Raw genomic sequence first — 72,089 nt, forward strand, 5'->3', positions numbered from 1 at the left:
AGGTGATTTGCACATCTTCAGCGAGAAAATCTCGGATATTGGGAATGAATCCTTCAGCGGCAATTTTTCCAGTGTTGACAGCCACTTTCATTACATCAGCAACATATGAATCTTCAGGTGGTGGCGATAGAGCTTGTTCATCAGTTAGGTCAACAATTTGACCTTCTAGAGGATTTGGTTCAGCAGATGTCATCTTTTCTGATACAGGAGCCTTTTCTGTAGATTCAGTACGTGGAACTTCTTCAAGAGGATCTGAAGTTCCAATTGTAGCTCCCGGACGATCAACGTCCATCAGTTGTGGCTCTTCTTGTTCTACTTGACTGATGGCTTCAGTTAAAAGTGGTTCATGAGGAGCAGGGGCTGCAGATGCACCGGTTTCTAAGGGTGCAGCGTGATGGAATTGAAGAGTGAGAGGCTCTTCAGCAGCCTTGGATGATGAGGTCTCTGCATCAAAGTTAGAATCGATGGGGCCTCGTGTGTATCCCTGAGACTTCAGATAGTCTAGGGCGAACCTGTCAAAATCATGTATAACATCCCACATCCTTGAGATGTTGAAAACACTATACAGCTGTGCTTCTTCTAAGGCAAATATGTCATCAGACTCAACATGATTGAGATCGTCGATGTGAGAGCATGAAGCTGTTTTAATGAGGGTAAATGCAGTGATTGCTCATAACGGACTTGTTCCCGCTGTAGTCGACTTTCGCCATTGTTTTTGTGATTCTGAAGAAAAATGAATAGAGAGATTTTCTCACTGAGACTTGCTGTGGAACAAGGGTTAGATTGCAGAAGAAGTTGGAGAAAAGGGCCAAGTATGGAAAGAAAGAGATTCTAATAGGCTGAAATGATCGGTCGTGGGAGGTAAACAATTACTTTTTAGGGCTTTGACACGACACCGGCGGTTGAGATCCGCGCGCCAAGGTGTATTTAATAAAATTTGAAATCATCTTCAGTTGACGATAGGTCAACTGATCATTGTATTCAGTCGATATTACGAATAATGTCGATGTTTATCCAAAAGATTTTCTCTTCTGTGCTTATGAAAGATCTTCAGATGTTGAAGTTCCCCCTTCAACCAGTCATTGATTGGGTCCTTGATTATTATCTGAATTATCTTCAGGATCCTGAATCTGTTTCACCATTCGTCAAGGTGAATTTTCTCCGTTGTTGACTGGTCTTCTATCTGAAGATGAGGATTCTTCAGTCGGTACATATGTTCTCCTTGACTCAGCTTCTATCTTCGTACACATCTCCATTTCTTCAAGATTAGGCCATGTACAGACAGGTGATCTTCTGTTGTCAGCATTGTGTCCCCCTAGAAATAACGGAGAAGCTGCTGACTGATACCCTCTTGGTTGAACTAGTTGAGTCATCGACTGATGTTGTCTATTCTGCGACTGATGAAATCCAGCTTCATTATCTTTGGATGATTCTGGTGAATCACTGTCAGAATTGTCAGTTGTCTCTTCGACCAGAACTCCTTTTCCCTTATCTTGTGCAGTCGATTTTCCTCCAATGCTATCCTCTGGTAATGGAGACGGGAGAGTGTTTATCAGAGTGTCGTTCTCTATCCAGAACTCAACCTACTGACCTTTCTTTATTTGAGCTTTTAACTGTTCAAATAAAGTTTGATCAAGATCTTTTCTTGACTGGATTAGATCAGCTTCAATTTCTCTTAAGAGACCTTGTATGAGTTGATTCTTTTCTATCTGAAGTGTCTGCATCAAATCCACTAATCTGGCATTTTCTTGAATCAATTCTTCCAGACCATCTACATCAGCGATAGGCATGGAAATTTCATTTGTCCTAGATGCAGTTATGGCAATAGCCATTTCCAACCTCTGTTTTTCTATGAGGATATTTTCAAATTTAAACCTTAGATCCTCGTAGGCGCACATTACTTGTTCCAACTCACTCACTTCAAGTAGCATTTGTTCAGAGGTAGAGGCTTCTGTGTTTTCCGCACTATTGTTCATGAGGACTTGTCACTCATAGTCTGAGCTTGATGAATTGGTGGATGAGGATTCTGAAGAAGGACCAGGGAAATCAAAATCTTCGTCAACAATCGTCTTCCCTTTGTCGAGTTGCTTGTCTTCATCTTCATCGGAGAGTATTGGGAGTGTTGATGAACTGCAACGGTTAGTAGCCATAAAAAAGGAAGAAAAAGGCAGAAAAGAACCAAATAGCATGTTGAGGAAGAAAATTTTGAAAATTTTAAAAACCCTCTTGAAAAGGATCTAGTTTAGTAGAAACGGGTCAAAGCAGTTAGTTCTTGCGAACAACCTACTCTGATACCAATTGTTGGGTCTCGGAGGGTCACTGAATAGGTGTATGGGGGGAGGGGATACATCTGTAGGCTATTTTTAAGGAAAATAAACAAACCAAACTTCAGTTGAAAAGTGGTTGTAGACTGATACTGAGGTGACTTCAGTATTTTGATTTTAGACAAGCACAGAGTTATAACTGATATCCACGTAAGGCTTCAGTCTAGAGCTTGTAAAACAGAGTAGAGTTACAAATCTTACTGACTATCAGTTGAATGGCCAGTTAGACTAATAACTCAGCAGCGGAAATTTAAACTTAGTTCAAATAGCCTTTAGAAAGTTTGTCATTATATAAAATCCTTAGCATTTTGCACAGAGAAAGAATAACTGAAAGCAAATAAAAAACACAAGGATTTTTACGTGGTTTGGAACAAGTTCCTACGTCCACGGCTAGATGATCAGTCTGACAAACACTCTAGGCTAGTGCTTACGGGTGCACAACAAACCTTGAACTAAAAATCAAATTTTCTGTACCAACACACTAGGTTGGATTTCTCGCTCACTCTTAGCACGCTAAGATATACAAATGCCTTTTCCAGTGCTTGGCTAAGATCTCTGGAGTCAGAGCACTGGTCTGAACTCCTCTCTACTCAAACACTCTTTTCGCTCAGTTGAAAAGGGGTTCGAAATCTTTCAACTAAGATTACTGAGAACATGCTCTCAAGTAATCGATTCTAGGCTTAGAATACAACAGGAGTTGCCTAGATTTCTAAGAGAGTTTAGGTAATCGGTAAGACTTATTTTACAACTTTTGAGTACTCTCTTCTTCGATTCAAAATTTTGTCTAAGTTAATGGCTGGCTTGGGAATTTTGACAGTGCTTCAGCGTTAGTCTTTGAATCGGTGAAAATTGAAGGCGATCCTCGAGCTCTATTTATAGGTGAAGTCCCGAATATATCCGTTGGAGAGATGGTCTTCAGGATTTCAACCGTTGTGAGATATTTCGTGCTTTGGACTGAGGCTTCTATTTTCTTAGCTCTTGATTGATTGAAGGTCTGAGTCATATTTGTCCTTGGAGCATGATGCGTCTGATTTTTAGCACGAAAAAGGAAAGTTGATGTACTGGATATGACGATCTTCATATCAGGTGCATTTAATGCTGTTGTAGAAGCATTTAATGCAGGTGCCAACGTTTCAGTCTGATGAAGAATATTGACTGATTTACTCAAGTCGAAGCTCCGTTATTTACACGTGTTTGCACGTGAGACTTTAGTTTAACTGAAGAATCAGTTAGAGTTGTTGTCCTTCGCTTGAACAGTCGTTGTCTTCAGTTAGTTTGTCTTCTTGTTAACTGAACGTCTCTAGTTCACGGTGTCCTTCGTATCACCAGTATCTCCCTTCATTTGTTCTATCTTAGTCGAGCTTTGATCTTCTAAGTCTTCAGTCTTTAACTTCTTCGGTCTTTGATGTCGAGAAGCTTCAGTTGATCATAACCTTTAGTCTAGCTAAAAGATTGAACTCTAACAGTTGAATTCAAGAAAAAAGTCTAGTGTAGAGTAAGGAAAAACTAAGGGTTTCGGGATCATCAAAACTAGGATAGGATATTTCTTCTATTTTCCAACACTTTGTTTAATTGGATTAACCAATAACCGGATTGAAAAATTCAATTATTTGAAGTAGGTTCGAGGGAAATTCAATTTGACGTAAATGTGGAAACTCTAAATGTCAGCTATCTAATTTAATTTTAAAAGAATAACGAGTTTACCCTAGTACCTAGCATTGAGAAACCTGAAAATTCTAATTGTCTGTTAAATAAACATAAGATGATTTTCTACATACTAATATTAATATATAAAATAAATTAAAAATATAGTAAAATTTGGTTTAATATATTTAAAACTAATTTATCTTGATATGCCTGCATAAGATTTTTATTTATTCAACGTTACAAAATTATTTTTTGTATTAAATTAATGACAATATAAATTGACCAATTGATTTGTAAGCATTTCAGCTAGCTATATATTTTTTGATAGCTTTAGACGAGATTAGTCTCAAAATTAACTTTTGATCTTTCAAACTCCAGACGAGATAATGTTAAAATGTCAGAGGTGATCTATCAAGCTTCATATGAGATGTACTTAAAAGTCAATTTTGCTCCAAACAATATGATGCTAATAAGTTAGAAGTAGTTCGTGAAACTCTAAACGGGGATGATGCCTATAACTAAATTCCGGTCCTTTAAGCTTCAAATGAGATACTCAGCAACGGTCTTCAAACTCCAAATGAGTGAGGCTTAGAACTCAGTTCCGATCTATCAAACTATGGACGATATGATGGTTACAAGTCTGTTATAGTCTTTCAAGCTCCACACGAGAAGATGCTCACAAGTCTGTTATAGTCTTATGAGTATTTAGCTCTAAACAATATAATGCTCATAAATTAGAAGTGTTTTGTCAAGCTCCAAACGAAATGATGCTCATAACTTAATTTTGGCCTTTGAAGCTTCAAATGAGATAATGCTTAGCACTTAGCTTCGGTCATACAAGCTCCAAATGAGTGATGCTTAGAACTCAGCTCCGGTCCATCAAACTATAGACAAGATGATGCTCACAAGTCAGTTATAGTCTTTAAGCTCCACACGAAATGATGCTCACAAGTCAGTTATGGTCTTACGAGCCCCGAATGAGATGTTGCTCACAAGTCACGCTTTATCTTTCAAGTTGAAGAAGAGATGATACTTGACTCAACCTAAAACACCTCTAGATTGACTTGCAATAGAACAAGGACATCCCAGCATGATAAGTTGACCCAAGTCGTCTCTCAAGGAAGATTCAACAGGGTTTCTAATTGTATCACAGCGAAAGCAGTAAAGGTTGTCGTTTGAAAACTATAAAATTAAACTAACACTTGTAAATTAAACTTAACGTGAAATTGAACTCAGAATTAACTAGGCGAAACACAAATACTTAAGCATAAATAAATTACTAACCCTAGGCAGAATTAAACGGTATAGTAAAGGCTACTCAAATTTAAACGCTATTACGCTAAGAATTTAAACAACTGTAATTAAAAGCTTCTAATCTAAACTTACATAAACAAAATTGCATAATTGAAAGCGAAACATAATTCAAGTAGAAGCAAAGAATTAACGTAAATAATAAATACCGAAATCGTCGTTAGAAGCGAATCGCTGTCACTTGATTACAACTCGAAACAGTAAACTAAACCAAACTAAATTGAACGCTAACTTAGAACAAAAACTTGGAAATCTTAAGAACTATGAAAACGAGAAAACTGTAAACTGTTTTGATGCCTAAGGTAGAAGATTATCTTGTTCCGAAGGTTAAAGGATGATTTCCCATGATGAACGTTAAGCCCTTTTTATAGATTGCCCTTTCATCAAACCCTATGTCAATCAAGAGGGCCCATCAAATCTAGGCTTAAAAGATAGAGTCGTGCGCACACAAGAGATTACAGCGAGGGATCAAAGCTTGGCAAGTCACGGCAGCGCTGGCGAGTGATTGCCAGCTCTGGATTACCAGCGCTGGCGAAATTGCGCATGATTGCCAGCTCTGTAGTCGGTCAGCTCTGGATAAGGTCAGTTCTGGCTATGGATTGTCAGCTCTGGAAGCGGTGAGCTCTGGAGACGTAGTCAGCTCTGGAAACGTAGACAGCTCTGGAGACATAGGCAGCTCTGGAGACATAGTCAGCTTTGGAGACGTAGGCAGCTATGGAGACATAGTCAGATCTGGAACTCAGCTCTGTCGACTCGGGAGTTCAGCTCTGTCGAGTTTGGTCAGTTCTGGAATTCAGCTCTGGCTGTCTCGACCGCTCTGGGGAGCCTTGTCAGGGCTGGCGCCAATTTGAGCCCAAATAAGCGATTTCTGATCCAAAATCTCCAAACTATGATTCTTTCTCCTATTTTATCAAAATCTCCTGCAACACATCAAACAGACTCATAAACGAACCAAAATCCAGAATATTTAACTAAAATTTAGCACAATCAAACCCCCAACATCAGAACAATTAGGCATAAATCAACCCTCCCACACTTAGCCTTTTGCGTGTCCTTAAGCAAAATCCATATAAATCTAATAAAGAGGTGGTTCCACGATGCTCATTTCCAACCAAACATTCAACAAGCCAATTCCAGTTTTTTTTTCTTTTCAAAAAACATATGTATCTAGATAATGCAAATACTTAGAGTTGAAGATGTAAAACGATTGTAAGACAAAAGATTTGGTCAGACCCAGTTCTCCGCTAGAAGTGAATTCCCTAATGTGATCGCCTTTATAATCAATATCTCATTTTACAACTATTTCCTCATTCACAATTTTGTTTTCTCTTTAGAAGTTCTTTCTTTAATTTTGACAATTAAGCCAAGATTCGTGAAATACAACCTTTTAGAGGTAATCCAAAGTCCTCTTACGTGGTTTCCCATGCTCATAGATTTTCTAGAGGAGCAGAGACTCAGAGCTGTCAAATATCTCAGAATTCAAACAACTTCACACAAATACATACGATCGTAGGCAATCATAATGACAACACTCCCTCTAGCATCTACCGGATAAATCACGTTTCAATTGCTTACAAACACTTTGCAACAAAAAAAACTCATAAATCATTTGCACCTATAGAAACATATATAAGACGAAAAAAACAGAATAGCCACCAATCAGCACTAACCCGAAAATCACATCGACAACCATCACTTCAAAAGATCAATATAGACCAACTCAATTTCAAACATTCACTAAATGCAGGAGGACCAATCGCCCAAAATCAACATCATGCACTCAACAAAACAAGACAACACCCCCTCCCACACTTAAAGGATGCCATGTCCTCAGGGCAAAAGATATATAAAGAGTTAGAAGAACGTCCCTGAATATTGGCAATGAAAAATAGAAGCACTGTGAGAGGCGGCGAAGTGGTTTGTCAGCGCTGTCCTCAGGACTCGGCGAGGGGAAAGTCAGCGCTGGCGGCCCTCGTCAGCGCTGGCGACCTTATCAGCGCTAGACTCGTCAGCGCTGTAATTCCCATCCTCTGCAACACAACAAGAACACCCAAAATCAAAGCAACCGGGCAGGCACCAAAACAAGAAAAACAGAAACAAAAAGCAAAGAACAAGCAAAACGTAAAAACAAAATAAACTGTGGGTTGCCTCCCACATAGCGCTAGTTTTAAAGTCGCCAGCCCGACTTAGAGAAACCCTTATCCAAAGTCACATTGAAGTTTCAGCTGTCTTAATCCTTGTGAAAACACATCCTCTTTAATTGCAGCTGCGGGTCCTCCTAAAGAGCATACTACACTCCTTACATCAACCGACCTCCTGACCACACTTTTTCGGGAGCCAGAGCGAAAACTCCCATCTTTATTCTTCCCTAAGGGCAGTACACATTGCAATCCTTGCAAGACACTATCTTTACATTGCAGCCCGTCCAGAAATTCTTCCTCAATAGCCGCCTCATCTTGCAGATTATCAAGAAACTCCTGCACATTGTTGTCCTCCTCCTGCGTAAAATTATCTCCCTTCTGCAAATTATCAAGAAATTTCTGCACAATACATTCCTTTTCCGCAGGGTCAAATATCTCAACATAAGAACAGTTATGCAATAAAGGAGGAGAACTAACAGGCTTCTTATCAAAAATAGAAAACGTCATCGATCTATCTGACTCGGCCATACTCAAAGTTCCCGATCCCACATCAATGCGGGTCTGAGTAGTGGCCATAAAAGGCCGGCTAAGCAGGACAAGATGGCCGTTCTCTCCTCTAATTCCTTTCCCTGCATTCAGCACCACAAAATCTGCCAACACCTTGATTCCTCTCACCGTGACATCGACATCCTCCAAAAGTTCACGTGGGCTGCTAATAGAACCGTCGGCTAGCTGAAATCTCATATCAGTGCACTTCAACTTATCTTCTTTCCTGCCCAACTTCTGAAAAAATATCAAACGACATCAAATTGACTGCCGCACCCAAATCTAGCATGCCCGAGACCTCCCCAACCCTACCCAAACCAATACCAAAAATGAAGCTGCCTGGATCTCCTTGCTTTGGTAGTGGTGAGTTTGGATCAACAATCACTGGTGGCAGAGGTGGGTTGGGATGTTGGATAGCTTTCGGTGGTCGATATGGCGTAGTAGACTCATCAAGTTTCACCTCATTCTCTCCATCATTTGGCTGCATCTGCTGTTTTGCCTTCTCTTCTTGGCGGGTGCTCGCCAGCCCTGGCGCCCTTATCAGCTCTGGCGCTCTTCTCAGCTCTGGCACCCTTATCGGATCTGGCGATCTTATCTGCTCTGGCGTCCTCATCAGATCTGGCAACCTTGTCGGCTCTGGCGCCCTTGTCAACTCTGGCATCCTCATTAGCTCTGGCGTCCTTATCATCCCTGACAACGGCACCAAAATTTGACTCAACCTAAAACACCTCTAGATTGACTTGCAATAGAACAAGGACATCCTAGCATGATAAGTTGACCCAAGTCGTCTCTCAAGGAAGATTCAATAGGGCTTCTAATTGTATCACAACGAAAGCAGTAAAGGTTGTCGTTTGAAAATTGTAAAATTAAACTAACACTTGTAAATTAAACTTAACGTGAAATTGAACTCAGAATTAACTAGGCTAAACACAAATACTTAAGCATAAATAAATTACTAACCCTATGCAGAATTAAACGGTATAGTAAAGGCTACTCAAATTTAAACGCTGTTACGCTAAGAATTTAAACAACTGTAATTAAAAGCTTCTAATCTAAACTTACATAAACGAATTTGCATAATTGAAAGCAAAACATAATTCAAGTAGAAGCAAAGAATTAACGTAAATAATAAATACCGAAATCGTCGCTAGAAGCGAATCGCTGTCACTTGATTACAACTCGAAACAGTAAACTAAACCAAACTAAATTGAACGCTAACTTAGAACAAAAACTTGGAAATCTAAGAACTATGAAAACGAGAAAACTGTAAAGTGTTTTGATGCCTAAGGTAGAAGATTATCTTGTTCCGAAGGCTAAAGGATGATTTCTCATGATGAACGTTAAGCCCTTTTTATAGACTACCATTTCATCAAACCCTAATGTCAATCAAGAGGGCCCATCAAATTTGGGCTTAAAAGATAGAGTCGTGCGCACACAGGAGATTGCAGCGAGGGATCAGAGCTCGGCAAGTCACGGCAACGCTGGCGAGTGATTGCCAGCTCTGGATTACCAGCGATGGTGAAATTACGTATGATTGCCAGCTATGTAGTCGGTCAGCTCTAGATGAGGTCATTTCTGGCTATGGATTGTGAGCTCTGGAAGTGGTGAGCTCTGGAGACGTAGTCAGCTCTGGAAATGTAGGCAGCTCTGGAGACATAGTCAGCTTTGGAGACGTAGGCAGCTCTGGAGACTTAGTTAGATCTGGAACTCAGCTCTGTCAACTCAAGAGTTCGGCTCTGTCGAGTTTGGTCAGTTCTGGAATTCAGCTCTGGCTGCCTCGACCGCTCTGGGGAGCCTTGTCAGGGCTGGCGCCAATTTGAGCCCAAATAAGCGATTTCTGATCCAAAATCTCCAAACTATGATTCTTTCTCCTATTTTATCAAAATCTCATGCAACACATCAAACAGACTCATAAACGCACCAAATTTCAGAATATTTAACTCAAATTTAGCACGACCCAAAATCAGAACAATTAGGCATAAATCAATACCCATAAGCCAAATCTCATATAACAAGCTTCAGATAAAATGGTAATTATAAGTTCGACGTACAAAAGTCAAATGTGATATTTCAAGCTACACACAAGATGATGGTCAAAAGTCTTGTAAGGTTCGAATGAGACGATGTTCATATATAAGATGGTTTTCTTATATTCGATTAACCAAAAATACGATGTGCCAATCCTTCATCATATCCTATTTAAATTTACCTAAATATTTTTCTTTTTATTTTTCTAAAATCTCCAACCTCACATCAACATTTTATATTATTTCATCAGATAACGATTTATATAAAAAGACAATCTATTTTAACTCTCAACAAAAAATTAAAATGTAACTGACGAAAATTGTTAAGATTATTATAGCTTGAACTATACTAGCAATTTATTTTAGTAAAATAAAATTAAAATTCAAAAATAATATATATAAAGACTATTTCATATGCTATAATGAAAAATAATGTACAAAGTTTTCCGTCGAAATTCGACGGGTTACACACTAGTTAATATTTGACAGGATCTCATACACACTTGTGGTGATAAATATGTGACAATTATATAGTATTATATGTGAATAATATGTTGATCAAGATTGATTTTTTGTTCCACATACTTTATTGTCAATATTTCATTGCTACATCAACAAGAGTATCGTGTGCAATTAATACTATCCAAAGACATGATATTAATGTTGTGTATTGGTATTTTGAGATTAAATTAACCTTATTAAGTATTTATGGTTCCATTACATTGATGTGAATTTTTTTTTGTTGTTGTACATTTAGCTACTTCGTCTTCCGTTGCCACATTATCTTCTTATATCAATTCTCTCAAGAAATTAAAAAGGCACTTAATGATAGTGTTTGGGTGGATGGAATTAGACTGCACTTAGGAAGTAACAACCTAAGTCTCTCACTGGGGAAAACACCCCTGATGATAAAAGGAATTTTTAAGAGATGTGATCGTTCTAACTATATGAGTCTAATGATAAATGAAACACAAAATCTCGATGCCTTTAGAGGTCTAGATTTTGAGGAGATTACTAATGCTAACGGTTTCCTTGACGAAATTGAGAAGTGTTTTGTGAAAACGATAAGGTTGAAATGACATCACTTCTGCCTTCTTTTTTTATGAAAATACGTATAAAATAAATAACAAAAAAAGTGTGATTTACACGAAAAACCTTGGGCATACCCAAGGGGGAGAACAACGCCACAAAACACCCAAGTCTCAAGTGAGAAGTGGGGAGGGGTGGGGGGGGGGGTAAGGGGGGGTAGGGGTAGGGCCTTAAAAAGGCTCTCTAACCATAAAATAAAAACTACCCTATTATATTACACTAACTGTAGTAACCCGCTCTTTTAATTATTAAAACCAGTAATGCGATAATTATTTATTGTATCTTTCAGTGATGAAACCCAATGATGATCTATGATTGATTTTGGCTTATGATTTTGATTTATATAATACTTGAAGCAGAGTTATTATTCTATTTCGCGTGAGAAACCGCGATAAGGATTATTGAGCAATCAATAATTTTTATTACAAGTTTATAACTAACTTAGCAAGTCATGTTATTTAGTAGAAATATTATTTATATTACTCCCTCCGTCCACGAAATGAGTACCCATTTGTGGACGGCACGGGTTTTAAGAAATGTATGGAGTGTAGTGTGAATAGTTTAAGGGTCCCACTTTTTGAGTGTATTAATTAAAGAGATGTGTGGGGTACACTTGCCAAAAAGGGAAATGGGTACTCATTTCGTGGACGGACGAAAAAGGAAATATGGGTACTCATTTCGTGGACGGAGGGAGTATTATTTATTATTATTCTTACGTAAGTCGTGAATTTATTCCGGCTTGTGAGGAAAAATTAAATCTTCGGATTTAATTTAGATATTGGATGAGCAAGCGAATTAAATCTACGGATTTAATTTAGAGTTATTTTACAGTCCATCGATATTAATATCGAGCAGATACATCATCACACGTTACATATTGCAGTTATAGAAATTTCAAGACTAGATTTTATTTCTTTTATTTGCTTTTCACTTTACACAATCTGCCAACAATCTACACAATTCCCCAAGAGATAGGAGGCGTGTGTGTTGTGGGCAAAAATCTGCAGCACCCTTTCCTTTTCCCTGTGCCAGCCGCCCTACGCCTCCAATCCCCATCTCCCTACCCCTCATACCATTCCTTAGCATACTCAAATGTGCAGCCAACATTCCTCCTTTTAGCATCAAACTTCATCCAGCACATCACTATAATTCTCTTCCGTTCCACACATAGAATCCACCGAAGAGCAAGAGGAAATCACTCACTGTCCTGCTGCCAAAGTCTAGAGGTAAACTTGGTTCAATTCCTCCACCTTCACTCTTGCTCACCTACATTTTTAAGACAACAATACTTGCTATTCTATTTCAGTTCCCAATCATCAATATCACAACAGCCAACCAACGCTTTATATACAAGATAAATTAATATAATTAGATAAATGAAATAGTTTATTATTCTATATTTATATTTTATATAGACATGTTTAGTACTTACTACTTATTATAGTTTGAAATGTATTATATAAGATACATATAACTTAATTAGTTTATTAACTATTAAAATAATGTATTTATTTTATATTTTATATTAATATTTTAGTACTTACTATATACTAAGTAAATGATAGGGGTGTGCAGCGGGTCGGACCCGGACCGACCCGGACCGACCCGCCGGGTTTGCTGGACCGAAATTTTTGAGAGAACGGACCGACCCGGACCGAAAAATGTGTGCGGGCCGACCCGGACCCGGACCGAACCCGAACAACGGGTCCGGTTCGGTCCGGGTCCGACCCGCCGAGGCCGAAATTATTTTTTTTACCTATTTCGCACTTAATTTTCATACATAAAACATAATAAATACGATACAAATACATATCAATATCATAGTTCCATCATTGACAATCCACAACTCAATCTTTAGGGTTAGAAATCTGAAAATTTAATTTTATTAACACTATTTTAAATATTAAATATATAAAAAATAATTAATTTATAAATACATGGGTCGGTCCGGGTTCGGCGGGTTCGACCGGGTTTTGACCCGGACCGACCTGACAAAAGTTCGGTCCAAGAAAATTGACCCGGATCGGACCGAACATAGGTATTGGGTCGGTTCGGTTCGAACCGAACCCACCGGTCCGGGCGGGTTTGACGGGTTCGGGTTGGGTCTGCACACCCCTAGTAAATGAAGTGAAAATAATATTAAATAGTGTATTTATTTTATAGATATCTTTAATACCAACACTCTTTAAGATCTAAATTGTGTAACCTGACCCGGTTCCTCCCGATAATTTCAGACGTTGTCTCCTATGGGGTGGATTATCCTTTCTTATGAAATTATCATGTCTGAAATTATACCGGAGCAGAGCAGCTCTGAGGGACCAGAGCAGAGCAGATCACAGGTTCTAGCGGTAACCAGAACTGAACTCAAAGGTCAGAGTTTAGAACATAGCAGAACCATCTTGGGGTCTGAGCAGATACAAGAGCAGAGTAACTCAGAGGTCAGAACAGGGGCCAGAGCAGAGCAGATCGAAGATCTGTGCATTGACCAGAGCAGAGCAGACCATAGGCCCGACAAGAGTCCAGAGCAGAGTTTGGCGTTGTTGTCTTGTGAAAATGATATGAAGGTGCAACGTTTTAAGGAGTCGATCTCTTCCCCCAAGAAAAGAAGGGGCCAGCCTTCTAAAAACGATCAAGCAGCCTAGAATCATAACAAGGTTTTGATGCAGCAGGAGAAGAGCATCAAGAATCGGTTGAGAAAGGCGGTCGATGCTGGGCAGAAGCCGCGAGATTATATCATTGAGCATCGACAATCAGATTCTTTGAAAACTATGGATAATATGTCGAATCAGCGATGGACGGATGAAATGGAGCGGGGTCAAACTCCGTTCTCGAATTCAAACTAATCTCAATGAATATACTCGTTTGGAACGTCTGGGGCCTTACGGACGAATCTAAACGCTTGTTGCAGGAGCACTGTCGCTCCTTTTCACCTATTATTATTGGGTTGATTGAACCTAAGTCTAAAATGCGTAAAGTTCGTCCAAGTTTTTGGCGTTCTATTTAACATGACGCCTCATCATCACAATTGCAGACTCCCCAGACGTTCTAACATCTTGCTCTTGGCGCAGCCTGGTCACAAATATCATTTTTTCTTCGGATCAAGTGGTGGTCGCTAGTTGTACTTGGGGCTCTCAGGATTTTAGGATTGCGATTGTTCATGGCGCCAATGACAAGGTGCTGCGTCGTCAGCTCTGGCAGGATCTGATGGATTTTACTGCTGGGAAAACGATCTTTATTGGGGACTTCAATGCGGTAAGGGGCGCACATGAGAGGGTCAGCACTGTTGCGCCAGATAGGAGTTCTTGCCATGAATTCTGTAACTTTATTGATGAGACGGAGTTTGTTGAGTCCCCATCCACGGGAGTTCGTATGACTTGGTCCGGGCATAGATTTCTTCCGAGGCATGTTGAGTCGCATCTAGACAGAGCTTTATTTTCAACAGATTTTGCTACCAGCTGGACGGACATTAACACGCATGCGCTTCCTCGGGTAACATCGGATCACTCCCCGCTGATTTTTCAATGTCGCTCGGGCATCCCTCCGGGACAACGTTCTTCTAAATTTCTCAAGATGTGGTTGTTGCATCCTGAGTTCCATGAGATGGTTTCTAATTCCTGGAGTATTGATATGGAGACGCGATGCCCGATTTATCGTGTCATGCCTAAGCTTCGGAGGCTGCGTGGAGAGCTAAGAACGTGGAATAAAGATGTCTTCGGTCATGTGGATATTCAAATTTCGGATCATAACAGGGACCTTTCGATGGTTCAAAATAATATCCCGGTCATGGGCTACTCGGATGAGTTATTTGATGAAGAGGTGGGAGCTCAAGCTGCGTTGAATTCTGTTTTGGCTAGGAAACACAGTCTGCTCCAACAAAAATGTAGGGAGCATTGGTTGACTGATGGTGACAGGAATACTGAGTTCTTTCATCGCCTCCTTAGATTTCGTAAGAATAATCTTCGCCTGGAGCATTTGAGAATCGATGATACTGTTTCGTATGATCAGAATGTTATCCAGCAACATATTGTAGATTTCTTCTCCAATCTTTTCAAGGATGACATTCAAAATCAGGTGGACGTGACTTTGCTTGAGGCTAATATTGATAATTATGTAACGGATGATCATAATGCGACCCTCATATGGATTCCGGATGAAGAGGAGATTCATGCTGCTGTGTTCGGTATGGACGCGAACAGCTCCCCTGGTCCGGATAAGTTTTCAGGAGCTTTCTTTCAAAATTGTTGGGGCACGATTAAGGGAGATGTGATCATGGCTGTGAAGGGGTTTTTCATTAATTCCTACTTGCCTGCTGGCTGTAATGCTAACACTTTGATACTCATCCCGAAGAAGGAGACTGTGGACACCATGGCGGATCTTCGTCCAATTATTCTGTCCAACTTCTTCTTTAAAATTATCTTGAAGATCTTGGCCACGCGGCTCAACAAAGGTGCGGCGGAACATGTGTCTCCAAATCAATTTGGTTTCATTGCGGGTAGATCTATTCATGACTGCATTAATTTGGTTTCAGAAGGCTTCAGTTGCATGAATCATACTGGTCGTAAGTCGAACATGGCTTGCAAGATCAATATTCGCAGGGCTTTTGACACTATGAGTTGGGATTTCATTCTGAAAGTCCTCGGTGTCAATGGGTTTTACGAAAAGTTTGTGCGCTGGATTTCCATCATCTTTTGCTCTACTCGTATCTCCATTTTGTACAATGGACAGCTCAGTGGTTATTTCCCTTGCTCGCGTGGTGTTCGACAGGGTGACCCGCTCTCGCCTATTCTATTTGGCATTGCAGAGGATGTGTTAAGTCATATCCTGCTTAATTATGTCCGATCTCGTCACTTGATCCCCATGGACTTCAGCCGGGTTTCTCACTTTCCAACCCATCTGTTTTATGCTGATGATATTCTTATTTTTTGCAAGGCTTCTCTTAGGAACGCGCGCAAGATTAAAGAGATTCTGGATTTCTATGTCGGTCTATCTGGCCAAATTTGTAGCTCTCAAAAGTCGAATGTGTTTTTTTCGAAATGAGTGTCTCAGGCTATGCAGCGGGGTATTGTTAGTGAGCTTGACTTTGGAGTTGGCAGCCTTCCTGTTAACTACTTGGGTGTTTCGCTTTTTTCTGGTCGTATGAAGGTTTCTTATTTGCGCGATATATATGATAAAATTATTCAGAAGTTCTCTAGATGGAAAGGCTTGCATTTATCTATGGCGGGAAGAATTTGTCTGGTGCGTTCTGTCATACAGAGTGACGCGCTAGAACAGAGCCAAGCTCGCCGCGCCAGAGCTGAAGACGTTGTGCCAGAGCAGAGCAGAAGGTCTTCAGAGCAGAGCAAACATGACAGAGCTGAGCAAACATGCCAGAGCAGAGAATGTCTTTAGAGCAGAGCAGACATGACAGAGCATAGCAGAGTCGAATTCCAGAGCAGAGCGGACTTCCAGAGACAGAGCAGAACTGAAGTCCAGAGCAGAGCTAAAGTTTCCAGAGCTGATGTTCTAGGCAGAGTTGAAGTTTCCAGAGCTGGTGTTCTCGCCAGAGCTACGTTTTCCAGAGCGGGCATTTTCCAGAGCTGGCATTCTCGCCAGAGTTGTCAAAAACTTGCGGAACAAGTTTTCTTTTAGTTTCCTTGTTTTTAAGTTTCCTTATTTTTACGTTTATTTTCTTCATTAGATTAGGGTTTAGTTTTGCCTATATATATGGCTGCATGTGAACGAAAAACATAACATATCTTTTATCAATCAATTTGTGAGTTTATTCTCTCTTGAGGACTTCGAGTTCTTCCTGAATTTTGCCCTAGAAAATTCAATTTATCGACGTAACGGCGAGTTCACTAGCCCTCATCGCGTGTCATTCATCGTCCCTGAGTTGCCGCGTCAATCATTCGTTGGGGTTTAGGGATCCGTTCTCCTAGATTATTTCGTAGATTAGATTCAGAGGTTTTAGGATTTCCATCTTTTATCGTTCCTTTTATTTATCTTTCGTGTTTTCAAGTCTTCCGCGCATGTTTGTTTGATCGGTCCAGCAAGATTCAGATCCTTACCGGCGAGGTTCATATAATTTGGTATCAGTTTGGCCGCATTCGTATCCAGGGAGAAGATGGACCAGCGAATGGACCTGTTTGAGCAATATCATTCCACTTCGAGTCGAGGCGGCCGTGGTGGTCGAGGAGATCGATGAGGACTTGGTAGTGGAGGATTGTGCATGCTACTCCGACATATTCATCATCGCGAGGAGTATGTAGAGGAGTCAGGGTATGAATAAGAAAACGAGGGGCGTTGGCGTAGAGATGGTGGTCAGAATTATCACGATGACAATATCAACAACATCAAGATGACCATTCCTTCATTCCAGGGACGGAACGATCCAGAACTATATCTTGAGTGGGAGAGAAAGGTCGAGTTAATATTTGATTGCCACAACTATTCCGAGCTCAAGAAGGTGAAGTTGGCAGCGATTGAGTTCACAAACTACGCACTTGTGTGGTGGGATCAGATGATAACAAGTATGAGGAGAAACGGAGAACCACCTATTCAGACTTGGCAAGAGATGAAGGCAGTGATGAGAAAGCGTCATGCGCCTAATCATTACTACCGGGAGCAACTTCAACAACGACCGGCTCAAAATTTTCGAAGGGGTCGCATGAAAGAAGCAAAATCTTTCGAGGAAGACTTCGAGAATAATCGTCGACAGTTTTATTGCAGCGAGACAAGATGAAGTGGCGCAAGGGATTATGACAGACCTGCTGAACAATTTTATGACACCAACAACAACAACCATCAGTGCCAGAATCAGCGCAAGTGGAGGCAGTCTCAACCTTGCGAAGAAGAAGACTTCGAGACTGCTCGTCGACACTTTTATGGCGCCAACAACACCAGCAATCAGTGCCAGAATCCAGGTGGCAGTTTTCGATGGCTGCTATCGAGATGAAAAGTGTTTCAAGTATTTGGGATTCGGGCATTCTATGAGTGAGTGTCCGAACACACACGTTATGATCGTGAGAGATGATGGCGAGGTGGTGACTGATGGTGAGGAGACCGATCCCGATATACCAAACTTGGAGGGATCAGATGAAGAAGAGAAAGTAGAGGATATTTTGCCAACTATGGGCAAGTTTTTTATAGATACGGAAGTTCTGAGTACCCTAACTCAACCCATTGAGAGCGAGCAGCGGGAGAACCAGCCTTTGCCAATGCTACAACTCAAGGACACTGTCAATATTTCCCAGCCACGCCACCATTTGAATTCAAACGAGATGAAGGATGAAGTGGAAGTCATGGTGGATATCAAAGATGATGAGTCTAATCCTAAGTTGCTAGAATTGAAGGATTCACGTGAGGAAGTGCGTGAGGAATCTACTCCATCTACTTTGGAAGCAAAGGCTTTGACGTAAGCTAAGGTAAGGATTAAGGAGCAGCCGGTGGAGAAAAAGGATATGGGATTGACACATAAATCCTTTCTCGCTAAGCCTTGTGATTTGACGTGGTGTGAGAAGAAGGGGAGGCCGATAAACATGTTGCGATATTGGAAGAACTTGGTTCTTGCTAACGAACTCTCTTCTTTACCCCCTTCTATTCGTTCGGTTTTACAGGAATTTGATGATGTTGTTCCCGATAAAAACCAAGCTGATGAAGTTAGTGAAGGTTCCGTTTCAAATCGACAAGTATGAAAGTAAAGTCTTTTGTGATGCAACGCCGATGCAAGCTACATGGCTGTTCAGCAGCGAAGTGAAGCATGGCAATAATTTCAACAACAACTTCTTCATGTTCAAGGTTTAAGACAAGTCAGAGTTAGAGCCGAAGCATCTGGTTTTTGATCCCGGCAAGACGAATGATGGACAAGAGAGAAAAGTTATGGCCCAACAGTCGTTCCCTGCAACAAACGAAGATTTGGTTTTTTGATCCAGGCATCTGCATTGACTACTTGGATTTGAGGATAAATCCTCTTCAAGAAAAGGGGAATGACGCGCCAGAATAGAGCCAAGCTCGCCGCGACAGAGCTGCTAGAGCAGAGCAGAAGGTCTTCAGAGCAGAGCAAACGCAAAGAATGTCTTCAGAGCAAAGTAGACATGACAGAGCATAGCAGAGTCGAATTCCAGAGCAGAGCGGACTTCCAGAGCAGAGCAAATGGTCCAGAGCAGAACAGAACAGATCGTCAGAGCAGAGCAGACTTCCAGAGACAGAGCAGAGCTGAAGTCCAGAGCAGAGCTAAAGTTTCCAGAGCTGGCGTTCTCGCCAGAGCTACGTTTTCCAGAGCTGGCATTCTCGCCAGAGTTGTCAAAAACTTGCAGAACAAGTTTTCTTTTAGTTTCCTTGTTTTTACGTTTATTTCCTTCATTAGATTAGGGTTTAGTTTCGCCTATATATATGGCTGCATGTGAATGAAAAATATAACATATCTTTTATCAATCAATTTGTGAGTTTATTCTCTCTTGAGGACTTCGAGTTCTTCCGGAATTTTACCCAAGCAAATTCAATTTATCGACGTAACGGCGAGTTTACCAACCCTCGTCGCGTGTCATTCATCGTCCCCGAGTTGCTGCATCAATCATACGTTGGGGTTTAGGGATCCATTCTCCTAGATCATTTTGTAGATTAGATTCAGAGGTTTTGGGATTTCCATCTTTTATCGTTCCTTTTATTTATCTTTCGTGTTTTCAAGTCTTCCGCGCGTGTTTGTTTGATCGGTCCGGTAAGATTCAAATCCTTACCGGCGAGGTTCATATCACAGAGCTCTGTCACTCATTCTATGATGGGTATAAATGGCCGAAGTTGTTGATCTATGCTTTGGATCGTCATTGTCGTAACTTCATCTGGACGGGAAACGTTGATCAAAAACTGTTCTGTCCGGTTAAATGGTCAAGGGTTTGCGCCCCGCGGGTGGAAGGAGGCTTGGAAGTTAGATCGTTTTCCAGCATGAATCGAAGTTTTCTGATGAAAACTGCTTGGCGCCTTATTGATGGAAAGGACTTTGCTTTTGCTGTTCTTCGTACTAGGTATTTGGATAATTTTAGTCATGCTAAATGGGCCTTGGCGTCTTCTCCTTTTTGGACGAGCATTCGTGATTTGGTTGACAATATGGTGGAGAATTCTTTTTCTTTCATTAGTATTGGTGCTAGTACTTTGTTCTGGCATGAAGATTGGCTGGGATATAAGCTGGTGGATAAACTTGGTATTCCTGATTACATGCACATGTACTTGAACCAGGCTGTTGATGATTACTACTTTGATGGAATAGGGCATTTCACGGAAGACTTTGTGGTTCGGTTCCCAGATGTGGTGGTGGATATGCTTCTCCTCCCGATTGATGAGGAGGAAGACGCGCGTTATTGGAAGCCTTCTGCTACGGGCAACGTCACCTCAGCTTTAGCTTACGCTGAGATCAGTCCGTCTTTTCCCAAAGTCCGTTGGGGGTCGTGGCTCTGGGAGCGATTCATTCCGGATCACAGATCTATGATATGTTGGAGAATAATCCACTCCAAAATGCCAACGTTGGATAGCCTTAGCAGAAGGAGGATTCAAGGTCCTAATCGTTGTATTTTATGCGGTAAGGCTGAGGAGAATTTGACGCACCTTTTTTGGGGGTGCTCTGGTATTCGTCCTTCTTGGATGAAAATTCTGACTTGGTTTGATAAACAAGACCTGGAGAGGAGTTCGGATATTCACACCTGCTTAGTTTCCTCATGGAATGTGGAGTTTAGTCCCTTGGTGTCGGCTTTCTGTAAAGCGGCGGTTATTAATATGGTTTGGAAAATTTGGGACTGCCGCAATCAAGCCACCTTCGATGAGAATGAGTTTCCTTAAAGTCACCTTCAAAGAGATGGATGCTCAGTTCTCTAAACTTGGTTGTTACAATAACTCTTGGAATGACTACCTTATTCTTCGTCGCATTGGTGTGGTGACTCGGGCTCGGCCACCCCCGATGATGATTGAAGTTCATTGGTGGCCACCGGTGGGCAGCTAGATTAAAGTAAACACGGATGGCTCGGTGATGGGTGCCCCGGGCATTATCGCTGCTGGCGGGGTGTTTAGAGATAATTGGGGCTGGGTTCGAGGTTGTTTCCACTTTAAAGGGGGCAAGGGTTTTGCTTTTGAGGCTGAACTCCTCGCTGTTATTCATGCTATTGACATAGCTCACCATTGTGGCTGGCGGCAACTCTGGCTCGAAGCTGATTCGACTTATATTGTTCGTCTTCTTCAGACTCGGTCGGTTGAAGTGCCTTGGCGCTTTCTGGCGGCTTCGAAAAATCTTGATGACTTCCAATTTCATGTCTCACATATTTATCGGGAAGGCAACAAGCCGACGGATCTGATGGCCAACTTGGATCGAAACGAAGGTTGGTGGCCTTACGCTCTGGATGAGATTAAACTTGCGGTGTCTCTTGATATGGAAACACATAGCACCGTTCGTGTTAAGTTATGAGACCAGAGCAGAACTTTTCAAAGGTCAGGGCTGAGTTCGGCGCTGATCTTTGCAGTTGTCAGAGCAGATTCCTAAGCATTGCGGCTCTGAAGACCAGATCAGAGCAGCTCACAGGCAGAGACCAGAGCAGAGCAGGTCTGTGCTCTGACGACCAGATCAGAACAGCCCAGGGGCATAGACCAGAGCAGAGCAGGTCTGTGCTCTGGAGACCAGAACAGAGCAGTCCACAAGCAGCGACCAGAGCAGAGCTGTTACCAGAGCATAGCTGTTTCCAAAGCAGACCTGTTACCAGAACGTCAGAACAACCCACAGGAATAAACCAGAGCAGAGCTGTTACCAGAGCAGATCTGTTACCAGAGCAGAGCAGCTCTGTGCTCTGGAGACCAGAACAGAGCAGCCCGCAAGTAGCGACCAGAGCAGAGCTGTTTTCCAGAGTAGACCTGTTACCAGAACACAACTATGAAGTCAGAGCTATTGCCTGACCAGAGCAGCTCAGTTACCATAACAGACCCCGGAGCACAGCTCTGCGCAGCCCTGCCCCGGAGCACTATGCAGCACATCTCTGCCCCGAAATGTTGCTCTGCAATGTCAGAAACTCAAGGAGAGGACATCGTTTTAGGCAGATCTGCAGACTGGATAGGCAGTGGGGGTGTTTGCGGCGACGGCATATTACCGACCGTGTAGCTACCCTTGCTGCTTTCCTGTGGCTAATGTCTCTTCGGTTTGCGAATTTGAGGATGGTTAGTTTCTAGCAACAGCGTCTCCTGGCCAAAACTTTTCGCCTCTAGTTTTTTTCCTTCGGGGTGTTCTCGGCAGTGGGGTGCTTACGGCGACGACGTATAACCGACCGGGTAGCTACCCTTTCTGCTTTCTTCGTGGGGTCGATTGGGTTGTGGGTTGTGGAGTGCTTACGGCAACGGCGTATAACCGATCGTGTAGCTTCCCTTCTTTGGGTCTGGGCTCGTTTGAGGTTGGCAGTTTTTTGGCGACGGCATCTTATCGGCCTTTCTGCCTTCCGAGCTTTTCGGGTTTTGATTTTCGTTGGGTTAGAGCTGAGATTGTTTGGGGACGATGGTTAGGCCGGAGTTCCGGAAACTTTCTCTTCCGCTCTTTCCTTCTTGCTTTTCGTCTTGTAGACGAGTACTCTTTTTCTTTTTTACGGTTTTTCCCTTTGGGTTTTTCGTAAAAAGGTTTTAATGAGGCTCGGCCCTTAGTCTGCTTTTCTTGTGCTTTCAAGGGTTTTTTTAGGTTTTATCTTTTCTTTTTTAATAAAATCACAGCTTAATAATAACAAATTTCAAACTATAATAAGTTATATATATATAAGTACTAAACTATAAGTTGCATGTATCTTATATAAAAAAATATTAAACTATGATTAGTAATATAAGTTGTATGTATCTTATATAGTAAATTAGTAAGTACTAAAGATATCTATATAAAATATAAAATAAATACATTTTTTAATTAGTTAATTTTTTAATTAAGTTATGTGTATCTTACATAACAAGTATTAAACTATAATAAGTGTTGGAATATAGAAGAAATATCTTAACCTTGTTTTGATGATCCCAAAACTCTTAGATTTTATTTCCTAGAACTAGACTCTTTTCGAACTCAAATGTTAGAGTTCTTCTTCTAGCTAGATTGAAGCGGCAAAGCTTGAAGACTGAAGACTGATGAAGACCTGACTGAAGAATCTCAACTGAAGAACTCACCTATTGAAGCTCAACTGAAGTTATTACAACAATAAATGAAGGACTTGTACTGGAATGAAGAAGTAATCTTTAGTCGGAACATTCTCTGAAGACTTGTTTAAGGATCAGAAGAATACAACGGACTGAAGCTACAAAAAGACGGACTGAAGATTCATTAAAGTACATATCACTTAGACGAATAAAGACAAAAGATATCTTCCAGTATACGTTGCATTAAATGCAACATTAAATGCAAATGACATAGCATTAAATGCTCGGATATGGCAAATCGTCCTTCGCCGAGCAGAATTACTTCATCCATGTTACTTTACACTGTAACACCATCTCCACATGCCTGAAGACCTTACCCATTTCGGCGAAAAGGGAGATAGAGGACGAATTCCCTGAGCACAGATCAAATCAAGTGTCAACGGCAGTATTTGAAGAAGGATCTCCTCCAATGGATCTATTCTTCATCCTCCGCCTATAAATAGATGCTATTGATGCCGGAGGTCGGAGAGGGTGGAGTCTAGATCTGGGGCCCTAGGGTTTCAGACAGAGGAATTAGGGATCTAGGGTGTTTTCCAGAAGAGAGTGGCGCCGCCGCTTGAGATACAGGCGGTGGTGGCGGCTGGAACCTTTTCAAATTGAGTCGGTGGTTAGGTGAGATTTTGAGGGAGAGTGGCGGCGGCTTCTCACTGCAGTTTGCCGGAGATTGAGAAGTCGGGCGGTGGTGTGAGTTTGTGAATGCCCGAATTGAGTCAAAAGAAAGAGAGATAAGGCGGGCGAGGCCGGCTCTCCTCGCCGGAACTTTGGCGGCCGCGGCGGCGGAGCCCTAGCTGGTCCGCTCAGCTTGAAAGAGAAGGGGGAGAGAATTTTCTGTGTGTAAATTTTTAGGAGAGCTCGATTGAGAGGGATTTAAGAGAAACATGAGTTTCAAATGATATAATATAATATAAGTTTTAAAAAAATTTAAAAAAAAATTAAAAAATTAAAAAAAATTAGACATAACAGTTTTCGAAGTGCTGATACATAACGGTTTAATAAACCGTTGTAAAATATGCCCATAGATAACGGTCGGCTTAACGGTTTTGTAGTACCGTTATGTATGAAACTAATAGATAACGCATAAACATAACGGATTAACTTAAACCGTTATCTATTTCCATGGACAACAGTATATAGATAACGGTTTTTTGTGAAAACCGTTATCTTTTCAAAAAATGCGCTCATACATAACGGTTTTTTAAAAAAACCGTTATGTATGAAGCGTTATGTATGTGCATTTTTGTAGTAGTGAGCTCTGCCAAAATATCGAGTCAGCCACTACTTAGCTATCAAACTTGAATCGAAGAAGAGAGTAAACCTTGTTGTAAAAATCAGTCTACCTGATTTATAAACACTCTCTTAGAAGTGTCTAGGCAATCATATTCTTACATCTTTAGCCTAGTCCTTGATTACTTGAGAGCATGTTCTCAGTAATCTTAGTTGGAAGTTTTTCAAACCCCTTTTCAAAGAGCGTTTGAGTGTTGGAGTTTTAGACGGGTGAAGTCTTAGCGTTCTTGCGAGATTGAGAAAAGTGAAGAGAAATCCAACCCAGTGCGTTGGTACTGAAACAGTTGTTTGAGTCGTTAGGTTTACTGTGCACCTGTAAGCACATGCGCAATCGATTGTCAGTGTGATCAACTGACCGTGGACGTAGGAAAGATTTTTCAAACCACGTTAAAAATCTCTGTGTCATTTACTGCTTTCAGTATTTCATATTCTTCTGTGCTCAACGCTTATATGATGAAACCGTTAACCTTGAAAAGAGAAACCTTAAAATTGACAATTTGTTTCACTAAATGTTATTTCCTTAAATCGTTTCCGCTCACCAAGTGTTATCAGTCTAACTGACGAACCTTTGGGTAGTCAGTCAGATTCATAACACTTACTCTGATTTACAACTAATTAGATTAAAGCCTTATTTGAACTATCAGTTTGTTGACTTGTTCTTCATACTGAAGTTATCCACTGAATCATTATCAGTATCAGTCTACCCCTTCTTTCAACTGATCTTATTTTTCACTGATCACGTCAACATTACTTTCTTCAATCAACGAAAGAAGTTCAAAGTTTTAAAATAGCCTACTGGTGTATTCCCCTCTCCCCCACCCCCCCCCCCACACCAGTTCAGTGACCCTCCGGGACCCAACAATAAGTTATAGATCTATAAGTCATTTTGTATCTCATATAATAGGTACTAAACTATAAATTATCTTTATCACATCGTTAATTAGTTATGTAAGGGAAGTATATTTTCTTTTAAAATTAATAATATAATTACAAATATATAACTAATATAAAATTTAAGATATAAGTCTAGATATATAATTACTAAATTTAAGATATAAGTCTAGATATATAAGTACTAAAATTTAATTAAGATATAAGTCTAGATCTTTATTATTAATTTTTGTTAATATTATAACGACTAACAAGTACATCATTGAGATTATATAACTATCAAATACATTGTTTGATGGTATTATTAAAGCTATTTAATTCATTTATTTATGACATAAATAATTATTTATATATTAATATTTCATTAAAATAAAAAAAAATATAATTGTTCATGTATTTCTAAACAACTTATGATTTATAATTTATAATTTATATTTAACAAATAGATAATTTGTCAAGTTAGTAATAAATTATTTTTTTAATTATGAGAATTAATTTTATTATTCAGAAAATATTTAACAAATGAAATATATAAAATTATTATTTTAATGAGTATATTCACGAGCCTATTCGCGAATATATTCGTGATCCTATTCGCAAACGTATTCGCGAATAGGCTCGCTAAGGTACGAGCCGAACATATACAGGCTCGAGTTCGACTCGATAATTCTATCGAGCTCGAATTCAGCTCGTTTAGAAAATGAAGGAATTTCGAACGAGCTTTTTTCGAGCCGAGCCCCGAATAATTCACGAGCGGCTTGGTTCATTTACAGGCTACAGCCCTAGTATTAAGCAATGCCCTAAAAGTAACCTTGAAATTCAAAAAATGCAGAAGATTCCCTATTCATCAGTTGTTGAGATTCTAATGTATACTCAAGTATATATGTACGCATTCGAATATTTCGTACATAGTATGAATGTTAGGAAGATATTTAAGTAACCCTGGTATGAACATTGGATAGCAGCCAAAAGAGAAAAATATTACATGCTCACTTACAGAAAATCATATAATTTGGAGGTAGTAGGATATTCTGATTATGATATATTGGAGGATGCCAAGATGATACAAAATCTACATAATGTTATGTTTTCCTATTGGCTGGAGGAGCTATATCATGGAAAAGTGTCAAACAGTCACTGTAGCTTCTTCCATGAAACCATGCAATATGGTTGCAATATTTTGTTATTGGGCTGCGCATTTCGGAGAATGTTGAAACACCACTCAAGTTATTTTGTGACAATAAGTCGGCAGTTCTAATTTCAATAACAACAAAAGCTCGTCAAAATAAAAGAATATTGACATAGAGTTTCTTGTTATCAAATAAAAAGTAAAAAATAAACAACTACTTATAGAGCACATTGGGACAAACTCCATGATAGGAGATCCGTTCACTAAAAGTTTACCACCCAATTAGGTCTTTCATGAGCACGTTGCTCGTATGGGTATTGTATCGCTTTATGAAATTATGTTTTAGTGGGAGTTTGTATTTACGTTTATAAACACTTATGTATTCAGATATTTTCCGCAAAAATAAAGTAATGAGTATTTTCAATATATTTTGTGACCTCACTTAAGTTTAAAGCGGCTCAGTCGGCCGAAAACTAATATGTTTCGTTAAATTGCATGTTATTTTTGCATTACCATTGATCTATATATGTCATTTGACTATGTTTATATATGTGACCATTGATGAGTTTAGTTATAATTGTTAAGACATATATACATTCTATGATAGCAGATTCTGAGCTCTTAAAGTTGTATACGTTTATCAGTGCATATATATGTTGCCCAAGTGGAAGATCCAATAATTAAATGCACAAATATATAATTAATGTATATGCTATTTTAATATATATATATATATATATATATATATATATATATATAGAGGAATAGGATCATATAGTATCCAAACTTATGGTAATACCGTAGGGCCAATTCACACGTGGCAAGGCAATCCAAGGCAAAATCTGGAGAGCGGTAAAATTGGAATATAATTTTCGGAATTAAAAATTAAAATATATATATATTTTTTTAGATTTTCACAAAATAGATACTCCCTCCGTCCATGATTTAATGCCCTATTTGGGTGTGAGCACGGAGACTAAGAAAGCTGAAAAAGGTGATGTGGATGGAATATAAGGGTAGTTGACCAAAGTGATAAAGATAGTTGACTAAAGTGATACAGGTGTTGTGAGTGGGTCCACTAGTGATAAAGTGTAATAAATATAGAATATAAAAATGATAAATGTGTTTTAAGGTGGGTCCATTAGTGGCAAAGGGTAGTAAATATAGGAAAAGAAGAAGAGTAAAAGTGTACAAAAAGCACAATAGGGCATTAAATTGTGGACAAATTTTTAAAGGCAAGTAGGGCATTAAATTGTGGACGGAGGGAGTATATTTTAGATGCATAAAGTCTAACACGAATATGCATAAAGTTTTCACATGAAATGCATAACTTTGAACAGAAAAATGCACTTTATTTTTACAGTTTTGGTATTTTCACCACCCCACCCCATACCACCCCCCAACCCACCCCACACCACCCCCCAACCCTCCCCATTACCACCCCCCAAAAATAGGCACGTTTCACATGCATATAAAATCAAACAAAAATGCATAAAGTTTCCACATAAAAATGCATTAAATTATACAAAAAATGCATTTCATTTTAATAAATCTGGTATTTTCCCTACCCCACCCCACCCACCCCCTAATTTTTTTTTTCAAAAACTGATTTTCTGATTGCTGACCCACCCCCACCCCCCACCCCCCCCAAAAAAACTTATTTGTGGTTAATGTTTTATGCATTTTCATGTAATAATATATGCATTTTATTGTTCTTGATTATGCATTCTTCTTTTTTATATACACACGTTTTATAATATTTTATTTTAGGATATAGGGTTTAGGGTTTAGTGTTTAGGTTTTTAGTGTTTAGGGTTTAGTTTTTATTAGTGTGTAGTGTTTTAGTGTATAGGTTTTAGTGTTTAGTATTTATTTTAGGGTTTGAGTTTTAGTATTTAGGGTTTAATGATGTTTAGATTTCAGTGTTTTAGTGTTTAGGGTTTAGTTTTTAGGTTTTAGTGTGTAGTGTTTTAGTGTATATAGGTTTTAGTGTTTAGTTTAGGGTTTTGGTTTCAGTGTTTAGGGTTTAATGATGTTTAGAGTTTAGTGTTTTAGTATTTAGGGTTTAGTTTTTAGGTTTTAGTGTGTAGTGTTTTACTATATATACGTTTTAGTGTTTAGTATTTATTTTAGGGTTTTGGTTTTAGTGTTTAGGGTTTAATGATGTTTAGAGTTTAGTGTTTTTGTATTTAGGATTTAAAAAAAAAAATGTATTTGCAAAAACAATTATTTGTATTTAATGTTTTATGCATTTTCATGTAATAATATATGCATTTTATTGTTCTTGATTATGCATTCTTCTTTTTTATATACACACGGTTTATAATATTTTATTTTAGTGTATAGGGTTTAGGGTTTAGAGTTAGGTTTTTAGTGTTTAGGTTTTTAGTGTTTAGGATTTAGTGTTTAGGGTTTAGTGTTTAGGGTTTAGTTTTTAGGGTTTAGTGTATAGTGTTTTAGTGTTTAGTATTTATTTTAGGGTTTGGGTTTAGTATTTAATGATGTTTAGATTTTAGTGTTTTAGTGTTTATGGTTTAGTTTTTAGGTTTTAGTGTGTAGTGTATTAGTGTATATAGGTTTTAGTGTTTAGTATTTATTTTAGGGTTTTGGTTTTAGTATTTAGGGTTTAATGATGTTTAGAGTTTAGTGTTTTAGCATTTAGGGTTTAGTTTTTAGGTTTTAGTGTGTAGTGTTTTAGTGTGTATAGGTTTTAGTGTTTAGTATTTATTTTAGGGTTTTGGTTTTAGTGTTTAGGGTTTAATGATGTTTAGAGTTTAGTGTTTTAGTATTTAGGGTTTAGTGTTTAGGGTTTTTTTTTAAAAAAATGTATTGGCAAAAATAATTATTTGTAGTTAATGTTTTATGCATTTTCATGTAATAATATATGCATATCAGTGTATGAAATTATGCATCCCCAAAAATTAAAAAAAAAATTGAAAATTTAAATTTTTTTGGGGGGAGGGGGTGGGTGGTGGGTGGGGTGGGGGTGAGGATGGGTCAGTTGTCAGAAAATCAGTTTTTGAAAAAATTAAAAAAAAAATTTGGGAGGGAGGGGGTGGGTGGGGTGGGGGTGGATGGGTCAGTGGTTAGAAAATCAGTTTTTGAAAAAATTAATTTTTTTTTTTGGGGGCGGGATGGGTTGGGTGGGGGCGTTCAGGGGTGGGGTGGGGTTCAGGGGTGTGGGGGGTGGGGTGGGATGGAGTTGGGTGGGGTGAAATCTTATGCATTTTTATATGAAACTGTATGCATCTTAGTTTGAACCTTTATGCATCTAAAATATGAATATTTTGACAAAACATAATATTTTTTTATTCCGAAAAATATATTCTGATTTTACCCTTCTACAGATTTTGCTTCAGAATGTCTTGCCACGTGTCACCATCTTGATGCGTCACATGTCATAAATGTGTGGTCAAGAATTGATCCTACGGTACTACCATAAGCTTGGATACTACAAGAACCCAACCCTATATATATATATATATATATATATATATATATATATATATATATATATATATATATAGGGTTAGGTTCAATGAAAATGCCTAACTGTAACAAAGAAGAGAGAAGTAATCTCATCCGTTGATCTTATCTAATCTAAGGACATGATTTATTCACGCCATGTTCAATGGATTTTTTCGTTGAACATTCGTGAACATATACAATATTTTTGGGGGTTTTGGGTTTCGACCCCCCATATGTTCAACGAAAAAATCCGTTGAACATGGCGTGAACAAATCATATCCGTTAGATTAGATAAGATTAACGGATGAGATTACTTCTCTCTTCTTTCTTACATTTAAGCCTTCTTCATTGAACCTTGGCCTATATATATATATATATATATATATATATATATATATATATATATAAGGGAAGGCTAAAATAAGAACGCTTCTTAAAATATAAATTAGGAACCATTTTCAGCCCTTAGATCATCAAGATCTACGGTTGATTCATCACCTTGTTGGATAAATTCATGGTCCTGAGTTCGAATCCCAAAGGTAGCAAAAAATTATTTTTCGCAATTCATGCTTTTATACAGTTTATTCATGCGTGTTATACATAAAATTCATGCATTTTTGCTGGTTCGTAATTCTTAAAATAAGGGTGGTTTATTGAATAACCGCCCCCTATATATATATATATGTAGGGTGTGGTTCTAGAGAGAACTACATTATTTGTGAGAACGGGAGAACCATCAAATCTAATGCATCCACTGTAAAAATTAATGCATTCGCTGTTAAAATTAATGCACTAAATTTTTTTTAAAAAAATGCTCCCTTCAGGATTCGAACCCAGGATCTGCATTCATCCAACAAGATGATGCATCCACCGTAGATCTTGATGATCGAATGGCTGAAAATGGTTCTACGGTCTTCTTTTATTTATGATTCTTTCTTGAACTTCTCCCTATATATGTATATGCTATTTTAATATATATATATATATATATATATATATATATGGTAAATGTTATACTCCCCCTGTCCCCCAAATTTATGCACACTCTATTTTTAAACACTACCCAACACATAATTTTTATAATTTTACCATTGTAACTTACACTATTTACCCAAAATCTATTTCATTAATACCATCAATGTGGGACTCTTTCTCCACTATAAATGCTCCAAACAAGTTTTTATTAAAACTCGTGTGGTGATCAACTTTGCATATTTATGAGGGACAAAGAGAGTATTTATTATTTGATGAGGGGCCAAATAATAAATAAGTCATAGTTGATTGGTTATCTCCTAACTAATGTGCCTGTTCAGAAGCGCCTCTTCGCGAACAGACACAATCAACTGTAAATAGTGGTCTGGTCACTACAAAAAAATGCTGAAATATCGGCGCGAATTACCGGCGGCACAGCGACGGCAAACAAGGCGACCCGCCTTTTAAATTTACCGAAGGCATTACTGTTTATAAAATAATTTAATTTTAGTTTAATTTTAATTGGCATACATATTACCAGCGGCAAACGCCGCCGATAATTACCGACGGCGTGTTGCCGCCACTATTTGATTAATTAAAATCGCCCCTCCCCTTCCCAGATCCCCTGTTGACTCAGCAAACCCCCTCTCCCCCCCCCCCTCCCCCGGCCCCCCTCCCTGTTCCTTACCGCACCCCCACCCCTAGTCGTCGATCCGCCTCGCCCCACCCCCAGTCGCCGCCGTCGGCCAGCCACCTCTGCAGATCCTTTTTCTCTCTCTTTCTTTCTCACTTTCATATCTCATTTTCTCTCTTTATCGTCTCAGTTAGACGACGCCGCTGCCACTACCGCCACCGCTCCGCCACCAACCACTACCGTACGCTCTCGTTCTCGCTATTTTATTTATTTATTAATTATTTTGTTAGACTAAAATTAATGTTAATTAGATTAATTTTAATTAATTTATAATATGTGAAGTATGATTAATTTTAATTAGTTAGATTAATTTGTTAGATTAATTTTAAATTTGTTTTTACTATTATTTTGTTAGAATCTAATTAATGTTAATTAAATTAAAGTTTGATTAATTATAAAGCATGATTAATTTTAAGTATGAATTTGTTAGAGATTTATTTATGTTAGATAATTTTGTTAAATTAAGTATGATTAATAGAATTTTAAGTATGCTAGTATGTGTTTATGATGAAATGATATGTTATTATATATTGTGGAATAGATTTAATCAATTTCTTAAGGATCTTCTCCCTTTGGGATATAAATTGATTATTTCTTAAGGATCTTCTTCCAACAAATGATTGTTTTTAATTTAATTACTTTGTTTTTATTGTTTTATATGTATTGTATTGTTTCGATAATGGGGGCCTGGTAGACCTAGTATAGGGTTAGTAAATTAGGACCACTATGGTCATTATAGCTGCTGGTAGAGTCAAGCACTTGGTAGTTAGGATAATGGGGTTATGCTGTCGAAATTTCGTTTGATTCAAGTAATTTATGATCTTTAACGGGGCTTGAAAGTTTCTTTGAGTATGCGATAAATCAAACGGCGTACACAGATGGAGAAGGTAACATTAGGTGCCCGTGTAACAAGTGCAAGAATGTAGCCTTTTTATCTGTACCTACAGTCAGAGAACATGTTAGTAGGCGTGGATTTGTCCTCAATTACACAACCTGGGTTTATCACAGAGAAGCACCGATGTATATACCTACACAACCTGGACCTAGTAATTGCCAAGTAATGGATGAGGATGATGGGTCATACAATAACTACGAAAGGATGGTGCATGATCATGCTGGACCTATTAATTACCAAGATCTTCCAAATCTGGAGAAGCCGCCCAATCCTGACGCTCAACAGATTTATGACATGTTGAACGCAGCCGATAATCCATTGTACCCATCCTGTGACACTTACTCACAGTTATCCTGGATGACTCAATTCATGAGCATAAAGGCTAAAAACCACATGTCAAAGAGATGTTACAATCAGTTGTCGTCGATGTTTAAAACGGCTTTACCGAAGGATAACAACTGTCCAAAAGACTTCTATAGTACGAAGAGAAATCTGCGCAGTTTGGATTTGCCAGTAGAGAAGATCGATTATTGTGTTAATAATTGCATGTTGTATTGGGGGGACGATAGTGAGTTGGACAGCTGTAACTTCTGTGGCGAGTCACGATATAAGGAGACACGGCGTGCATCTGGAAGATTGCGAAAGAAACATGTTCTCGCTAAATAGATGCACTACTTTCCTTTGACGCCCCGACTGCAGAGGATGTTTGCATCTGCAGCAACAACCGAGAATATGCATTGGCATGCGACTTCAACAGACGATGGGGTTATGCGCCACCCGGTAGACTCTCCGGCATGGAAACACTTGAATTCAGTTTATCCTAAATTCGCTCAAGAGACCAGAAATGTGAGATTAGGCCTCTCTACAGATGGTTTTGCCCCTTTGCACAATCAGGACGTCAATATTCGTCTTGAAACAACATTACACATTTACACTTGACACTTTGTTTTATACATTTATGTTTTATTGAACTATTTATTTCATGTTTTGAAACAACATTACATATAAATTGTGGATATACAATAAAATTAATTAATTAATTAATTAAGAAAATTCAAAAATATTACCGACGGCAATACGCCACCAGTAATAACCCGGCATAGGTCGGCGAGATCGCCATCGCCGTTCGGTCAACATTACCGACGGCGGTGGCGCCGGCCGCCGGTAATTAGCGGCGGCGTTTACCGCCGGTAATTCTCCGGCAATTTTCCGTCTTTTATTGGCGACATTACCGACGACGTGCCGCCGGTGATTGCCGGCGGCGTATGCTCGCCGACGGTAATTCATTACCGACGAGGACGTTACCGGCGACAAGTCGCCGTCGGTAATGTCTTTACCGGCCGTCGTGTTCCTATTACCGACGGAAAATGCCGCCGATAATAGGCCATTTTTTTGTAGTGGGTCCCCAAGAAGCAGACATCATTCTCAGTATTTTTTGTTCCCTATCAAGAATATATGCAATTAATAGAGAAATATGCGTTTTTGGAAGATCAAACCTAGGCAAACTTCATATATGGTTGCAGATTAATGTTCGCTAATATTTTCACCACGCCGCAAGTATACGGGTAGTTGTAATATATGGAAGCAAGGTCGTATCCCACAAGGATTAGTAGTTCAATCTAGTGATTATAGCTATTTAGACTAAACAAGGAGGTGAGTGGTTTGATTAACTAACAAATTCAAAGACAAAATAAGAACAATCAAACAAAGTGGATTAATTAAGTGATGAAGGTGGTTTAGGGATTAGGCATCGATGGATTAGCAATGGACTTCAAATTAGCTCAATATTAGTCTTGATATTCCTATTTATCTAGAGTGATCTCCCCACTAGTTCTAGCCCCCTCCCGGACGACTAAAACGGTAGATTACGGGTCATAGTTGCCGTCCCCGGTCAACTTCTAACCTATAACTCCCAAAAGCACAAAGGATCGGTAAACTCTCACCCAACTCTCAACCTCCCGGTTTATTGAGTCAATATGTTTCAAGCTCCTAATCTATTATGATTATCCTCTCCCGATTCAAATCACAAATGAGAAATGCATAGAAAGTGGCCAACAATCCATACAAGAAAGAATACTAGGGCTTGCAAAGATAATGACAAGGAAGTAATCAAGACATATATTAAGCATAATAATCAATCTATTACATCATCCATGAGCCTAATCCCCAAACTAATGGGGGATTTTATCCAAACATGTTCACAAACAACAAACCAAAATCAAAGAAATACATAAATGAAAGAGAGAGTAAGAAGTGACAAATCCTATTAATGAGCTTTCTTCAATCTTCTCTCCTCTTCAATGCCTTCAATCTTGGTAAAAAGATGTGGTAATGGAGGCTAGGGTTTGGTGTGAATGAATTGGGGAAGATGGAAATGGGTGAGTATGAGGTTGGGGAAGATGAATAATGTGAGGAAAAGGGGAAAAATGGGGGTTAAGGGCTGAAAAAACGCGACTGGGGCCCACTTGGGGATGCTCCGCTCTTTTCCCGCGGTCACGGCCCGCGTCCGCGGCCTTCAAACGTGGGGGATGCTCAGGGGACCCGCGGTCCCGCCCCGCGGCCGCGGGTGGTGACCGCGGGTGTCTCCTGGAGTCGGGGGCAGCTGACCCGCGGTCCCACCCCGCGGCCGCGGGTGGTGACCGCGGGGTACTGGGCGTATTGCGCAGTCCGCTCGTTTTGCTCCGTTCTCCCTCGTCCGAACTCGGATTTGGTCGCCGTTTGCGCTCACGGATTCCTCTCGAGACGTACTTCAATCTCATATCTTCAAAATCCTCCAATTAATCATTGAGGTTTCCTGAAATTGCTCCAAAACTACACCAAGATATCAAATCTTTATAAAACTAAATATTCGGGCACAAACAAGCATTCACAAGCAAAACATGAAGGGAAATGACAACAAAACATGTGGAATTGAGGTACGAAAACCATGTTTGTCAACCCCCCCAAACTTAAAGTGTTGTTTGTCCCCAAACGACGAAGAGAAGAGAAATAAAAGTAAACAAACATGTAAGCATGAATTGGTGTCATTTCAAGGGCTTCAACAATTTTAAAAATCTTTCAAAAGTGTATCACAAGCAGAAATGCATTCCAAGAAGTCACAAGTGATAGTGAGTTCAATATTATAGCATCGAAGCTTGAATCCTCACAAGGTGGATGTTTCAATGACGCACTCAACTCTCAAGTGTTTAGAATGGACGTGTTTGCACTCAAATTGAAACAAGTATGCAATCTACCATAAGCTTGCCATTTATCCTAACTCTCTATACTTCAATGTGTTATAAATAAAGATCACAAAGGGCTTTCCTTGGGTTGTAATGAGGGTTCTTTGGTAAGGTGAGGTGTTTATAGGCAAAGTGACTCATATCCCATACAATTCCCAAATTAAATATGTCATATTCACCATTGTTCTTTTCTAATCAATCAACCAATATCCCCACTTTTCTTCCTTTTCACCCTATGAATACTTATCAAGACCATGATTTAAAAGGCAAATCACTCCCCTTTGTACTATTTTATTCACATGTCTCTTCATTTTTCTTTCTTTTTCTTTTTGAGCTTATAGGAGACTAGTGATTTTCACTCAATCGAAGTTTGACAAGCAATTTCAATCATTTTCCAACCATTTTCATCAAAGCAACCACTAACACTCTAAGTTCTACCCCTTTATCATTGGTTCATTAAAAGAAAGGCTACAAGGCACGAAAGGGGTAAACTAGGATCAAATGAGAATTTGGACACAATTTGAGTTAAGTGGCTAACAAAGATGGCCTTAAATCACTTCAATATTAACAACACATCTACTTTTATTTTCAAGAGAGGACTCATGGCAAGTTCTAGAGATCAACACACATGCTCAAATGATTTACACTCAAGAACAAAATGAGATTGTAAATGTATGACAATCAAAGGCTCAATTCTTACAAGCTCATTTTCAAGTTCTTGGAGGCAAAACATTTAACTCACTTGTCACAAGTTCAAACTTTTCATGCATAATCCACAAGTGATACACACAATTTTTCCAAAAACAAAATTCATATCATAAGCCCAACACACATTTCATCCAACTCATGTTTTTCAACAATCAAGCTCAAACTCAAGAGACATGGAAAAGCTCAAGAAAATAGACAAAATCTCATTATTCAAAAACTAAACTAACTAAATAAATAAACAACAGAATAAATGAGATAAGTAACCCATCTTCACCCTCCCCCCAAACTTATTTCACACAAATGAGAAATAAGTCTGGATGAAGGAGAAAATGGTCACTTGTCTCGTACTCACAAGCGAGGTGGAGGCTTAGGCGGTGGCCATTTCTCATCAAATTTGCAAGCTCCATCCGCCGCGATCCAAAAATATGGTGGCTTTGCAATTCTTGAGACATCCCGGGCGTCATGGTAATCTCGTTCACCATCTAGAGTATCACCACACTCAAACAATTCCTTATTAGGCAAATCAAAATAAAAATCAAAAGATGAACATAAATAAAAGTGAAAGAAGCAAGCCTTCGTAGAATCGCCCGGGTTGAGGTAAGGATCGACAAAATTTATGACTTTGCATTCTTTGAAGCTTGTGCAGTCTTCATCTTTTTGGAATTGTAGAGGTTGCATTGGAAAAGTTGGGCTCTCGACTTCAAGGGATTTGGAGAATTGATCCTCATCTTCTTCAACTTCTTGAGGCTCTTCACTTAGCATTGGCATTGGTTCCTCATACAAGGTTCCATTTTGTAGGCTAATGGCCATGCACACATCATCAATTCGCTTTTGATTTTCCATAGTGGTAGCCAAAGACTTTCTTTGCTCTTCTAGCATAACATCAGAGTTTGCTATACTTTTTTCTATCCAAGCTTGTGTAGCTATGAAGCATTGTAGAAGATCGTCTCTAACATTCGGTTTCTCCTCTTGATAGTACCGATTTCCCCCTTGAAAGCTTTCTTTAGTGAAATAAGAATTTTCATAATTCCAACTATTGAAATGGTCCTCATACTCCAATGGTGATTGCCACTCCATGGCATTGCACCCCATGTCATAATACTCGCCATAAGAAGGTGTTGGTTGGAAGGCTTCTTGGATGAATGGTTGCCTACAATTTCTTTTTGCTTCTAAAACTCGCAACTTAAGTTGCATCATCGCCAATTGTAGTTCGAGTTGCTCAACCAACTCATTCCTTCCATCATCCATTTAATATTTTTGGTGTTGTGTAATAATTTTCTTTTTCATCACCCTACCAACCAACAAAAACAACGAGTCAAAACAAACATCTTAAGATAGAAAACAAAAATAAATCAAGTAAAATGTCTAAAGTAGTTAAACACAATGATTCAAAATATCACAAGTAATCAAACTAAACTAATCCCCGGCAACGGCGCCAAAAACTTGTTCGCTAATATTTTCACCACGCCGCAAGTATACGGGTAGTTGTAATATATGGAAGCAAGGTCGTATCCCACAAGGATTAGTAGTTCAATCTAGTGATTATCCTAATTCATTATGCTAGAGCTATTTAGACTAAACAAGGAGGTGAGTGGTTTGATTAACTAACAAATTCAAAGACAAAATAAGAACAATCAAACAAAGTGGATTAATTAAGTGATGAAGGTGGTTTAGGGATTAGGCATCGATGGATTAGCAATGGACTTCAAATTAGCTCAATATTAGTCTTGATATTCCTATTTATCTAGAGTGATCTCCCCACTAGTTCTAGCCCCCTCCCGGACGACTAAAACGGTAGATTACGGGTCATAGTTGCCGTCCCCGGTCAACTTCTAACCTATAACTCCCAAAAGCACAAAGGATCGGTAAACTCTCACCCAACTCTCAACCTCCCGGTTTATTGAGTCAATATGTTTCAAGCTCCTAATCTATTATGATTATCCTCTCCCGATTCAAATCACAAATGAGAAATGCATAGAAAGTGGCCAACAATCCATACAAGAAAGAATACTAGGGCTTGCAAAGATAATGACAAGGAAGTAATCAAGACATATATTAAGCATAATAATCAATCTATTACATCATCCATGAGCCTAATCCCCAAACTAATGGGGGATTTTATCCAAACATGTTCACAAACAACAAACCAAAATCAAAGAAATACATAAATGAAAGAGAGAGTAAGAAGTGACAAATCCTATTAATGAGCTTTCTTCAATCTTCTCTCCTCTTCAATGCCTTCAATCTTGGTAAAAAGATGTGGTAATGGAGGCTAGGGTTTGGTGTGAATGAATTGGGGAAGATGGAAATGGGTGAGTATGAGGTTGGGGAAGATGAATAATGTGAGGAAAAGGGGAAAAATGGGGGTTAAGGGCTGAAAAACGCGACTGGGGCCCACTTGGGGATGCTCCGCTCTTTTCCCGCGGTCACGGCCCGCGTCCGCGGCCTTCAAACGTGGGGGATGCTCAGGGGACCCGCGGTCCCGCCCCGCGGCCGCGGGTGGTGACCGCGGGTGTCTCCTGGAGTCGGGGGCAGCTGACCCGCGGTCCCACCCCGCGGCCGCGGGTGGTGACCGCGGGGTACTGGGCGTATTGCGCAGTCCGCTCGTTTTGCTCCGTTCTCCCTCGTCCGAACTCGGATTTGGTCGCCGTTTGCGCTCACGGATTCCTCTCGAGACGTACTTCAATCTCATATCTTCAAAATCCTCCAATTAATCATTGAGGTTTCCTGAAATTGCTCCAAAACTACACCAAGATATCAAATCTTTATAAAACTAAATATTCGGGCACAAACAAGCATTCACAAGCAAAACATGAAGGGAAATGACAACAAAACATGTGGAATTGAGGTACGAAAACCATGTTTGTCAATTAATATTTATGCATTATTTATATTTTTTCGAATTATCATAAAGTTGAGTATAAGATTAATTCATCATATAAAGATTATCCTATATTATGTGATTTATTTTTAACACAGTAAACCCAATGTTGGGCGGTTGAGCTATATTAATGGGTCAACCATGTAGGTCACTGACATCCCAAACTAACTCTAACGGCTAACCACAACCATTTTCTCCACTAAACGTTTCCCATTTTCACTATTATAATTCAAAATTAGGGTTCATCTTTATGGTACCCTAAAAAATAGTTCACCTTTATGGGATTGTCGAGATTTGAATTTCGAAACTTATTATCTGAATCATTTATAAGTATAAATCGTACGAATAGTAGGAAAAAAGGGGTGCTCCCAATTGATGATGTACCACTATACACCCTTTGCAACAACTATTCCATCTAAAATAGAATAACCAACCTTGGTTAAGCAGCTTAATTCAAATATTAAATAATTCCATTAGTTAAATATAAAATAGCTAAACAAACCGGTTGAATTTATATTCAGCCTCCAACAAATGGCAGTTGGGTTGGACCAAATATACACACGTCCAACCACTAAACCCAACAACAAAAACAAACCCACCTCCTATATATTATATATACAAACACACAATATCATACAAACAAACGTATACAATTTATCTTCTCTATATATATTCATATGGTTCTGTACCAATAAAATCTACCACTATTATGTATAGAACGTGACATCGTTACTCCCACTCCGTCCAACTCGTCTTCTTCTTTAATTCTTTCCTCTTTATATTAATTTTTCTTCTTACTCCAACAAGTTGAGAAATATGGGTTTCGATTTTGAAGAGAGGAAAAGTTTGCTGTATGCCGATTTATTCAAGATAGAGGAGAATCGTGAAAATAGTAGCTCGATCATGCCGCAGTGGAGGAGCCCGAGTTCGTCGTCGGCTTGTGACTCGTCGTCGTCCGGTTTCACCACGCCTTTCGGCTCCGAGTTGGGCTCGTCGGAGAGCGACGACGCCGATTTCGCTGCCGAGTTGAGTCGTCAAATGGCCGAGTGCATGCTTCACGAAGAAGACGAGGAAGAACCAAACTCGGTTTCTCATTACGGGTTGAACCCGAACCGCCCGGTTCTTGATCATGCGAACCGGACTCCATGCGTTAAGGTATATATAATATGCTTGTAATGAATTATTAATTTGTTAATTAGTTATTCCTTTTTTTTTTTTTGAACTTATTCCTTTTGTTTTCTTTGTCGCCTTTTCAGTTGAATAATCACTCGGCAGTTGGGGATCGAGTTGGCGTTTCGAGAGGCAGAAGGGTTAAGGGAGATGAGTTAACTCAGCAGATGCAAACTCGGAAAGCGGAGCGGAATTATGGGCGATACAGAGACGCGGGCAGGAAGAGGCATACCGGGTCGGGTATGCAGGCCATATTTCTTGGCGGACCCGGATCGAGAAACGGGTCATCCGGAACCGGTGTATTCTTACCTCGAGTTACTAACAACCCGGTTGAGCAAAAAAAGAAATCAGGTATTTTAATTTCAAGTGTTTTCTTTTTCTTGTAAAAAAAAACAGTGTTTTGTTTTAGAGAAATTATTATTTAGAAATTTGTTTTAATCTAATTCACTCACTCAGAAATTGGTTTCGAATGCAAGTGAAACATTTTTTCAAATCTTTCTTATAAAGTAATCATCAATGAATTTTCTGTAACAAAAATCCAAATGCGATACCGAAATTATATATTGTTATAACAAAGTCGTGAGATGGTTGATATTGTAATTATGGGCAAGAAATAGTGCCGTGAGGAGAAATAACTATAGATAGGAAGGCTTAAATATTAATAATTCCTACTATTTCATAGTGAGGAGAAAAAAGGGACGTCATCAAATTTTCAATAAATGGTAAATAGATAGCTTTTGTTTGGTGTATGGATGGACTGTCCTTTTCTGATTATTGAAATATTAAACTTTTTGTTGGTGCCATTTTGAAACCATAATGGAAAGCTACTTTGCAAAATTAAATCCCAGTAGCAATTTTACAATAATTTATTAGATCATGCTTAGCTACAGACGCGATGCTTTAAAACATATAATACGAAGATAAATTCTCATGTAGAATCAAATAGCCCTTGTATTAGATAAATTATCTTCCTTTTTGGCTCTTAGCGACTTGGAGAAACGCTTTAGTCATTTTAACAGATGAATTTAAAAATACCTAAATTCAGTGCACTGAATTAGAAATCCAGTTCGTACTTTTTTTATTAAATAAAATCCTAATTAAATCGTCGAATTGCATGGTTCAAATAATATGTAACTGATACTAGCTACTTGCAACAGAAAAATTTATTAGCATAATACTCCCTTCGTCCCATTACAAATGTCTTACTTTTTATAATAAGATGTCTCATTATAAATGTGTTATTCCTTTTTTGGTAATAAATTCTCTCTATATATCTAATATTTAAATAATTTTCATCAACCCATTTACATACTTTCTACACATTTTTTAATCTCCGTGCCCAAACATAACACGGATGAAGTACTAATTATTTAAGGTACTATAACTCACACACACCAATCCTCAAAAAAAAAAAAAAAAAAAAAAAAAAAAAAAAAAAAACTCACACACACCATACATTCCCTCCAATCCTCAACCTACTACTATCTGAAGAGAAAACGTGTTATTAAGCTTGCTTTGATGTCAATATATAAATAAATAATTAATTTAATTATATTTGAACAGGTCTATCGACGGTTCTGATTCCTACGAGGGTTCTAGAAGCTCTCGAACTACACTTCACAAGGCTTTCAGACTCTGCAACCCCACCATTAACGACGGCTACATCTCTCTGTCACGCTTCACTTAGAGGTACCTTATGCATCAACACTTATACTTGCAAGAAGAAAAAGTACTTAAGATGCCTCTATTATTAGTCGCTCTAATTTTATATTTTAAGATGTCTCATTATAAGTGGCTCATTTTATAAATTATAAAACTAATTCATGAAATAGTACTGTATATCCCACTATTTTAAGCTAATTATTTATATATTTTTCTTAACTTTTGCGTCTAAAAGTAATGAATCATTAATAATGAAATGAACGTGGAATAAATTAATGTTCCACTATTTAAGTAAATTCGACATGCAACATATCTACTTTGTTTCTAAAACTTAATACTAGCATTCTTGTCTTATTATTAATATTTCATTAATTATTTAACTTCTTATATATGCAATAAATACATAGCGTGTACATGTGGGTGTAATAATAAAGTAATTAATACTCCCTCCGTCCCACTGTATCTGAGACTCTTTCTATTTTGGGCGTCCCATTGTAAGTGGGACTATTTCCTTTTTAGGTAAAAGTTTTTTCCTTTAAACACTTTTTCACTTTTTCACTTGCACACAAAATACACCTTTCTTAATTCTCGTGCCAAAAAAAAAGGTCTCACTTACAGTGGGACGGAGGGAGTATTTGAGACTAAATTAATACTGATCAAATTCGAATCCAGTGTGTCGCAAACTTTAAAAATTTATCTGTCTTCAATTAAAAAAAAATACATAGCGCTCTAACTTGTCGCATTTTACTTTTCATATCTTTTTTGCCTCTACTTAAATTTCTACATTTTTGGCCTCATCTACTTAATAAAAATAGAAGTTGGAGGAGAAAATGAAAATATTATAGAAACTTGCAATATTTTCAATAATCACTCTACGTGTAACATATTTCGCATACAAAACGCCTACAGTTTTAACGCGTTGCAGTTTTGCAGATGAAGGAATGAGATCGAAGGGCCAAGGAAATATACATACAAAGTTCGAAATGGAGGCGCCAAACAAGGTTGATGAGATGCAAATACTACCCCAAGAATGGACTTATTGAGAGTCGCCAATTAAATCATTATTTGTTAGTATGAAAAAAAATATATTAGTTTGGCATATATTATCAAAGAATAATTAAGGAGCCATCGACATATTAGTCATGGCCCTTTTGTCAGTTCTTTAGTCACATGTATAGAAATGATGCAAAGCCAACTAAAAATAAGAATTAAGCAACCAAAACTGCACCTTTATATCATATGTAATTGATCAACCTTCTTGATTTTTCAGTCTCTTATATTAATACCTTTTTAAATTTAATTTTAAATTAATTATAGTTTATAGCACCAACTTTGGATTTATTTATAAAAATGATCCGTATTTTAACAAAATACAAAAAGAATTAGCTTGAACTTTCATGGAATTTGTAAATAAATGTGACTTGAACTTTAAAAAACTATGATGTGGAAGGCCCAAAATTGACATCAAAATTATGTGAAAATTTTTAATTTTACTTGGAGCATTTCCAACAAAATCAGATAATTCTCTTCTCCTACGAACCCGAATTACATAAAGTCGGAGGATTAGTAGAAGAACATAATTCTGAAATTTTACAACAAGACGACACAATAGAAAAAAGCGCAATTAATCGCGAAAAAATTCGTCGTTAAAATTCCACTTTTCATCATTAAATACACTTAACGAGTTAACGACAGATCAATTATGTCATTATTCCTTTAGTGACAAACTCAATTAACAACAGAATTTTCTGTCGTTAATTCGACGTGTTATTTTTTTAATTTTTTTATTTATTTTAATTTTTTTTTATTATTTTATTAATTTCAATTGCAGGGATTTTATTTTTAAATTTTCTAACGTATTTTGTACTCAATCGTATATACTTTGGTAAAAGGTGTCGATGAGGCATAGCTCAAGTGGCGAACTAAGGCACCCAAAGGCTCTCCTTTATGAGAGGTCTTGAGTTCAATCCCGCCTACGTGCCAACTTTTGTGTGGATAGTGAGAATATCTTAATGTTCATTTGTGAGATGTCTTGTGTTCAATCCGGCCTATATATCTTGTAATTCTAAAATAAAGATTTGTAGTTTCACTGATGATTCATAGATTGTATATACTTAGGTAAACTTCCCAGTGGGTCACCCATTTTGGTAGTGCTCAAGGTCAAACACAATTAATCTTGAAGTTTTTTTCGCGTAGTCACAAGTATAAAAAGAGCAAATTATTGATATATTAATGTATCAATTCATTTAAACTCTCTTTCTGTCGCAGCCCGATATAGCCAGTGATAGCGTATACCAAGTATCGTACGACTAATAAAAGAATTAGTGAAAGAAATAGAAATACATCTTGGTTTAGCGGAAGCAATTTCATACTTTACTCATTTCCAAGAAAGATTTTAAGACCAAAAATAGTTACTTGCTTGGTAAAACATAATAAGCAATTGTAGACTTAGCAAGGATTTGCAAGGTATTTTCCCTTATGGGATATTACAGGCATAAGCAAATTAAATAAAGAGTTTCATCAGAGTTGTGCAGCGAGATGCGTTACTATATGTGTGAAGACATATAGCAGGGAGTTCAAATTCTTATAGAGTCAAAGCATAAAGATAAGTATGAGACATAGGAAAGACACGACCAACTGACAATTCCAACAGCTTTCACCCATCCTCGCGCCCAGTCAGACCTGCACATTTAGAAATACATGCAGGGTTGAGTACCAAAAAGCACTCAGTGAACTCATGCCGGAAATAATTGAAATGTTGCTCTTAGAGCTATATGTCAATCTTGCCCTTTTCAATGCATCAACAGGATTTAGTGAGATTAAAAATACCTGTTCATGTTTTTCTGTCATAAACTCATTTGCATCATCATAATAATATCATTAGTCTGCAGACATTATATATTCACGGTATGAACCAACTATGAGAACTCATATAACATATATATATACTAGGTGAAGAGAAGGAGGCCTCCTTCAAATCACCGTGATCGGCCGACTAGAGACGGCTCACGATCACCTCTGCGCACAAAACCTTTACTGTCATATAGCTCAGTTAAAGGCCGATATCTTGCATCATGATCATAGTCATGTCTTTCATAGAGGCAACATACCATACTTCATTCTCATCAATAATAAATATGGCAAGATGACAATTTTCATAATACTCATCAATAATACTTCAACATGCTTCATTTTCATAAGACTCATCAATAATACTTCAACATGCTTCATTTTCATAAGATTTTGCATTTGAACTCATTATCATGGTAGCTAGCCATAATAGAGTTAGAATAAAGCCCACCTGTCTCAGGGGTCGATGACGTAACGCTCAGAGTCGTACTAACGCCGGCCGTCACTCGAACCTTTGGTGGCGCACGTAGTTTAGATTGCCATGTGACAAAATAAACTCTAGTTAGAAATTAATCTAACTAATATCTAATACTTATACTTTCATCATATACTTAATCTCATCTTATAACTTCTCTACTATTTACCCAATTGGACCTCCCAAGTAATTGGATATCTTATCAAATTAAAAGACTCTCAATCCTAGGTAAATAGCATTCATATAAATCACATAGTCATTCATACTGCAAATAAATCAATTATTCCACATAATACATTCTCACAATTTCACATAGTCAAATGATTTAAAAAAATAATTCTATGATCTTGAAATCTTTTTCCTTGTAAGTAAATTCCCAAACATTGGAAATAAATATATAAAATTTTCTAGTAGTATTTTCATGACATAACATGGTGTATTTATCCACCAAAACTTTGAAATCCTCAAAACAAATTCAAAGTAGAAATTTTCGGACTCCTACAGTTTTACCATTCTGCTCTGCCTCAACTTTAACGAATAAATTGTTTTAACTCAGAAATCTCCTGGATTCAAGACTTATACCGATGAAAATCTTTTTGGGTCTAGTTTTGTTTAAAAAAAAGTAGAGTGAAAAACTCCAAGTGGTTTAAGAGATATGAGTGTTTTTCCACAGTCTACCAGATTCGGCAGTTTTGCACGAATGGAAGTTAGGATTTTTGAAAAATAGTAAACGTTGTCACAATGGTTTGAAATTTTATGTACATCGGTATAAGACATGTATATTTCTGTCATAAATATTTGGGAGGCTGAATGGTTTTGAAAGTCACTGAAAAGTGTGACTCTAGGGACTGCCCTTCTGAATTTCCGGCGGAAATGCGCAGTAAAAGTTTTATATTTTAAAAAGGTAGTAAACGAAGTCTAAATGACTTGCAATTTTACCAGAATTCTCAAGACACATATATTGACACACTGTAAAATTTTGACGATTTTTGGACGAGGGAAACCTCGTCGACTGATCAGTCCAGAACGTAAGAAAACTTCTCAAAATGGTTGAAATTATAACATATGCACATATCACTTTAGATCTATAATTTCACCACCATTCTCATGCATTTCCTCACTAAGAACTCATCATTCTTCAATTATCATAACATATAACCCTCTTAAGGGTTTTCAAGAATATCTTCCCTTCTCATGCATCTAACATGTAGAGGTGTATGAGCATATGAGGAGTAGTGGAAAGTTTGAAGGAGTTCATATGCTTTCTTTCACCAACATTTTCGAAAATCATAAAAGTAGAGAGGGGACTATCATGCTTCAATATGCTTCAATATACATGCTTATACATCATGAAAATATATACATAACATAAGAGGAGGATTGAGGTTGCTACCAACAAGATCAATGGAGGTGGAGTAGAAGATGATGCGTAGTATGCTTGGAGCTTGTGCTTGAAGATTGGAGCACACTTGATGGCTTTAGTGTGAAGGTAGAACACTTTTGGCTTCCTTAACTCTGTCCAAAAATGGTGAAACAAGGAGAGAAGTGTGGTGGAGTGAGGAGTGGAGGGCTGCCGAAAATAAGGGGGGAGAAAGAGAAGAGGAGAGCTTGCTTTGATGAGGTGATGTGATGGTGTGATTTGCTTCATTAATGTGTATCTTGCAATAACTAGGATGATAAATGGTGAGGATGTCATCCTCTTAATGGTGCAGGAGAATGAGAAGAGAGAAGGAGAGAAGAGAGAAGAGAGAGAGCCGAGCATGAGGGGGGGGGAAGAGATTGTGCATGTGCATGTGTGATCTCAAAATAAGGGATTGTGTTGGCTAAAACTAGGTTGGCTACTTAGGGGAGTTGTTAATGTGGGCATGCGGGTTTCATTTATGGGAGGAGAAAGGAGTAATGAGGGAGAGAAGAGAGAAGAGAGAGAGCCGAGAGAGGGAGTGAGAGAGGTCGAGAGAGAAAGAGAGAGATCGAGAGAGAGTGAGAGAGAAAGGGAGAGGTATATATATATATATATATATATGCTTGAATAATTCTAACACTTATTTAGTGTGTGGGAATATATACCTCATGAAAATATATATATTCATGTGAGGAAAATTTCTCTCAATTATGATATTACTAATATCATAATAACAATGCGTCAATAAATCATATGTGAATATTCTACCACGTAAAATATTAATATCACATAGACATTTCAACTAAAAATATAGGGCGAAGATAGGTTTCTTGAAAATAAATTTATAAGACCCGAGAAAATAATATCGCCTCCTAATAAACTCTCAAAATAATCTTATCTCATTTATTCGCCCACGTGCATAATTCCTCTAGTTACTATTTAAACTCAATTTAAATCGAGCTAGGGCGCAAATAGTTTCTCAAAATACGGGGTGTTACACTTTCAATATACAATCTCATTCATGTGTACCCTTAGCCAGTGTTTGATAAGTGAGTTAGGATGTACATAGATTGATAATGTTGAGTTATGTTTTATAGATAAGGTGATATTAATAACGTGTATTTGTGTTTGATATGTGGGGTAGCTATGTATGTATGTTGTTTGGTAATAAGGCTTACTCATTAATAATAAATTCACTTATTTATCCCTCCAATAAATTAAAAATACCTAGCGTACCCCTGTGTTTACGGGGGAAAAACCCAAATACCGATTTTGCGATAATAAATTGAAACATAGAACATTTTCCGCTCCATATTTTAGGGTTTGACCATTGAGGAGTAGCATTTGGGTGTTGCCGGTGCCGATCTTCGCGATGGAGAATACGAGCTCTGCGACGCAAGGTTTTTTTTCCACGACATCCATTTTATGATAACATATTACCACATTTGTTTTAAACAAAATTAGGTTGTTGTCCGTTGATATATCGTTATTTTCCTCCTTTATAATTATTTCGATTTCTTCAATCTATGATTGTATAATGTCGGTATGCAATCCATTGTTTTATAGATTAGTTTTTGGCCTAGAAGTATGTTATTGATTGAAAATTATTGTGCTTAATCTGTGTTGTGTCTACTGGGAGTTGGTACGTGTGATTTGTTGTTTGTTCTATTTAAACTTGTTTTCATTTGGTAGTGGAGTGATTGATTAAATAGCCAATGTGTCATAACAAGGAGTAACAAATTTGTTCGAGGGCCAACAAATAAGGCAGATAAAACACGTCGAAGTTGGTCCACACGCGAGGAAGAAATTCTCTTGGCTGCCTTGAAGGAACTTGTGGCACAAGGATGGAAATCGGACAATGGTTTCCGGCTGGGATACTTGAACAGGCTCGAGGAAGCAATGCGTAGGGAGTTTCCAACAACTTATCTGAAAGGGATGCCGCACATAAATTCAAAGACAACTGTTTACCTCGTTTTTGGGTAGTATTTGTGGGTCTTTTTGTTGTGCATTCGAGCATGCTTCGTATCTTTTAGTTCTATTCTTCACTTGCTCGATGTTATTTGGTGGTGTTATTGTTGTGTTGCAGGAATCGGGATTAATCGAGCTTTTTGGCATCGTTTGGGAATATTTTTTGAAGTAAAGCTCACGGCCACCGTCGTCTCACGGCGGCCGCCGTCCAGACATCGGCTGCCGCCCCCACGGCGCGCGCCGTGCACATTTTTGGAAGAACCATCGAAGGGAGTATACGGCGGCCGCCGCCCCTGGACGTTTTCGGCAGTTACGATTTCTCCATTTAAAAGCCCAATTTTAGGGTTTTCACCCCACTTCCGACTCCAGCAGTCTCTAGGGAATTTTTCCACATTTTTCTCTTGGATTATGAGCACTCAAACACTTTAGAAACATCTTGGATTCCTAGGATCAAGATCGGTTTATTGTTGATTTGGATTTACATCTTGCACTCGGATTGTAAGGATCATCTTTTATCGTCTTATTTGATTGCTCACAATACTTTCCTTGATTTTGATTAATGATTGATGTGTTTAGTTTAATTCATTTGTCAATTTCTTACCGTGCTTTTTCTACAATTGCTTAAGTCTTTATCAAGTTCTTTTAAGTACCCCTTGATCTAGTTTTTGTTTCTCGTGGTTGTGGTTGACTCATTGCTATTGACCGTATTGTGTTTTTATCATCTATCTTGCTTATTCATTGGTGTTATTTACAAGCTAGCTATTATGTCTGTAGTTGTTGAGTAGAATCGTCTTTGTTAGCATAGAAGAATCTTTAATTATATCACTTTCTTATCCGTTTATGAGTTGCCATGTTTTCTTGTTGTGAGATAAGTCTAATTTTAGCTTGCCTGTTAATGGATTTATTATGTTTGTTTTATGTTCGTTATTTTCTGCCTAAGGTGAGAGAGTAAAGCCAGACCCCACTTCCTGATTAGAGTGTTTAGGTTTTCTTTCCGTTCTTTATGAGTAGCACAGTTAAAGCCATGTTAAGCCTTCCGTGAGAGATGACTTGAGTCACCTTACTGCACTAGGACGACCTCGTATAAATTCGAGTCCATCCGCTAGGTGTTTTTGGATGAGTCAAATTTTGGCACCGTTGCCGGGGAAGGCTTTAGGCGTTTAGTTGTGTTGCATTTATTTTTCGTGTTTATTTTGCTTCTTTCTTTTGACTTGGTTATTTTCTCCCTCCGGTGCGTTTGATTTGGTTTGCTAGTGTTGTGTATGCAAGGTCGCCGCAGCTTGAAGAGAAAGCTAGTGCCTTACTTCGACAACATTCACCGACCTCGTGAGGTCCTGTCTAGCCTGGAGAAGGAGTCCGAGTCCAGTTCGAGAGACTTTGTGGAATCGCAGTATCAAGACAAAGATAGTGAAGAGGGAATCGCTTCCAACTTCATTCTGGAAGCCATTGAGGATACACACTCAGTACACTCTGAAGAAGAAAAAGAGGTTCATCCCAATCCCGACCAAGAAGTCATGGCGGAACAGAATGTACAGTACATGGGAGATTTTTCCAGGCCGGTTATTGGGAACACTAGCACTTCGGCGATAATTCTTCCCACGGCAGTCCGAAATTATAATCTGAAGCCCAACGATTCAAGCTTGCTACCGCTCTTTCATGGGATGCCGAGTGAGGATGCTCTACAATTTATCCGGGACTTCTGCACTCAAGTGTAGACCTTCCCATTGCTGGATCTCACCGAGGACCAGTTGAGACTCAAGTGCCTACCTTATGCACTCAAGGACCGGGCTAGGATGTGGTTGTTGTCCTTGCCGCCAAACTCCATAACCACATGGGGAGAGGCATATGAGAAGTTCATGCTCAAGTACTACCCTAATCATAAGACACAAGAGATTAGGACCCAGATAATGAACTTCATGCAAGGAGCCGACGAGCCTCTCCACGAGGCTTGGGAAAGATTCCAAGAGCTCATCCGCCAGTGCCCACAGCACCAATTAGCACCCGTGATGTTGATGCAGTTCTTCTACGACGAATTGATACAGACGGCACAGTTCATGGTGGACAGTACAGCAGGGGGCAATATTGCCCGGAAGACAGCAGATGAGCTCAAGGAGATCTTCAACACACTTGCCGCGAGCTCCCAACAAAAGTCGGTAAGAGGAAGGAGAGTTGAAGCTAATGCAGTAGCTCCAAACAATGAGCTTCAGAAGCAAGTAGCGGACTTGATGAGGCAAGTACAGCACCTCAGGATGAACCAGGTGGAAGCTCCACCTGTTCGTACGCCACCAGCAGAAGGTTGTGGCATATGTGGCGAATTTGGCCATGGAACCAACGAGTGCCATCGAATGGGAGAATTCACACCTGAAGGAGAAGCAGAGGTCTATGCTGCTCAGGGCTATCCGGGGAGGCCTCAATTTGAACAGAGGCCCATGTTTAATCAAGGGCAACAAAGCTCCAACTCGGGTTGGAGAAATCAACAGAATTCGGGATGGAGGAACCAAGCTCTTGGCCAAGGGTCGGGATCAAACCAAGGCAATCAGTTCCGCCGACCTCTACAGCAATTGAGGTATCAGAACCAGCAGTAGTTCTACCCATCTCAACAGCAGTTCTCCTTCCCTCAGCAGCAGAATTACCCTCAATCATATCAGCAACAGCAACCCCCGTAGTATCAACAGTACCAGCAGTTCCCCATGCAACCACCGATGCAGCAAGGGCAATTCCAGCAACTGCAGCAGCACCAGAATGCACCTCAACAGTTTCAAAAAGCAGTGCCAGTGCCACCCTAAAAGCTATCTCTCGAGGATACTATGCAGTTCTTTAAGGAGATGACCAAACAGAGCATGGAGTCTCAGTCTGCCACTATCAAGCGTCTTGAGACAACCGTTGGGCAGCTCTTTGGGACCTTGAACCAGATGCAACAGCAGCAACAGCCAGGGAAGCTCCATGGCCAAGGATTGCAGCCCCACCAAGCTCAAGCAGTCACTGTCTTACGCAGTGGAAATGTGGTGAACAACAAAGTGGAAGCCCCTGTGGAAGAACCCCCCAAGGAAGCCCGCATGGAGGAGCAAGTAAAGGAGCCACTGCGGCCAAGAGATGAGGAAAAGGAGAAGGAGTCCGAAGTGAAGCTCCACAAGGCTGCCAAGCCATATAAACCACCGGTCCCTTACCCGAGCCGGTTGAAGAATGAGAAGCTGGACCAGCAATTCACCGATTTCTACAACATGCTGGCAAAGGTGAATGTGAACTTACCTTTGCTGGATGTGATCAGGAACATCCCAGCATATTTGAAGTTCTTCAAGGAGTTGGCCTCCAAGAAGAGGAGGTTCGAGGACAACGAGAAGATTTTGGTGTCCGAGGTTGCAAACTCCATAATGCAACAGCCCTTGCCGCCCAAGCAACGAGACCTAGGTATTTTTGTGATTAATATTGCCTTGGGAAATGGTAAGGAGGCCTCGGGGATGTTAGATTTGGGGGCTGGAATCAATTTAATGCCTTACTCCATTTTCAAACAACTAGAGTTAGGAAATTTGAAACCCACTCGCATGTGTTTGCAATTAGCCGATAGGTCTGTGAGGTATCCTCGTGGGGTAGTCGAGGATATCCTTGTTAGAGTAGGTGGTTTGATTGTGCCCATTGATTTTGTTGTGTTGGAAATAGGAGAGGTACATGAAAATGGCAAAGAGCATACTCTATTACTAGGAAGACCATTCATGGCCACTACTAACACGTTGATAGATGTTAAAAATGGCACCATTAAAATGACCGTGTTAGGAGAGTCAGTGTCTTTTTCCGTGCATCATAATCAAGCTATGCCATCATCTTCACTCACTAATGAATGTTCTTACATTGATGCTATTGATGGCTTGGCTGAGTTGTTCTTTGTGCAGGAGCAAGAAGTTGTTGAGGTTTTTACAGGGTTAGCGGACATGGAGGAGTTTGCCCGTGAAGCCGAAGAAAGAGAGAGGGCTTGAAAGGCTAAGCTCCCCATCGATGAGCCCCTGGTGATTGATTATGTCACAGCCCGGTTGAGCAAATTATAATTAGCTTGATCGATTTGGACCGTGAACTATGATTAGGATCGACGAGGAATAACAATTAACTATTTTTACTACAAGATACAACTGATTTACAAACTAGAATAGAAATGAAGATGGATATTCTCAAGAACTCGAGCTAAGGTAACATGGGAATATATTACAACATCGATGAGGGATTAAGCTTGAAGATAGATATCACACAATTTAAGTAGATTAATTTACATCCCATGGGCACTAGCGGAAACAAGACTAAAATACAACTATTCTCCCAAAATATATTTGGGTTTAATTGCTAAGCAAAACATAATAAGTTTATAGCCCAAAAGATGTGCGACGGACATGTTCAACAAAAGAGGTACATATATGAGGCCTTTTACATATTTTATAGCATTTGTAGAATCTGGCAAAAAGAAAACTCCGCTGCACAACACACCTGCTTTCCATTCCCTCTCAACCTGCACATTTAGAAATATATGCAGGGCTGAGTACAAATACTCAGTGAACATGTGCCGAAAGATACAATATATGTAAGACTTTAACATTATCATGCCATGAACTAGCAGCACACAGGGATTTTATTGTAAAGAACCTGTGCCTACCAAAATATTTTAGTACAATATATCGTTAAAATGCCTGCAGACAATTCACAAGAGTATGTACCATCACATCCACAATAACCTCAGCCAAGTGACGGGGAGTAGGCCTCCTCCCACTGTCACCACGACCGGCCGACCCGAAGGACGGCTCCCAGTCAAACAACCTTGAGCGCCCGTCCCTTACTAGCATAATCGTCTAGCATAGAGACCGATATCGATTTATACAGGGTGATCAGCCCCTAATAGCTCAGTACCATACTCAAAATCATAAAGTATTTTGGCATGATATGTTTGCATCGTCACTTTACTGAAATGCTTTATCGAAACAGAATACGATTTTCACTATTATCAAAGTAAATAAATGCCCACCTGTGATATGCTTACTCAATCACTAGTATACTTCCTCTTCCTCACAATGGTGTCGTCAAAGATTCGTCGGACCTTCATTATATAGGGTTAACAAATGAGTCGCAAAGTTCATAAGACCTAGTTGCATAAACAAAACATCTCTTACTATCCTTAGGGTTTGCATCCAACTTTCCATACTAGACTAAATTCTAACTCTCACCGAGTTCTCATAAGAACAAAAAGCTTGAGTCTATAAACGATGGTCTTCCATAGCTAACAAAATAGAAAACACCACATATATAGAGGTCCATAATACAGAAGCGTGCTCTTCCCCAAACAATTCATTCAAAAATGTCCGGGAGGCAGAAGCCCGAACTCTTCTCACATAAAAGCATATGATTCAAGATATTACTTAGGCATCTCTTTAACAAAAATTCCTAATTAAAACATATAAACTTGAGATAACTCATAATTACACATTACAAATCATTTTAATGTAACACCATATTTCAACCTTTCTGCACTGCATCAACTTTCAATAATAAACTGTTTTGATCCAGAGCTCTTCAAGATTCTATTTTTATATACACAGAAACCTCTATGAGTCTAGTTTACTTTAAAAAAAAGTACGTTGAAAAACTCCAAGTGGTTTAAGAGATATGGCCATTTTCCTACTGCCTACCAGATTCTGGCAGTTTCTGGCAACGAAATGTTTGAATTTTTGAAATATAGGAAATGTTTCTTAGAGCATCCGCAGCGGTGGGTGCGATGGCCGGATCGAACCCGGCCTATCGCACCCACCACCGTTGCCGCACCCGGGTGTGAAGGAGGGGGGGCGTTGCTTCGCACTCGTGAATAGTGGGAGCGAAGGAGGGGGCGTGTAAAACACGCGCCCCTTTTCGGCCGAAAAAAAAAAAAAAAAAAAAAATTAAAAATAACCGTTTTTGACCGTTTTTTTTTTCCGTTGCCGATTTTTTTTTTTTTTTTTTTAATTTCTATACCCCCTCTATATATACATATACAACCTCATTCTCTTCTTCATCCTCTATCATTCATCCATTCTCCTCATTCATCCATTCCCCTCATCTTCTAAATTATTTCAACAAATTGCAATGGAAGGCGTTTTTTTTTTCCGTTGCCGATTTTTCTTTTTTTTTTTTTTAATTTCTATACCCCCTCTATATATACATATACAACCTCATTCTCTTCTTCATCCTCTATCATTCATCCATTCCCCTCATCTTCTAAATTATTTCAACAAATTGCAATGGAAGGCGTTTTTTTTTTTCCGTTGCCGATTTTTTTTTTTTTTTTAATTTCTATACCCCCTCTATATATACATATACAACCTCGTTCTCTTCTTCATCCTCTATCATTCATCCATTCTCCTCATTTATCCATTCCCCTCATCTTCTAAATTATTTCAACAAATAGCAATGGCACGCGACGTCACGCAAATCAAATCTCACTTTCAACGGGTGTCGAAGGATGCGAAGAGGTTTGAGGCCATGCACAAAAAATGCCACGATCAATGGAAATCAGACATGAGTGATATTCAAATCCTGGAGCAAGCTGAGGCAATGTGGCTAGCCGAGTACCGTGTTCCGTTCCGGTATTCGCATGCATGGAAGATCTTGCGCGAGTCGAAGAAATTTTCAAGTCTCGGCGGGGATGTTCACTCCGATGTCCATTCGGACAAACGATCAAAGGGGTCCGACGGTCTTCCCACAACGACTTCTAGTGACGCCTCTATCTCCATCCGGCCCCAAGGCTAAAAGGCGGCCAAGAGAGACAAGCGGAAAGGCAAGAAAAAGGCCGAAGAGACGTCGGAGGATAACCAAAAAGCTCTCGGGTACATGGCGAATATGGTGAATGCAATGGAAACGTTCTCCCAAGTTCAACGTGACCTCGCCGATAGCATGTTGATGAGCCGGGACACCTCTCAAATGAATCCCGACGAATTGGCGTTTCACATGTGCAAGGTGGCGGAGATCAAGCAACGACACAACATCCCGTAGATTTTTAGGATTTTTTATTTTATGTTTGTTTTAATTTAAGTAATTTAGGATTTTAATTTCTTGTATTTCTTTTATTTCTAACAATGTAGGATTTGAATTTTAATTTCTTAATTATTGTAAAATGGAAACTAGAATAAAACTAATTCAAAAATAAAATAAAATCTATTGCACCCATAGTGAGTGCAATACCATTGTGGGAGTGGGTGCAATAGAAGTGGGACCCATTCTATTGCACCCACTATGGGTGCAAGCATTGTGGATGCTCTTAAATGATCTCAAAATTTTCAAGTGGGTCCTTAACACTTTCAACTTCACACAAAAAAAAATTCGGAGGTATTTGTCAACAGGAAACTACTGAAATGGATGGCTCAAGTCTCTGTCATACAGAACATTTTGACAGAGATTGCCAGTAAAAGTTTTTTATTTTAAAAGAGCAGTAAACATTATCCAAAAGACTCAAAAATTTGTGTGTAAGTTCAAAACACTCCAATATAAACACCATAAAATTTTCAAGACATTTGAACGACAAGGGCCTGTCGAAAAAGACTGTGGAAATTCTATTTTCCCAAATTTATCTAGCAGTCCAACAAATGAAAACACAAATATACTCATATATATATACAAACAATACATATAACCTGAATTTGGTGAAACAAAACAAAATTCCTTACCTTAATCAAGCTAGGGTTTTTCCGAAATTGGGGTTAGTATGTATCTCCTTGATCTCTACTCCAAAAACTATTTCATAATACTCCAGTAGCTAGAACAAGAAAAATATATATGAAGTTAAAAAGGCATATATACACATAGGTATATATGTATATTTTTAGAGAGAGATTTTGTAGTTTCATTACTAATTAAAAACTGATTTGGATGTTTGAAAATGATATAAGCTCATGTAATACCTGTTAATCGGAGGAAAAACTAGAGATTCAACCCATGGCTTGAAGATTTTTGTCCAAAATGGAGGATTTTTCTTTTACAATCTTCACTCTCTCTCTACGAAAGGGTTTGGGTAAAAAGAAAAAGTTTGAGTGAGGTAGATGATGGGTCACCCCTTTTTTTCAATATAAAGAAATGTCTTCCAAATAAAAAAAAAGATTGTTTTAAAAATAAAATTACTTAAAAGCACTATTATATTATTACATAAACATATGCAATGTACACAACTAAATATACTAATCAAACCATAAGTCCTAAATTAATAGCTAAAAATTGCACGAAAGAAATTAAGAACATAAATCAGTTTGGAAAGTTAGAGGATAAATACTAATGTTGACCATAATAATTCTTATTCGCATATAAAGCACATAATTAACAACAATTACTCATTTAGAATTTTTACCACAATATATATATATATATATATATATATATATATATATATTTGTGTGTGTGTGTAAATAATTTATTGGCTTATCAGGAATTAAAACTCCAATAAACCCAAAAAAATCTAATTTGAAAATTACTCGAATTCCAAAACTCTATAAATTATATCTTATGGATGCGAAAACCATGATTAGCAAGTACTAATAAATTAATAACAATTTCTAAATTGCTATCAAAAATTTGAGGATTTTACATTCTCCCCCCCCTTGGGAAAAATTTCGTCCTCGAAATTTGTCATACCTTTGAGTAAATAACTCGGGATATTTCTCTCACATCTTTTCTTCAAGTTCCCAGGTAGCCTCTTCTTGTCCGTGATTTTTCTATAGCACTTTAACTGATACAATGGATTTGTTTCTCAGTTGTTGTGTTTTACGATCAAGAATTGCTTCCGGTCGTTCCTCATAAGAAAGATCGGGACTGAGGTTCATCTCTCCTTGATGAATCACATGTTTTGGGTCAAATACGTACTTTCTCAACTGTGACACGTGGAAGACATTGTGAACATGCCCCAATTTTGGTGGTAGAGCCAATCTATAAGCTACCGGGCCTATTTTCTCAAGAATTTCATAAGGTCCGATGAATCTGGGTTTTAGTTTACCCTTGACTCCAAATCTTGATACGCCTTTGGAAGGTGAGACCTTCAAGAAAACTTTATCACCAAGAACAAAATGTAATTCCGTCCGACGCTTGTCCGCATATGCTTTCTGTCGGTCTTGAGCTTCTTTCATTCTTTGTCTAATTAGTCTGACGATCTCAATCATCTCATTTACAGCATCAGGTCCTAACATCTTTCTCTCGCCCACTTCATCCCAATAAAGTGGAGACCGACACTTTCGACCATATAAGGCTTCATATGGTGCCATTCCTATTGTGGCTTGAAAGCTGTTGTTGTAGGAAAATTCGACCAATGGTAAGACTCTTTCCCAATTCATGCCTTGATCTAGAATAATGGTTCTAAGCATATCTTCTAATGTTTGAATTGTCCTCTCAGATTGCCCATCTGACTGCGGATGAAAGGCGGTGCTAAAGTTGAGTCTTGTGCCCAATTCTCTCTGTAGACTGGTCCAAAATCTCGAAGTGAACTTAGCATCCCTATCCGAAGTGATGGATACAGGTACTCCATGCAGTCGTACTATTTCCTTTACATAAAGCTGAGCTAGCTTTTCCGATCCATATGTGATGGGTATAGGTAGAAAATGTGCGCTCTTAGTAAGGCGGTCAACAATAACCCAAATAGCAGTATTATTTCTCATAGTCTTAGGTAGACCAATCACAAAATCCATTGTTACATGCTCCCATTTCCATTCAGGAATTTCGAGTGGCTGCAATTTCCCATAAGGTCGTTGATGTAATGCCTTTACTTATTGACATGCCAGGCATCGTTCAACGAATTAGGCTATGTCATTTTTCATTCCTTCCCACCAAAACATCTGCTTCAAATCTTGATACATCTTTGTACTTCCAGGATGAGCAGTGTAAGGTGTATTATGAGCTTCACTCATGATTTCTTTCCTAAGTTCTTCATCTCTAGGAATGCACAGTCTTCCTCTATACATAAAAGCACCATATGTAGCTTCATCATAGTCTACTGACTTGTGTGTTCTGGCCCTCACTCGGATCTTTTCTAAATCATCGTCTTTCTTTTGCGCAATGATGATCCTTTCTCTTAAGTCTGGCTTCACTATCATTGTAGCCATGATAGCTTGAACCGTTTCAGGCAATTTAATCACCTCTAACTTCATGTTAGCAAACTCCTTTATGAGATGTTCCTCTTGGGTAAGCAGATATCCCAGTTGAGGTTTAGTTTTACGACTCAATGCATCAGCTACAACATTAGCCTTTCCAGGGTGGTAATGAATCCCACAATCATAGTCCTTTACTAATTCGAGCCATCTTCTTTGTCTCATATTCAGGTCTTTTTGCTCGAAAAAGTATTTCAGACTCTTGTGGTCTGTGTATATTTCGCACCTCACTCCATAGAGGTGGTGTCTCCAGATTTTTAGTGCATGAATTACTACTGCAAGTTCAAGATCATGAGTAGGATAATGCAATTCGTGTGGCCTTAGTTGTCGTGAGGCGTAGGCTATAACTCTACCTTCTTGCATTAACACACAACCTAGCCCTTGTTTAGATGCATCAGTATAAATCTAAAAAATTTTATCAGAGTCTGGAATTGCCAGAACTGGTGTTGTTGTTAACTTCTTCTTGAGTTTTTGAAAACTCGCCTCACATTCGCTTGTCCATATAAATTTGCTTTCTTTTCTTAACAGTTGTGTCATGGGCCTCGCTATCTTTGAAAATCCTTCAATGAATCTTCAGTAGTACCCTGCCAAACCTAAGAAACTTCGAATTTCCGTAGGCGTAGTAGGTGTTTTCCACTCTTGCACTGCTTGTACTTTTGCAGGATCCACTTTAATTCCTTCAGCCGACACTATATGTCCAAGAAATGCTTGGCTTTCCTTCTTTTTCATCAATTTCATCGCTTGTAATGCAGAGATAATCGGTACCTTTTTCCTCATTCCAATGTCGTAAAATTTAGTAGGCATCTCTCCTGGTCTTTTAAAAGATATTTTCCTTTCATTGCAAAGGATGGTAGCATAATTTTCAGCTAACCAGTCCATTCCAAGAATGATATCCACATCCCACATCAGCATTAAATTCAGATTATTCGCCTTGGCTTTCAAAGATCCTAGTTCAAATTCTAGGTTAGGGCAAATATGTGTGGTTCTCGTTAGTCCTCCAGTCGGTGTAGTTACTTTCATAAAATTCTTAGCCCGTTCTACTTTGATTTCTAAGGTATCAATACATGGGCTAGAAATGAAAGAGTGTGAAGCACCAGTATCAAACAAAATTATAATTGGCACGTATAATAACTTGCCCATACCTGCCAGATTGCCCTGGTTTTTCTCAGGCTGATCTTGTTGTATGGCAAATGCCCTCGGATTCTGGGGTTGTTGTTGTTGTTGTAGTTGGGGTGGAGGTCGCCTTTGTCGTTGTCGTCGCTGAGGCTGAAACTGATGTTGTGGGTATCCTTGAATAGCTCTTAAAGGTCGAGCTTGATTTGTTTGATTTGGTCTGAATCCAACCCTTTGTTGTTTCATAGGGCAATGTGAGGAGTAGTGTCCAGGCTGTCCACAAGTATAGCATGTATTACCTCCACTCCTTCCAGCTTTGCAGACACCAGGATGAACCCGATTACACTTAGAACAAGGTTGGAATATAGGTTGCCAAGGCCTCTGAGTCCCTGGATTAGGGGCTCCTGGTCTCATTTGTCCAAATTGCCCTGATTGATTTTGCCCAGATTGTGCATTTCCCTGCCAAGGTCGTTTGTCATATTGACGGTTATCATTTATATTATTATCCCATTTCCTCTTGCCTTTAAAAGACTGATTCTGGTTTTGAGCCGGCATTGGTGTTGTTGTTGTAACTATTAAAGTTCTTTCCACTGGCATAGCTGCTTCAACATCCAAAGCTCTACTCAATGCTTCGGCGTAAGATAGTCTACCATGGCTAGCTAATGCCATTCGTATCTCCGGCCTTAAACCACCAATAAACTTCTCAGATGTCTTCTCGTCAGTGTCAACCTGATCTGGTCCATACCTCGACATATCACAAAATTCCCTATCGTATTCAGTAACTGTCTTCTTACCTTGCTTTAGATTATAAAATTCTGCCGCTTTCTTCTTCCGATAACTTTTGGGAATAAACTTTTCATATAATCGTGCTTTAAATTCCTCCCAAGAAATATTCTGAAGTTGTTGCGGAGTAAAAGTCCTTCTACAAGTTTCCCACCAATGGTCCGCTGTCCCTGATAACTTAAATGTAACACAAGAAAGTCTCTCTCTGTCTATGCATCTTAGGAAATCAAAAATACGTTGTAAAGCGCGTATCCAAGCTTCAGCTTCTTCAGGTTCGCCTTTTCCATCAAAAGTTGAAGGATTTTGTCGAAGAAATAATTCTTCAATTCTCCTTTCAGATAGGGGTGGTGGGGGTGGGGTAGCTTCCCTATCATCCTCATTCTGTGGGGCTCTTCGTCCCCTTCCACGAGGCTCCCTTCGTGGCGGCATTCAGAAAATAAAACAAAAATTCCGCAAAGTCCTATTTACACCGCATTCTTAATAGATATCGATATCAATTAAAACAAAAAAAAATAGTCGTATAATGTTCCTGAATACCAACTAATACAGAATATTTCAAGAATTCAATAGCATCACAAAGCACAATAACTCAAAGTAAACTTAATCACAAGAACAAATTTCTACAATCACTACTAGAAAGACCTCTCTGGTCGTCATATTTATATATATATATATATGAAAATTGCCTCCTTGTGGACTTTTACAAAATAGGCATCATCTACAAAAATATCCTAGCACATGTATGATGCTTACTATATACATTGGCATCAACTATGTACTAGGTCACGGTACGGTCTAATATGTAGCACCGTCCGTTTAATCACTTGTCATATCATCACTATACATAAGTCAAAAGATCGATCATCTAATAGTCACACCTAGTAGTCAAAGGAGCACGTACGTATCATAAACACATGCATATGTACATAGCATCACAAAATATCATCTACCACAACATCTGCCTCCATGTTTAAGTGCCACTCTCGCCCTCATCTGATCCTAACTATGGGCTATCCTCAGGTTCTTCCTCGGGTTCATCCTCATCAGAAAAATCCATTGGTACATCCTCAGTCAAGATAGGACTCCTCACCTGACTGCTAGCTAAGTACACTCGGATAAAATCATCAGAAGAATCAGGCGAGTGAGTAGTGTCATATGGTTTAGTATTGAAAGTGCAAATTGGGGGTAGCTGTATTGCAAGCAAAGGTTGAAGTGTAGATGTTCCCACAATGACGTATTGGTGCTCATCATCGTCATCTACCTGACCTGGCTGTCGAGAGGTGCCCGCCTCATACTCATCTCTGGTACGTCTCCCTAACATGGTAGCCGCTGAAGAGCTGCCTGGCTCGAAGATCGGTCCAACAGTCGAATGAGTCTGCAACGGCTCAAGAGCAATTATGGGTGGCTCAGTAGAAGTTGGAGATTGTTCCACATCAGCTGCTGGGATATGAGTGAGCTCAGCAGCGACAACAGGAGAAGGTTGAGGCACTGGATAACCTATTTGGCGGAAATGAGTCCCGTAAGGCAAATACGGGCCTCGAGGTGCGGCTCCAAACATGTAGAAGTAGTAGCTAATCCATACGATAAACCCCAAGAAATCCCCACGTAAATCGTATGAAGGGTAGACCGTGTAGAAGTAGTCATCTGAGATTTCCCGTGCCCAGCCTTGCCAGTCGGAGGGCAACATCTCCGTCAGCCTGATAATTCCATCATATCCAGTAATTCCATAAGGTACTGCTGCCTGCCAGAATCGATGAAACATAGCTAAGGTCTGTCCTAGTGTATCACCAGGATGCCTCTGATATGTGTAGTAGCGATCAAGTATCTGCTCCGGTGTAAGCTCCACGTCATCAGGGCGATCGGGATCCATCCTATCAGAATGATGAATAACCCAATAAGTAACTTAGATAAACATAACTTAAATAACTTATCTTAGGCCAAACTTAACTTAAAAAAAAATCTTAAATATAGACTTGAACACACCATCTACAAATTATAAGTTCGCTACAGCCCATAAATCTCAAGTTCACAAAGGAACAAAACCAATAAATATAAAAAAAATAATAATAATAATAATAATAATAGTAATAATAATAAAAATCATAGTGACACCAATGTATCAACTATACAATAGGTACTTCACATAAATAGGTTCTAGAGTTTCTATGTTAAGAACCATTTCAGCAACTAACTCGATGGCTACCCAAATCCCAAACTAACCATGAGCGTTCAGGAAACAATTTGAGCTATGTCGTACTTAAGGAATTTAGCGCAATTACAAAATTCGGAAATCCGTCACGAATGAATTCCCGATTTATAGCGATTTGCGCCCCTAATACTAAACTTGAGAGTGAGAATCGCCTTCAACTCATCACATCTTCAGTCCATTGATTTCCTCATCTCCAAGTTTCTTTTTGTCATCAATTTGTTGCTACAAAATAGAAAACAAGTGATCCACTAAATTATAATCTAGTATTTATATATATATATATATATATATATATATATATATATTAGCGATCATGCTCCTTAAAAGCAATCAATGTCCCCATTGAAAATCTTACTAGCTATATCACAGACATATTACTACTCTAATAAATCATACAGTACAATATGCAACAATAATAGTCCCTAAACAATTTCCAAACCTCCTGAATATCAAAACTTGTATAAACTTTCAATCACTAATTTAATCAACCACTTTCATAGTAACTTTGTACTTTTGCAACCCGATTCCTTAAAAAATCGATTTAGATCTCTTTGTAAATGAACATACCTTTCCTCGTTGAGTGGAATGAACAGGTGTGTTGAGCTTTGCCACAGACTCATTTGTCTAATGACTCTAACTAGGCAAGAATCAGAAGAAAATATAGTTTTAGAGCGAATAAGATAGGCTCTGATACCACTGATTATGCCACGAAGAGTAAGCCGAAGTTGGAACTCAAGGAGCTCCCCAAGAACCTCAAGTATGTATATTTGGAAGGAGATGAGGAAAAGCCAATGATCATATCTGCCGAGCTCACTCACGACCAAGAGTTGGCGTTGATGGAGGTATTGCGGAAAAATAAAGCAGCTTTCGGATGGGGTCTTGCCGACATTAGTGGCATTAGCCCCGCCACTTGCATGCATATGATCCACCTGGAGGAAGGAACGAGGCCCAAGAGAGATGTCCAAAGGAGATTGAATCTCGTCCTCATGGAGGTGGTGCGCAAAGAAATACTCAAGTTATTGGCGGAGGGGATCATCTACCCCATCGCCGATAGTGAGTGGGTAAGTCCGGTGCATGTGGTACTGAAGGAAGGAGGGATCACGGTCATCCTAAATGACGATAAAGAGTTGGTGCCAACTCGCCCCGTGACGGGTTGGCGCATGTGCATCGACTACAGGAAGTTGAATGCCGCCACCAAAAAGGATCACTTCCCTCTCCCTTTTATTGATCAAATGCTTGATCATTTAGCCGGTGAAAATTTCTATTGTTTTCTTGATGGCCTTTCAGGTTATTACCAAATAGCTATTGCGCCAGAGGACCAAGACAAGACAGCATTCACCACCCCTTTTGGCACCTTCGCTTGGAAGAGAATGTCGTTCGGATTATGCAATGCACCGGGGACTTTCCAACGGTGCATGATGTCGATCTTCGCGGAAATGATAGGTGATTTCGTTGAAATTTTCATGGATGACTTTTCCGTGTTTGGTTGCTCTTTCAGTGATTGCTTGGCTAAAATTGATATGGTTTTGAAAAGGTGCATAACTGGTGGTTTGACCTTAAGTTGGGAGAAAAGTCACTTTATGGTGACTAGTGGCATTGTACTTGGCCACGTCGTGTCTAAAAATGGTATAGACGACGATAAGGCAAAGGTAGAGGTCATTCAAAAATTGCCTCCACCTATTGATGTGAAGGGTATCAGAAGTTTCCTAGGTCATGCCGAGTTTTACCGGCGTTTCATTAAGGATTTTTCTAAGATTAGCCAACCTTTATGCCGTTTACTTGCTCAAGATGTGCCTTTTGAATTTAATGATTCTTGCATGCATGCTTTTGAGTTGTTGAAGCTTGTTTAGCCCTATTTTGTGATGATTTTATGGGTCTTTTTGTTGTGCATTCGAGCATGATTCGTATCTTTTTGCTCTATCCTTCACTTGCTCGATATTATTTGGTGGTATTACTGTTGTGTGCAGGAATCGGGAGCAGCCGCGCGTTTTGGCATTGTTTGGAGCAGTTTTAGAGGCAGAGCTCACGACCGCCGCCGTCCCACGGCGGCCGCCGTCTCACGGCGGCCGCTGTCATGAAGCCGGCCGCTGCCCCACGGCGCACACCGTGCAAATCTTGGAAGATTCCGTGAAGGCCCTCCACGGCGCCGCCGTCCCACGGCGGCCGCCGTCGCTGTAATTCGGCAGTTACGTTTTTCCGTATTTAAGCCCTTTTTTAGGGTTTTTCAAGCCACTTCCGACCCCAGCAGCCTCCAGGCGATTTTCCCTTGTTTTCCCTTTGTTTTAGAGTAGTTAGAAACATCACAAACATCTTTGGATTCGTTGGATTAAAGTTAATGTCATTTAGCATTCCGTTGGATTGGATTTCCGGATCGTACGGTTATGTAAGAACTCAGTTTATGTTTTCTATATGAATGAATGCTAGTTTATTTCCATTGCTTAGTTTATTGATGCTTAGTATTCAATTGATTAAATGTTTATTCTTTTATCTTGCCTAGATAATCGTTATTATGATTGTTGAATTATCTAATGCTTTCTAGATTGCTAGCTAGAACCCTAGGTTTATTTGTTCCCTGCGTTCTTAATCTGCTTCCTATTTTCGCCTAGATAGATTTTTATGCTTTCTGTTGATTCTGCATTAGATAATTTTACAAGCTTTATTTAATTACGCCTAGATTTAAAGAGAGAGTGTCAGACCCAACTACCCGATTAGAGTGTTTAGATTTCCTTTCCTGTTTCCTGTGAGTAGCACGATCGAAGCCCTGCTAAGCCTTCCTTGAGAGACGACTTGAGTCACCTTACCGCCCTGGGACGACCTCGTATAAATTCGAGTCCATCCGCTAGGTGTTTTTGGATTTGTCAAATTTTGGCGCCGTTGCCGGGGAAGGCTTTAGGCATTTGATTGTGTTGCATTGTTTTCCGTGTTTATTTTTGTTTCTTTCTTTTAACTCGGTTTTTTTTCTCCCTCCGGTGAGTTTGATTTGGTTTGCTAGTGTTGTGTATGCAAGGTCGCCGCAGCTTGAAGAGAAAGCTAGTACCTTACTTTGACAACATTCACCGACCTCGTGAGGTCCTTTCTAGCCTGGAGGAGGAGTCCGAGTCCAGTTCGAGAAACTTTGTGGAATCGCAGTATCCAGAGGAAGACTGTGAAGAGAGAATCGCTTCCAATCCCATTCTGGAAGCCGTTGAGGAGACACTTTCAGTGCATTCTGAAGAAGAAGAAGAAGCTCGGCCCAATCCTGACCAAGAAACCATGGCGGAGCGGAATGTACAGTAAATGGGAGATTTCTCCAGGCCGGTCATTGGGAACACTAGCACTTCAGCGATAGTGCTTCCCACTGCAGTCCGGAATTATAGTCTGAAGCCCAATGACTCAAACTTGCTGCCGCTCTTTCATGGGATGCCAAGTGAGAACGCCTTACAGTTCATCCGTGACTTCTGCTCTCAAGTGCAAACCTTCCCACTGTTGGGACTCACCGAGGATCAGTTGTGACTCAAGTGCTTACCTTATGCACTCAAGGACCGAGCTAGGACGTGGTTACTGTCCCTGCCGCCGAACTCCATCACCACATGGGGAGAGGCATGTGAGAAGTTCATGCTCAAGTACTATCCTAGTCACAAGACACAGGAGATTAGGAGCCAGATAATGAACTTCATGCAAGAAGCTGATGAGCCTCTCCACGAGGCTTGGGAGAGATTTCAAGAGCTCCTCCGCCAGTGCCCGCAGCACCAGCTAGCACCCGTCATGTTGATGTAGTTCTTCTATGACGGATTGATTCAGACGGCACAGTTTATGGTGGACAGTACAGCAGGGGGCAACATTGCCCGGAAGACAGCTGATGAGCTCAAGGAGATTTTCAACACACTAGCAGCGAGTTCTCAACAAAAATCAGTCAGAGGAATGAGGGTCGAAGCCAATGCAGTAGCCCCGAACAATGAGCTTCAGAAGCAAGTAGCGGACTTGATGAGGCAAGTACAACACCTCAGGATGAATCAGGGGGAGTTCACATCCGAAGGAGGGGCAGAGGTCTATGCTGCTCAGAGCTATCCGGAGAGGCCTCAATCTGAACAGAGGCCCATGTTTAATCAGGGGCAACAGAGCTCCAACTCGGGTTGGAGAAATCAGCAGAACTCGGGATGGAGGAACCAAGCCCCTGGCCAAGGGTCGGGATCAAACCAAGGTCACATGCAAGGACATGGGCAGAGTTCTCAATTTTGTCAAGTTCAGCAGCCTATAGGCTATCAAAACCAACAGCAATCCTACCTACCCCCGCAGCAATTCCCCATGCAACAAGGGAATTTCGAGCAGCCGCAGCAGCTCTACCCACCTCAGCAGCACCAACCTCCAGGCCCCTTATTTGAAGACCAGATGCAAGCTTTCATGCAAGCTAGCAAACAGGCGATGGAGGCTCAGAGTGCTACCATCAAGCGCCTCGAGACTACAGTGGGGCAATTAACAGGAGCCTTGAACCAGCTGCAGCAAAAACAGCAAACGGGAAAGTTCCCAAACCAGGACCAGCAGCCGCATCAAGCTCATGCCGTGGCGGTAATCAAGGAGAATGCCCCAATAACCATGGAGAAATGGAGAAGCAAAACCGTGGAAGCAATCAAGGCTACCCAATGCCCCAATGAGCCTCTGCCACTTGTAACTGTTGCACCAGACCAACCACCACCCAAGCATGGAGATCCAGGTAGCTTTATTTTTGATATTAGCTTACGTGGGGTTGAAAGGGCTTTTGGAATGCATGATTTGGGTGCGGCAGTCAATTTGATGCCGTTTGATATTTTTGAGAAATTGGGTAATAAAGAGCTGAAATGCACAAATATGAAGATAGAGCTAGCTGACGGGTCTATCAGTGTCCCACGGGGCCTTGTTGAGGATGTTGAGGTGGTTATTAGGGGGATTAGTGTCTTGGTTGATTTTGTTGTCCTTAATGTGGGAAAAGGGATTAGAGGCGAGAATGGGCATCTCGTGCTGCTTGGCCGACCCTTTATGGCTACCACCCATACTCGCATTGATGTGGGTACGGGAACTGTAAGTATGGTAGGGGCAGGTAGAGCGGTAACATTCTCTATTTTTTATAAAAAAACCTACTACCCCCACTCCCTTAATTCAAATCTGCTCTTATGTTGAAACATTTGATGCTTTGGATGAGGATTGTATTGTGCAGGAATTCCTTAATAAGTTACAGGAGGAGGACGAGATTGAGGAGGAATTCCTTGCGAACTTGCAGGATGAGGCTGACATTGAGCAAGAATCTCTGGATAAGCTGCACGAGGAAGATGATATAGAGCAAGGCTTCATGTCTGCCTTGCTACTGGAAGAGAAGCTTGATGAGGTTGTGTCACTCAATTTCGCTGGATGTGTGGATAGAGGGCCATCCCAGGATATGAGCATGGAGGACTCATTTGGAGGACCCGCAGCTGCAATTCAAGAAGATGTGTTTACAAGGGCGCTAAGGCAGCTGGAGCTCCAATCGGATTTTGGTTAAGGGGTTCTCTTAGTCGGGCTGGCGAATTAAAATCTAGCGCTACATGGGAGGCAACCCATGTTTGCTTGCTTTTTCTTGTTTCGTTTTTCTTTCGTTTCGTTTGTGTTGTGTTTTGTTGCTTCTGTTGTTTGGTGCAGGTGGTTGCGTTGGAGACTGCTTGTTCTATGGATGAGAGAGAGGCAGACATCGTGGGACACTACAGACTCACCACTGGATCGGTATTTAGGGAAGTTTTCTCTTTCACCCCTCTTTTGTTTGCACTGAGGACAGTGCCAGATTTTAAGTGTGGGGGGTGTTTGTTGGTATTTGTAATTCCTGTGGGTGTTTTCTTGTTGTGTTCTTGGGCTTTCTTGTGTTGGGGCGAATGGTCCCCTTCTCTTGTTTTCTTGCCTGTTTTTAAGTACATCGCATGATTGATGGTGATTCACTAGCGATTCTGGATTGTGTCTGTGTGGTTTGTTATCCTTATTTTTCTTGATTGATTTGTTCCCAATGAAGTGTAATGAGTTTAAGGTTTTGGTGCAACACCCTGATGAGCAACTCTTGACGTGATTTGTCCGGTAGATGCTAGGGGGAGTGTTTTCAGTGCAATTTCCTAATATCTGTCTCTGTTTTGAATTGTTTGGTTGGTTGTTGAGTTTCTGATAGCCTGGGTCTCTGCTCCTCTAATGATTTCATTATGAGCATGGGAAACCACACGAGAACATTTTGGATTACCTCCAAAAGTGCAATCTCGTAAATTATGGCCCATCTATTAAGAGCGAAAATAACTTGACCCCCCCCCCCCCAAAAAAATAGAGAAGTGTAATATGAAAAGTGAAAGAATAAGAAAAGGAATGAGACATGATTATAAAGGAAATTGCATTAGGAAATTCACCCTTAGCGGAGAATTGGGTCTGATCGGATTGAGTTGTATCACCTTGTTGTTGCATTTCTAAATTTTAGCTTTGAACACTTGATTGGGGGACATTGATATCTTGAAGGACTTGGATTGGTTTGTGTTTGCTTGGTGAGAAGAATCGCTTGTGGATTTCCTTTCGATGTTGTGATTGTTGCTTGAGGACAAGCAAGGATTTAAGTGTGGGGGGTTGTTTAGCCCTATTTTGTGATGATTTTATGGGTCTTTTTATTGTGCATTCGATCATGCTTCGTATCTTTTTGCTCTATCCTTCACTTGCTCGATATTATTTGGTGGTATTACTGTTGTGTGCAGGAATCGGGAGCAGCCGCGCGTTTTGGCATCGTTTGGAGCAGTTTCGGAGGCCGAGCTCACGACCGCCGCCGTCCCACGGCGGCCGCCGTCATGAAGCCGACCGCTGCCCCACGGCGCGCACCATGCAAATCTTGGAAGATTCCGCGAAGGCCCTCCACGGCGCCGCCGTCCCACAGCGGCCGCCGTCGCTGTAATCCGGCAGTTACGTTTTTTCGTATTTAAGCCCCTTTTTAGGGTTTTTCAAGCCACTTCCGACCCCAGCAGCCTCCAGGCGATTTTCCCTTAGTTTTAGAGTAGTTAGAAACATCACAAACATCTTTGGATTCGTTGGATTAAAGTTAATGTTATTTAGCATTCCGTTGGATTGGATTTCCGGATCGTACGCTTATGTAAGAACTCAGTCACTACTACAAAATTTCACATACATAACACTTCATACATAACGGTTTTTTTAAAAAACCGTTATGTATGAGCGCATTTTCTAGAAAAGACAACGGTTTTGAAGAAATCCGTTATCTATGTAGTGTTATCCATAACAATAGATAACAGTATGATGTAATCCGTTATCTTTTAGCGTTATCTATTAGTTACATACATAACGGTTTATCAAACCGTTAAGCCAACCGTTATCTATTAACACTTTTTTACAACAGTTTTTTTACCGTTAAGAAATGCGCCTCTCAATACTGTTATGTATTAACATTATTTTTTTTCTTTTTTTTAATAAAGTTTTTTTTAATTGTTATACTTTAGGTAAAATTCAAAACCTAACTCCAAATCTGATTTTCAAGCTTGCTCCAATACTCCTAACACACCCGCCGCCTCCCCCGGTGACGCCGCGCCGGACGACGCTGCACGAGCAACCGAACGCCGGTGCTAGTGAGTCAGTGACCGCCCCTGCCCCCACCCACCCTGCATCGCGTCGCCTCTGACGCCGCTCTTCTCGCAGCAGCAGATCGAGCGGCGGAGCACCCTTCTCCCCTCCACCGAGCACGAGCAGACCACCCCTCTCCTCCGCCGACGCCGCTCTTCTCGCAGCAGCAGCAGCAGATCGGGTTTTTTGCTTCTCCGTCTGCCACCTACCGTACCCGTCTCTCTCTCTCCGTCCGTTAGGCCTAGCAGTTGTCGCCGGTCGAGCTCTCAATCGCAGACCCTAGGAGCCGCCGCTGTCGCGGCCGCCTTCTACAATAGCCACCACCAAGGTAGAATCCCTAATTATTCATCCCTTACGCAAATCTCATTCCAAATCCCTAATTTTTGAACTTTGTTGGTAACAATATGATTTAGATTAGGGCTTTTGCTCGAATTTTTTAAATTATCTGAAGCTATTTTGCTCAAATTTTTTAATTTGTCAAGCTATTTTGCTCAAGTTTTTGAATTATCTCTTTGTTATTCGATTATCCTCAATTGTATATTTGGTTGGAACCGCCCACGTTTCTACGGTAATTTTGGTGTTTTTTTATGTGTATTTGTTTTGAGATTTCCATGATTATACAGTTTAATTTCTAGATCTGAATCAGCTCTTTTTACCATTTTCCAACTGTTTTTCTCCTTCTGATTACTGCTGGGAATTTTGTTGCATTGTTCGGATAGAAATTGGTTATTAAATCAGAATAGCTTAATGGAATTGCTCTGTCATTTTCTGGAATCTTGCCAAGAAGTTCAGGCTGTGATAGAATTCTTGAAACCCCAGGTGCTTTTCTTTTGATTGATTTAACTACTATGTACTAATACTCTTTTCTCTTAGTGGTAGTATATGATAATTCATTGTTTGCGTCATGGATTGGAAATTTGGATATCCCAAGACCCTTGATAATTTCTATAACTTGAGCTAATTTTGTTTAATTCATATCCTATTGAAATGATAGGATTGGAAAAATCCTAGTAACAAGGATAAAAATACACAATCATGAAAAGTAAACCCCTTCTTAATGTACTTTGAGGTCTTCTGCTATTATTATTATGCCCCATTTTCCTTGTCACTACCCAAAATAGCAATGTTATGTGTCTATTGCAGGTTGTCTTTTTGGAGCTGTGCTCTAGTCGTGTTGCGATTCTTACGCCGCAAAACTTGAAGGTTGGTCTGTATTTGTATTTCTATTCTCTCTGTAGAATTAATTGAGTTCAGTGTTTGTGATTAGTCAATAAATATTATGAAATGATAGCTTTAGAGCCATGTAGTCTGCTTTTGCTCGGTTTCTTGAAGATGTAATAGGACCCA

At 39.5% G+C, this 72,089-nt stretch overlaps 4 protein-coding genes and 1 long non-coding RNA gene across 6 annotated transcripts in view; 4 read left to right on the plus strand and 1 right to left on the minus strand.

Moving 5' to 3' along the window:
- Nucleotides 1-21,079: 21,079 nt before the first annotated feature.
- On the plus strand, nucleotides 21,080-21,511 carry LOC130987739 (uncharacterized). Its single transcript, XM_057911426.1, has one exon. The coding sequence runs from the start codon at nucleotides 21,080-21,082 to the stop codon at nucleotides 21,509-21,511; it is 432 nt and encodes a 143-aa protein (XP_057767409.1).
- An 18,406-nt stretch (nucleotides 21,512-39,917) lies between these two features.
- On the plus strand, nucleotides 39,918-43,534 carry LOC131006771 (uncharacterized). Of its 2 annotated transcripts, none has more exons than XM_057933909.1 (4): nucleotides 39,918-40,557; nucleotides 40,659-40,923; nucleotides 42,136-42,261; nucleotides 43,160-43,534. In XM_057933909.1, the coding sequence occupies exons 1-4, from the start codon at nucleotides 40,219-40,221 to the stop codon at nucleotides 43,177-43,179; spliced, it is 750 nt and encodes a 249-aa protein (XP_057789892.1). In that variant the 5' UTR covers nucleotides 39,918-40,218; the 3' UTR covers nucleotides 43,180-43,534. The 2 variants fall into 2 exon arrangements, with proteins under 2 accessions (XP_057789892.1, XP_057789891.1); XM_057933908.1 differs by having other exon boundaries at nucleotides 39,948-40,557; nucleotides 43,168-43,534.
- Nucleotides 43,535-51,769: 8,235 nt separating this feature from the next.
- LOC130987819 (uncharacterized) lies at nucleotides 51,770-52,900 on the plus strand. The gene has a single exon (XM_057911541.1). It carries the CDS (start codon nucleotides 51,770-51,772, stop codon nucleotides 52,898-52,900), a length of 1,131 nt encoding a protein of 376 aa, XP_057767524.1.
- Nucleotides 52,901-53,135: 235 nt separating this feature from the next.
- On the minus strand, nucleotides 53,136-56,979 carry LOC131006772 (uncharacterized). Its single transcript, XR_009095761.1, has 4 exons — nucleotides 56,834-56,979; nucleotides 56,600-56,688; nucleotides 53,932-54,003; nucleotides 53,136-53,421 (listed from the first exon to the last, which is right to left on the minus strand). It is a non-coding gene; the product is annotated as an uncharacterized LOC131006772 (long non-coding RNA).
- Nucleotides 56,980-67,151: 10,172 nt separating this feature from the next.
- The window catches only part of LOC130987987 (uncharacterized), a 7,286-nt gene continuing 2,348 nt past the window's right edge, over nucleotides 67,152-72,089 (plus strand). The window contains exons 1-4 of the mRNA XM_057911746.1: nucleotides 67,152-67,385; nucleotides 71,026-71,069; nucleotides 71,513-71,561; nucleotides 71,886-71,945. Coding sequence (XP_057767729.1) covers nucleotides 67,152-67,385; nucleotides 71,026-71,069; nucleotides 71,513-71,561; nucleotides 71,886-71,945 — 387 coding nt within the window. The remainder of the gene's footprint in view (nucleotides 67,386-71,025; nucleotides 71,070-71,512; nucleotides 71,562-71,885; nucleotides 71,946-72,089) is intronic.

Source organism: Salvia miltiorrhiza, chromosome 1 (assembly GCF_028751815.1).
Source record: "Salvia miltiorrhiza cultivar Shanhuang (shh) chromosome 1, IMPLAD_Smil_shh, whole genome shotgun sequence".
Lineage (NCBI taxonomy): Eukaryota > Viridiplantae > Streptophyta > Magnoliopsida > Lamiales > Lamiaceae > Salvia > Salvia miltiorrhiza.

Coding starts and splice junctions, on each gene's coding strand:
- LOC130987819 (XM_057911541.1), top strand. CDS start 51,770: ATGGAGTCTCAGTCTGCCACTATCAAGCGTCTTGAGACAACCGTTGGG.
- LOC130987739 (XM_057911426.1), top strand. CDS start 21,080: ATGGGTGCCCCGGGCATTATCGCTGCTGGCGGGGTGTTTAGAGATAAT.
- LOC131006771 (XM_057933908.1), top strand. CDS start 40,219: ATGGGTTTCGATTTTGAAGAGAGGAAAAGTTTGCTGTATGCCGATTTA. Junction 40,558..40,658: donor ACCGGACTCCATGCGTTAAG/GTATATATAATA, acceptor TCGCCTTTTCAG/TTGAATAATCACTCGGCAGT. Junction 42,262..43,167: donor CTGTCACGCTTCACTTAGAG/GTACCTTATGCA, acceptor GCAGTTTTGCAG/ATGAAGGAATGAGATCGAAG.